This window comes from Falco peregrinus, chromosome Z (assembly GCF_023634155.1).
Source record: "Falco peregrinus isolate bFalPer1 chromosome Z, bFalPer1.pri, whole genome shotgun sequence".
NCBI classification, from domain to species: domain Eukaryota; kingdom Metazoa; phylum Chordata; class Aves; order Falconiformes; family Falconidae; genus Falco; species Falco peregrinus.
In genome coordinates this window covers 33582162-33654250 of record NC_073739.1, presented here as the reverse complement: position 1 = coordinate 33654250, position 72089 = coordinate 33582162, and the positions used below count along the sequence as shown (strand labels likewise).

The window sequence follows — 72089 nt, the reverse complement described above, 5'->3', positions numbered from 1 at the left end:
ACGAGAAGCACACAGAAAGAAAATTGTGCCCCTGCTACTTCCCACAGGTTGTTAGTGTCATTTTGGTCTTGGCCCTATACAACAACAATATGGCCCCCATCTTAGAGGGTGTCCTGGTTTCAGCTGGGATAGAATTTTCCTCCTAGTAACTGTTACAGTGCTGTATTTTGGATTTAGTGTGAGAATAATCTTGATAACATACTGGTTTTTAGTTGTTGCTAAGTAATGTTTAGCATAAGTTAAGGACTTTTTGGTTTCCCATGTTCTGCCAGTGAGAAGAGTGAGGATAGCTGACCTGGACTAGTCAAGGGGATGTTCCATACCATACAGAACTTCATGTTCATTATATAAACCAGGGGAAGCTAGCCAGGAGGGGCTGCTTGCTGCTCAGGAACTGACTGGGCATCGGTCAGCAGGTGGTCAGCAATTGTACTAGGGATCACTTGTTTTTTTCCCATGGAGTTTATTCCTCTCTCCCTCTCTACTTCGTTACAATTGTTATTGTTGGTTTTGTTGTCTGTTGTTTTTAAATATATATATATACACACTTTATTTCAATTATTAAACTGTTCTTATCTCAACCCACAAGTTTTACCTTTTTCTACTTCCCCCCATCACACTGGGGCGAGGGAGGGGGAGGGCAGGCAGAGAAAGCAAGTGAGCAACTGCATGGTACTTAGTTGCTGCCTGGGATTAAACCACAACAGAGGTCTATTAAAACAGTAAATTAGGCAGCTAGCAGTCCCTGTGGGTGTCTGATCGGTAGCCTCCAAGGGTTTCCTTTGAGAAGGCTCAAAACTTATACAATGCCACATCTGTATTGTTTGACAAAGCTGTTGCAGATGGCTTTATTAAGGCCCAGGAAGAATTAGTTCTCCACTGTCAGCTGGTGAAGGTCTTTCAATAAGCAAGATTCCCAGCATTTATACTGTTGGCTCAAAATATTCTTAGGCTTATGGGCCACAAGCCTTCCCTAACCAATGATGGCAGTTCCTGTTTTTTAAACCTTCAATCTCTAACACAGCAGTTTCTGGAGTAAAGCTTGGTTATTGCCATAATTCAGGTATTTTAATGATCTCCTACCTGTCAGCCAAGGTTGTAAGGATACATGAACCTTTCACACTTTTCGGCAACACTTTCATATGATGGCTATCGCTAGTGACTAGTCAAATGGTCACCTCAAAAAACACCAGTCCTCACTTCTGTAATCCCAGTGACTCAGTTATGCTACAAAGGCCTTTGAATGTGTACCAGTGTAACTGAGAAAATGTGTCCCTTTGACCAATTTTTTCTTTTATTAAAAGTGACATTTATTTTGAACACGTGCAGTCAGCATCTTCAAACTTCTGCTGCCTCTTGCATTCTTATCAACAAGATTTAGTCTGTCCTGCATGTGGTTGTGACACACTTGGAAACTGTTTATGTGTTTATCTATAATAATCATTATTACTGTTAGGCTTTCAATATCCAGACTTCAAAGATTCCAGGTGAAATGCTACACCTTCACATCTTGGGCCAGGCTTTAGTAAGGGACTCCATTTTCAGAGGTGCAACTAATTGCTAGCATAACTAATTGCTATGGCACACATATCTGAGTACCTCAGAGCAGCCGTAAACCAGGCAAGATCTCCTAGGCAAGCTGAGAGCTGGAGGGTTGCACTGTTTTACATCAACAGGGAGCAGGACTAAGAATGAGTGTTTTGCAGGTCTCTCATCTGTCACATTCCTGTGTCACCTGTATCATTCCTCTATGAACGGAACAGGTCACTGGGCTGCTCTTTACCTCTGAAAGCTTACTCCTAATCACATAATGGTCACCGGTATTTGCAAGGCTCAAACCTCACAGTCTGTTTAGATCTCTCTCAATCATGCAACTAGCTCCTTGAAACTGACAACTAAGAAAAGGGAGACAAGCCCTCAAATGCTAAAATATGGCCATGGCCAATATCACATAATGCAGAAGATTGGCTTTTCCATACAGGGTTCCTCTCAGATGTTTGCTGCTGACATTTTGCTTGTAGAGCCAGTGCATGGTGAAGCTCGAGGCTGAGAGATGTCCATGCTTCAGAAGAGGGAGCATTCAGAAGCAGATGTGGAACTGATGCCTCTCCAGTTCCTCTGCAACAGACTTTCCCCATGACCTTTTTCAAACTGTTTAATGCTGGGTCTTTTCAGGATAGTGAGGGGCTTAGAGAAACAGGAACAAAGTGGTGGTTTCTGAAGCTTCTAAATACCTTTGAAAAATCACACCAGATTATCATTCATATCTTGAAATTCTGGCCTTTCGTCTTTGCCACTTATCCTCAGTCAAAGATGGGGACGTGCAAAATGATGGGAGACACTATTATACCCCAGCCCCACCATGCAGCAAAGAGTAAGACTATCAGAACAAGACAGAGAGATCTACTGCTGACTGAGGTGCTCAAACATGATGGGGATAAAGGCTGGAACAAAACCAAAAAGGGACCCAGACCAACCAACCACTCACTCTGACTGCCACTGAAGTGAGTCGAAAGACTCTTATATAAAAGAGACTTAACGGCAGTTAGATGAAGGATTTGTTTGTTTACCTTTGTGAAGCAAGAGGCATGGCCGAAGACCTGAGGACAGGCCTGGGAACTGTCAGAATCAAACTAAGCGGGGTTCACTGCAGATAGAGGGGGCAAGAGCAGGAGTTCTAATCTGGTTACAAAAAAAACCCCAAAACCAACGAACAAACCAAACACACTACACCTCCAACAGAGCATAGCTACATACAAAACTGCAGTGAGAAGTAATGGAAGGACCATGGATCTCACAGCTTTGGTGGAATCTAGTGAATTGGGCATTCAGGACTAATTAGGCGGAATTAGCCATGCTATAATGCCCCCTGGCTGGGTCACATGTACCTACTCTCAGAGCTGTTATCAGTGAACCAAGTCACTGGAGTCCTCTGAATATAAAAGGCACCAGTAAATGTGCCGTACTAAGAACCAGGTGTGTTAAACAGGTTTGGTTAGCTGTCAGCACATGGGACAATTGTACTGATCTCTCCTCCTTCCACTCCCCTGACCCAGCCCCAAGCAACTGGGCTGGAGTATCACTGTGAGAAAACCAGCAAATGCAGATCCCTAAGAAATTCAGCAGCAGAGACACACGCTGCCCCTTGGAAACTTGGCTGTGTTAGCCTGGCCTTCTTCAGACAACTGTCTGGGACCAGGAATGTCCCCTACACACATACAAGTTGGCTATTCCAGAATGAGGTGATACATGTGTCATAGCTTTGACTGATGACTGACCAGACTGCATTTTCTGGCAAGAGCGTCACCAGCCAGAAGTTAATTTCAGCCTTTCATTAATACCCAGAAAGCAATGAATGGAGAGGGAAAGAAAGATAAGAGAGTTGTTTATTAGCAGGTAACAAGACTATACTGGGAATTTCCAGAGGACCTTCACCTGATGTTCAGAATGAAGCACCAGAAGTTACACTAGAAAACACCAGCCTAGAAGAAAGAATGAAAACATAACCATTCTGCATTTCATTTTGCTCATGTGAGTAACCCCTCTGAAGTTTAAAGATCTACTTATATGAATACCTGAGCATTTGCAAGAGCAGGGTACTAATTAGCACTTTCTTAGCATTACTTCACCTGTAAAGCCAGTGCTTACGAACAAAACCCACCTCTCCATACAATCACACTACTTGTATGAACAGTCACTAGAACCCCATTTCCAAATTAAGTGTAGGCTTCTTCCACTTTGCTTTAAAGTAGGCCTTTAATGCCCCATGTATTGACCCAAGCAGATTGCTTTTTTTTAATGTTGCTTTTTTGCCTCCCTCAACGTTGACGGTGTAGATCACCAAACGATCTCCCAGTGACACACTCCCAGCTGGGATGAAGGAATATGAATCCCCGGACCAGTAAAACCACAATAATATACATCAGCAAATTATCATTTGTTGCCCTACTGCAAAAATAAATAAATGGCTCTGTCAGCCCTCTGCACTCTTAAATAGTGTCTGATTCTTATTTACACATAGCCTTCCTTACAGCGCTCTGGCTTTGGAAAGAGGCCTCCAAGAGAAGTGGAATGTTCAGGAAGGAACCTCACAGTCTTTGTTTCAGTTCCTTCTGTTCTACAAAGGGTCTGGAAAAATACCAGCATCATCTGAAACTCACACAGCAGCCAGCATGCTGCTGTGAAGAAGACTGGAACATTTGTAACATAGTGCTTTTATGGGGTGCTGACAAAACCTGTAGAGGGATTAATGGAAGACCTGGAAAAGTCGAAAATAAAATCTGACATGTAATTATGCAACACAAATCATTCCATACTTTAGCTTGAAGGTCACTGCATCTTTATTAGTCACTTCAAAAATAAAGGCCTCTTAAAAAAACCCTACTTGGAAGGGCAGTTGGGAAAACTGGAGTAGCTGAGATATCCATCAGCAAATAAAAGAACAGCCCAATAATGGCTGCTCATCCAAAAATTTTGGATGGGCTCAGGCATTCAATGTGGAGGAAAATATCTAAAATAGCGCACAGGGAAATGATGGTGACAAGTTCATATGCCACTAAGGATATAGTGTTTATTTCTAGGGTTTGGGGATTTTGCCAGGTTTCTGAAAAGAACCTTGTTTCCCAAGTTGTATCAATGACACTGATGTATTCAAGTGTGTTGTTTGTGGTCATTACCCATCCATTTAGGCATCTCCAGTCCTCCCCCAAACCTATTCAACAAATCTGACTGGCACAGAGGTTTGCATCCCTAGGAGGTTATGCAGCCAAAGACAAACTCATCATGCTATGGAAAACCAGACTGTCACGCAAACTCATCTACATGCAATATTCACAAAAGAAAAAATTATAAACATCTCAGCATAAGGAGGAGTTCTATGACGGCTCAATTTATATCAAGAGCCACAAACCCACATGTAACCAAGCTTTATTTCTGGGAAAGGACTACTTGGTTTGAGTTGTTCTGTTTTTTGTTATTTGGACAAGTAAAATCTACCTCCTCAGTTCACTATTTTACTGCAACTTACCAGATCACAAAAGACAGCTCAACTTTTTGAAGACAAGACACATTCAAATTCATGTAACAGTCTCAAAACAGGCTGTAGTGTCTTCTGAGAAGGGTAATTATCAGCCTACATCCAATCTAAAGCAGGCTAGCACTCAACTTCAGCACTGCCAGGTGCTTCAGCTGAAAGCAGAGATGATGATGCAGGCTAACATAGTTACAGGAGTACAGATTGGGCTACATGTCAGTTGACCTGTTCTTTACAAATGATTTTGTCCTTTGCTCTACTTACCAAGTCTCCCATAAGGCTATTTTTTAATTACACTTTTTCTAACTTTTCTTCTTGCCATGAATGATGGAAGTCACTGGTGCTGAGGCGATGACAAATGACACAGCTGCCAAAAATGTAGTAAACTTTCAATAAAGCTTTCCAGGAAACTGAAGTCTTTCTGAAGAAACCAAACTCCTACCAAATTGCCACGAAGGCTGAGCTGTCATTTGGGCACTGAAATCCCTCCACTTTCTATGAAACATAAACATACATTCAAGCTGAGGTGTAATTTAAGTGCCTGATACAGAGCCCCACCTAGCTTGGTATCACACAGGTAATCCTCTCTTAGATTGACAACTGCCATAAACAAGGCTGGATCACCTATGGATCACCTCGCCTCTGATGTAAGCAAGATTTCCACAATGATCACGGGAGACTTGCAGGGACAAGAGAAGATCTAAAATAACAGGGTCCTTTACCATATACTGAAGCACTATAGCCTTGGGCTAACTGATGTAAAACATCCTTCCGTGTTTATTTAGCCACCACCATCTTTTTTGTAAGGCAAGACCAAGATGCAACAGAGAAGTGATTTTGGGGGGCATCAGGGTTATTTTGGACAGGGAGGTTGAGAAAAACTTCCTTCTTCCCTCATTACAACAGGTACACCTTCAAGACCACAGAGTTTCCATTTAGTGTCAGAGTGATTGCTCCAGGGGTGATCTCTCCAACATTGGGTCCAGAAGGGATAGAAAAAAGGGAAAGCAGTTACAAGTTTTTTTAATTTGCTAACGCAATCAAAGAGATACAAAGAAAACAGGAGCCATGCAAACAAGCCATTGCTTTGTAAGTGTCTAAAAGTCTAAAAAGCAGACAAGACTATTTTCAGGGTCTCAGATTGGCATCAAGTAGTAACCTTATGGTAGGAAAGATTTATTCCTATACTGTCAGAGTTTATCTGGTATCCTTCACAGCAACAAGCACACTGTTCTCAAACAACCACCGTACCACTTTGTTTTCTGTCAGAAAACCCTGTACAATATGATACAGCCTGGTCAACAGATGGCTATTTTGTTTGCACTGAGTACCCACCCAGTGTACATCTGGTTTCTTGCAGTTACTGCCTCCTCCCCAGCCTCTCACAGTGGCTGGGCAAGCTGGCACTCAAAATGCAGAGCTTCATTCAGCAGAGTACTCACTTAACCTGAGTATTTCTTTCCACATCCACGGCTAAAAGTCTTGTTCATTGGTTTGTCAAGACACTTTTAGAACTCAGGAACAAGCTTGAGAATTTATAGGCTTGAGATAGCTCAGACTGTGTGCATTAGCAAGAGAGGTAGGCTTGAGAAGCAAATGCTTTCTTCTGCTCCGTTTTCTCACAGCTAGAAAGGCGCAAGGTAACTGCAGGACTGATAATGAGGGGGGGTCCTTTGAAGTGAAATAGTAGACAGCCAGTTACAGCACCTCATTTGATGCCCTGTCATTCCAGAACAGGAATTCCTCCTCCCGCCCCAATCTGCTCTTAATTGTTCAGAGATCATCAGGTGACAAATCCTCTGAGAACCTTCCACATGGATGTTCCTTTTCATATTGACACTTTTATTGAACAAAGTGCTTCAGTGGCATGGAGACCAAAGCACTCCAACCTTGAAGGATTAGGAGACATTTTAGCAAGCATCTCCCCAGAACCAAACACATTACTTTCATGGATGAAAGGGAGCTCTGACCTTCTGACTCCTGAAAGTACTTACACCATAACACACTTCATGGACTGACAGGATAACGAGACCCTCATTTTCCATTGTAGACAGCTGGAATGTGCAAGTTACAAAGCATAAAAACCTGAGAAGACATGACAGAAGCAGTCACTGCACAATGGTAAGCGGTGACAAACTGGTTTTCATTGTAAATTTTCAGTATGAGCTGTTACAAGTAGGCCAGATTTCTACCTCTCCCCAGCTTCCACCCAAAGCAGTGATTTGTTGATAAAGAAAATTCATTCTGTTAGAAATGCCACTGTGCTACTTCCCCCTTAATCACCAATGTTACTAGCTGAACTTAAAGATATCCCAACAAATGAACCCATCTTGGCAATCCCTCATGGCAGTCCCACAGTCAGAGAATATCGAAGGAAATGACAACTAGCTAGACACCAACCCAGAGCAGAAAACAGAAACAGCAAGCACTGGCTTGTGCATCTGCTTTGTTCCATGCTCACCAGAATCGTCTGAAAACCCAGCTCTGGCACGCTGTGAAAGAGTACCCTCTTCCTTCCAGCCAAACAACCCTGGCACAGTCTCTAAAGCACTCCTTTTCACAGCCTACAGGGACTCTGCTATGCGATTTCTCCCACCTTCTGACAACCAACTCAAGGGATTCAACTGGTTTTCTCCTCAAGGAAAACCTGGAAGTCTAGGTCACTGAAATCTGTATGATAGTTATCATTTATTCTACTAGTTACTTCCGAACCTAGACAGAGTGAACAAGACCATTGAGATGTATGACTGATCTGAAAATAGTTTAGTAACATTTTCTAAAATTACTTCAGTCCACACTTTTAGAAAATTCGTATTCTTGCTCATCTGGATGATCTGTTTTAAAAAAACCCCACATAATTATGCTTCTGGGGAAGGCTTTTTCCTCTTGAAAACAAGATTTTTCACAAACGCTAACATGCTTTTAGCTAGAGGAAGAGAGATTGGAAAGTAATACCACTGTGGAAGCAATGATTTTAAAAATAAACAGATGGGCAGTTGCTTCCATACCAGGTGAAGGAGGACAGACAATTTTACAGTAAATAATATGAGATGCATAGGGCATTTATATTATATGCCATTCAAAATCCTTTTTCCAGTTTATGGTAATGTCACACATCATCAGACAGGAACTGTCAGCTAAGTCTATCTGATTCTGCAACTTGTTTTCCTCACACATCAGAACCTAAGAAATTTAAGGCTAACTTGTGTTGACATCACTGATGAATTTTTAAAGAACTAACAGTCTCAGCCAAGCTTGCTTTGTTAATTTCTACAGGTCTGCTTTAAACATTAAGAGACCACGATGAAAGTGGCAGAACTGAGCATTCAAATGCTCTTTAGACAGCCTCTACACTTAAAAAACAAAAACAAACAAAAGAAAGGACAAGATACGGAAACTGAGGATAAGCCTTCATGTAAGTTATATCCCCACCAGAATGGTAAGGTTGCATGACAAAAGTTCTTACATTTGAGACACTGGATCAATCAGGGACCTCAGGAGATTCTTAGCTCAACCTCCTGCTCAAAACAGGGTCAGCCACAGGATCATACCAGAATGGTCAAGGCTTCAACCAGTCTGAGCTTGGAAATCTCCAAAGACAGAGACAATACAACTAGTACAGGCAACCTGTTCCAACCTTTGACTTGAAACTTACTTATTATATTAAGAACAGTGTGCTCCATCATTCAAATAAGCTTACACACAAATGATCCTGTGTCAACAGCATGTCCATCTGCCAACCTGACCATAAAATAAGGTTATCCATATGTAAAATTGACTGAAATTCCATCCCTTTGTGGTTCACAGATGGTGGTCAAAACTACACAGCCTTTCCACTTCATCTAAACCAGCAGCTTATAACTGTTATAGGATATTATCCTTCAAGCAGAATAGCAACGAGAACAAGATGACAGCAGTTCTGTTAGTAGCCTTCACAGATACTTGCTGACAGCAGACAACAGGCAATGCTCCAGGTTCTCAGGACTCATTTCCAGAGTTGAATGTGCCATAGCTTTGTGACTTGCATCCTGTGATCTGCACAGTATCTGCAAGCAGGCCCACAAAGTGCTGCCAAACATAAATGGAACATCTCAAAGTAATATGTAAGCAAGAAGAAAAAAAGTGATGAAAAAAATGAAATTAATAAAAATGCCATCAATGGAGAGCTCAAGTTTTAAATACTTGCAAATGAAAGTTATTGTAGCAGCACAGTATAGGCTCGTTCACTTTGGTTTTAGTTCAAGTGCCTCAAACTCTGCTTCTTTTAACCAAAGCCTGACTCCTGCTGCTCTCTTCCTCTCCACTGGTCCTGTCCAGACTTCAAGCCTAAAAATTTCAAGTGCTCAGACTTCTCACAGCAGTCAAGAACAGCCACCTTTCCATGCCTACAACAAAAAAGTGGCCTGTGCATGAATGGTAAAATCAACATATTCAGAATAGGTCAGATAGCAAGTTGATGTTTCTGGTCTGTCCATAAACAGTTATGTACAAGCTTTCAAATTTATTGACACAGGCAGGATAGATATAGCCAAGACTTCAGACTTCCTGCATCACAGAAACTCTGCCTGGGCATCAAACGTTGAAAGCCAAAGAAAAAACCCTCATTAGTTTTCCTCTTTCCAGCTCCAAGCACATAGATGGCGGTGGAGGGGAAAGACCACTTCCAAGAACATCTAGATATCTAGTACCTCTGCTCAGTGAAATGAATTTGAAAAAAACCTATGCATTCCTCTTACTCCCAGTATTATTTTCCAAAACAGCAGAGTTCTTTATCTAAAAAAGGTAGTCAAAACCAGACACCAAGCACCAAAAGTTTCCTTCCAGATTGCCTAAAGCCAGAAAGTTAGAAAACAAACTGATCAGAGGATCTTAGGGGATGTAAATCAGTTTCAGTTAGCGAAATTAGCTTTCTAAAAAGTCCCAGAATTGCAAATATTTCCAAAACCACCTCCTTCATTATCATTACTTTTTCTAAGTGTAATTGTTAGTCCTTTATACTATTTAAGCTGCTCAGATCTGCCAGATAGCCTTTTTATTTATTATTCCGGTTAAGCACAGGACCAAATTCAAGTCTATTCTCTCAGACAAACTCAAACAACTGTTTCCCACCTCTACACTCAAGCTCTCTGAAGTTTCATTTGCTCTCAGACTTACATATTCAGATTTGGGATAGCAGACTCCATTAAGCAGCAGCAGTCTGGCATTGTGAGGTTACACCCAGTTCGCATGACAAAAGCGATGCAATTTTAAGTAGAAATAACAACTTAAGTCCAACCCTGATACTGCAAGCTGCATAGACTATTATACGTCTATAAAAACCCTCTCATTAGCAAGACAGGTGTCTTCAGGTATCTACCCTCTCTAGCTACATCATCGGCATGTTGTTAAGACTCTAACCTAGGACTTAAAACTCTATAGGCCCAGCAAAACATTACAGACTGATACAGTAACCATATAGAAACCAGTAAGTTTCCCTTCTCCTGCCCCAAATGCAAAATCAATCAACTTGTCCCCTTCTCCCCTCTCCTCACAGCTACCCTTTAAGCCAGCTGTACAAGGTGTCTGGTCAGCATTGTGTGACCTCTGTCTACACTTCTGTAGCTGCTAATTTAATTCCACAGCTGAACTGTTCATTCTTCACTTTCATCTCCCAAGCATAGTTCAATCAACAATTACAAAATCTAAGCATTAACATGAAGACAAGAAACTATGGCTTCGGTGAGAGGTGAAGGGAGATCAAGATTAAAGTTAAGCAACATACACTTCCATCTGATTAAGGTCACTGTATAATGATGACCCTGCTAGTGTTTCTATTAAAGAAAAAAACTGCAGACCTTTTCAGGGCACTGAAATGTCTACAAACACAGAAAACTGCAGGAGATGAGCAGAATCTTGTAAAAGGTAAGTGTAGAGAAAACTATTTCATTTGTCTGAGTGTTCTAAATTACTTGCTTTCTTCTTGCCATAAAGTGAAACTCCAAGGAGAAGCTACATAAGAGGGACAAACCCCAATCTTCTAGCACTTGTCATATACACTAATCGTTCCATGCAGGCTATTAGGATAATGTGACAGCCAAGCAGAGACAATTTTTTCACCTGGAATGGGTAATATGATGACAAGCTTGCAGTTTCTCCACTTACAAACCACAATCACGCAAATAACATCTTACCACCAAGATACCTACTTATGTAAGCACAGGCTTAATCATTTAGATACAAGATATTCAAAAGGTATTATTAAGGCACGTTAAGGCCTATTAAGGCATAATACAGCATTCTAAAGACACCACAAACTCCAGCAGTGAGTGCAGCAATGAGAAGGAACTGCAGCATCAGTGTCCTCAATTTCAAGATCTAAATAACAGATGGCAGAATTCTGCCTATGCACGAGAAGCAACCCCATCAAACTTACTTTCCTTGCCACAATAGCTTTCAACAGGGTATTTCTCTCTCATTAAAAACACCACTTTGTCTCTGTTTGATGGCATGAACACCAGATACAATGCATCAGATGCATGACTTCAACTTCAGCCTCACTTTGCATCAACATGCTTAAGTAATGTGACTCTTCCCCAAAAAAGGCTAAGGTCTTAATGCTTGAAAAGTGACTTTCTGTTTTTCACTTGCATTCCTAGCTTTCAACTAGCCTCCTCTCTAAGCAGTGTAGGATATACAATTCACAAATGACAAAGTTGACTCTCGTAACAAGCTTGCAAAGCAACAGATCCTTTCCAACAACTCTGAAGCAAAGAAAATTCTTGAACTGAACTCAGAACACAAGGCTAACCTCATTGCTAGCAGCAGCCAACAGAGCCATTATTAAATGCTATTTACATGCCTCTCCCACAGATGGTCATGCCAAACAGTTGTATTCAGCAATAACAGCTCTCCATTCTGCTATCCTGAATACAAACAAAATCATCACTTTTGTTCACAGCAAACTAAGGTTCAGTGTTTTTAGGAACATTAATTTGCCACCAATTTTGAACAGTGAACTAGGCACTGCTTACATGCTTTAATCAGGTACAGAAAATGGTCTTTTGTGTATTCTACCTCCTCAGTATTTGTGTACCAATGAGCTAGATAGTTCGTATTTGAGAAATGTGACAAACAATACAGCTATATACTCATTTAACCACAATTTCATTTTTTACTGCAGCTGGGAAAAAAATGGCTCTGTTGATTTATAGCTGTATTTCATATATTGAGAGCTCATCTTAACCTTGCTGCTTCTCTGAGATTGATGAGTATTGCCACTTGCTGTGGCAGCTTCCAACAGGTTACAGTTTATAATTCAGATACATACTCATGGATCATGAATTACGTTCACACTCAAGAGGCATAATCCCATTAGAAGTTGTCCCAAATGAACTTTGCAGCATTGCTCCACTGGTCCACTGCATAATTCAAACCATTCTATTTTACATGGAAATACAAATAAAGCAACGTATTTGGTATGCATGGCAAGGTTTTGGTATTGGGGTGCTACAGGAGTGGCTTCTTTGAGAAGCTGCCCCTACATCCAATAAAGCAAATGCCAGCTGGCTCCAAGATGGACCTGCTGCTGACCAAGGCAGAGCCCATCAGCAACAGTGGCCATACCTCTCTGACAACATATTTAAGAATAAAAAACCAGACCACAACAAATGACATCCAGGGAAAGGAGTAAGAGTACCTAAGGTACAACTCTGCAGACACAGAGGTCAGTGAAGAAGAAGAGGTGCTCCAGATGCTGGAGCAGATTCCACTGCAGCCTGTGGTGAGGCAGGCTGTTCCCCTGCAGCCCATGGCAGTTAACAGTGCTGCAGATACCCACCTGCAGCCTGTGGAGGACCCCAGGCTGGAGCAGGTGGATGCCTAAAGGAGGCCGTGACCCCATGGGAAGCCCACACTGAAACAGGCTCCTCACAGGACCTGTGGAGAGAGGGGCCCACACTGGAGCAGGTCTTCTGGCCAGACTTGTGACCGTGTGGTGGACCTATGCTGGAGCAGTCTGCTCCTGAAGGTCTGTTCCCTATGGAAGGGACCCAAGCTTGAACATTTTTGTGAAGAACAGCCTGTGGGAGGAACTCACATTGGAGAAGTTCATGGAAGACCGTCACCCATGGGAAGGACCTCATGCTGGAGCAGGGGAAGGAGTCCCCCCCCAAAGGAGGAAGGAGCAGCAGAGACACATGCGATGAACTGACCACAACCCCCATTCCCCATCCCCGTGCACCACTGGGGAAGGAGAAGGTAGAGAAATCAGGAGTGAAGTTAATCCCAGGAAAAAAGGAGGGGTGGGGGAAAGTGTTTTTTAAGTTTTGGTTTTATTTCTCATTATCCTACCCCAGTCTGAATGGTAATAAGCTGATTTCCCAAAGCAGAATCTACTTTGCCCATGACTGTAACTGCCAAGTGATCCTCCTGTCCATATCTCAACCCATGAACTCCTTGTATTTTCCCTCCCATGTCCAGCTGAGGATGGGAGTGACAGAGCAGCTTTGGTGGGCACCTGGTGCCCAGCCAGGATCAACCCACCACAAACAAACAGCAGTATTACTATGAAAAGCACAGTTTAGGTGGATCACTCATTTCTCTCACTTCAAAAAAACAAAGGTTCCCGAAAAGACTCAAAAGAGCAGATCAGGTCTTAACAGTGTAACATGTAGCTAGAAATAAAAATGACATTTTTTCTCCACCTTTAAAGCAGGGGCACCGCAGCGTGGTTAGACTACCCAAGACTACATAAATCTCAAGTCTGTGAGATTTATGCCAAGGTACAAACTGGTTTGTTTCTTTTTATTGCAGTTAAAGCTGGTTTTGGAAGGAAAGTCCTAGACAAAGAGCTATTGGCTGAAAAGGAACCCATCATTTCTTTGGCTTTGAGAAGTTGGGAACAAGATGAACATCTGTATTCAAGGAGACTTCAATCAATTCAATTCTTATTTATACATGCAAAGTCCCACCAAAAGTTTGCTTATTAGCTCACTCTATTCAGTCCTGCCATACCACTCCGTTCCTCTCAGCCTTTAACATACTGTTTAACTCCTTCAGGCATGACTTTTCACAAACACCACTGCTTCTTCCAGGTGGAGATTCCTCACTTCAACCTAACCTTTCTACAGAGGAAGTCTCTATCCCACACTCTCAGCACTCACAGTTTATTCCATAACCCATCCAGAAGACTGACCACTTCCTTATTCGACAGCACTAATTCTGCCTCTGAAACCTTGTTGTTCTATTCTCTAACAGGAGCTGATAGCACACCTTTTGCAGCTTCCATACTTTCTCCAACAGTAAGACAGAAAGAAAAAATACACGAGATTTAGACTAAAGACAAGAGGTTGGGGGAGGGAAGGTTCATGCTTATTTCAAATATATAATTAAAAATATGTACCTGAACTTATAAGATTTTGACCAATTCTACAGATACATCCACACAGGCACTCTGAAAACACTGTGCCAGTTTTTGGTCTTTGGCTGCTGTGCATTTAGAGTCAAACGCTTCATGTTACAAGGACAGCAGTGAATTCTTCCCCTGGGATGAAAGAGCTGATTGCTGGAATATCTGGTTACTCCTAGTGTATTGCATATAAAATCCACTATCTCAGGCAAGAATTTCACGGATGTTGCTCCCTGTCCTCTGCAGCACACAGTACTAGCATTAATGTGCTGAGCCATATCAAAATAAAAAGGTACCAATTTTGAAAGCAAAAGAAATTTTTCCTTCTAGGTCTCTAGGCGCAGCTGCATAGGTCTACACAAAACCTTCACTTCAGTACTATTTCAGCACTAGATTTTCAGCAAATGAAAGCATATAGTGGATACAGTTGTGTTTTTTTAAATTAAAACAACAAAAAAGTTCACTGAGGAAAATGCCAAAGCAAAAGGATGAAGTAGGGCTAAGTATCTTCAGAGTCTACTACTAGTTTTCCATACTACTACTATTACTGAACAATATGCATGTGTCTCTTAATTTCACGACAGGAAATGCCAGAGTGCTTTGATTAGAAGGGGAGTTAAGTTGTGTGGTTGTTTTGTTGGGGTTTTTGTTTGTGGTTTTTTTTGCCTAGGCAATGAGCATTTCTCACTATCAGGATGGAGGAAAGAAGCTGAGTGCTAACAACAACGAAGAAGGTTGACATCCCTTTTTCCCCCCTCACAGGTCATATATTCTACGAGGAAATATATAAATACAGCATAGGCACTTTACAATTAGAAATCAGCAGCAGCAGCTACAGCTTGCAGCCATAAATTCCAAACTTAAGCAATGCTGATCAGTCATGTATTTTGTGGAAGTCTAACAGTTAAATTATTCCCATACATTGTTTCATCACAGGTGGAAAGACCACTTTTCTGCATAGTTTAGTGAAGTCAGTTTTATAATTTGTGGATTCATAACCATGTAACTGAAGTTTCAAACTGATGTTTTCAAAAGATCGTGTGTTTAACACTTTGTTGGTGTCCAAAACTAGGCAAGAAAGAAAAACCAAAAATGTTACTAAGATGTTCTTTCTTCATTCCCACCTTATTGGTTTTTTATGTGTATTTTTCATGTGCATTCTTGAAGTAAAGCGCAATGTGACACTTCAGAATCAGAGCCACAGTTTGACTTCATCTCACATTCAAAAAGTTTTCCCAGTGTGGCAAGAATAAGCATACCTTTGATCCAATATCTTGGGTTTTAGCTAGCTTCATAACAGGATTCTGAACAACATTAAGGAACCATTGCATTAAAGTGAAGCTGTTGTATAGAGGACTTAAGAATAGACAGCTATAGAAGTGATTACTTCAGGTAATTATTTAACAGGCTACAGCCAACCAATGAAGAAATAAAATACAAACACAACCGTTTCAGTCTTTCCTGCTCTTGTTTCCTCAAGACACTTCACTACCACTTAAGCTCAAAGTACAAGTAGTTAATCCACTGACACACAACCTAAGCAGAAAATAATTTCTGTTGTACCACCAAATCATTAGTATTATTAGTGGTACCACAGCTCAGTGCTGTACCACTAAAAATATTTTCTTGGTTACCGTAAAGAGAAATTTGTACTCCATGTAATGGGAGTACAACAGTAAAAACCTCAAAGCATCTTCAAGAAATGTTGCACATAATAGCTTTAGATTAAATAGAATGTTTTCATGCTAGCATTGCAGTGATGGGCAAAACTGCCTTTAAAAGTCAGTGTATATTAAAAGAAGATCGTTACATTTTATGATGACTGAACAAAATAAATGACAAGTACGTACTAATAAGATTCAAAATTCTATAACTAGAACTTGTTTTCAAGAGAAAGGTGTGAGTGCAGATTCTTTTGGGTTACAGTAACTTGCCTACTTGCTTGATATCTCAAGCTATGAACTCCTCTTCCTCATAAAGTGAGTAAATCCAAAGTCCTTGCTGAACAGATATAGCTTGATCATTATAATCTACGTAAGTGCAACAGGAAACCAGTATCTTCAGATGCTGGTATTCAAACAGATGAACCAACAAAGCTGGTTCAACAACGGTAGGAAGGTGAAATTTGATTTGAGTCTCATTGCAGCAGACAAAGAAGAAGCTTCCGTTTTGTTTGCTGGCAGAAAAAGAGCATTAGATTCACAAGAGTGCACGTAACAAAAACAAACAAGCAATCTATTGCTTTGAAAACTTTTACTGCAATGTAACATTGAAGTGAACAGTAATTAGATATCCATTGTTTTTCCCCAAAAGAAAATATGTAGACAGGATATTAATTCTACATGTATGTATACAGCTTCTCAGATAATTTGAGGGGGGCAAAGGAGGGGTAGTGTTTCAAGACACTTAACTGAAATGGGTTTTCATTTGGAAAACAGAAAGTCAACATTGTCTTAACTCAGCATTAAACAAAATACTGTGTCCTTGCACTACTTTAACACATCTGAAAAAGCAAAATAACTACCCATATTTTGGCATTCAGGTTTACACTTCCTCAGATCTTTTAAGGTTCACAAAGCTGCTATCCCCTGTTACCACGCAATACTGACTGTAGAATCTAAGTAGCACAGGCTACTTCCAATACAAATACTAAGTAGAAAGGAACATGAAGCAGGGCATTACACATTTCTGGAACTAGCAGAGTTAAGAGTGAAACCCCAGAAGAAGTTAACCTACAGTTTACAGAAGGAACAAATTATCTGCAGAAGCTGATTTTTGGTTGCGTTTTATTTTACACTGTGTGATAATTTTAAACAGACATACTTGCTGGATTGCTTTGCTTTGTTTCTTACATTCTCTTCTCCACCCACGCCCTCCATATACCATACACCAAGTGTTATGAATATAAGCCCAAATATCCCAAACAACCCAGTGAACAAAGTTAGTGTAATGCACTGGTGCAAGGTGTGGGGGAAAAAAAAACAAAACCAAAAAAACCCAAAACCGAAAAGAGTCTCTCAATCTTCATCAAAATTCTGTTGTAGAAGAAAGTTGGCAGCCAAGTTTTCATTCTTGTCACAAGCAAAATACGCCTGTATCACAAGTCCTTCAGGAAATCCCAATGCCTTTAACTGAAGAAGAGAAACACATTTAGAAAGTACATTTTGTATATTAAACTTCTTTATATGTCTAGGATCTTGAGATGCCACTTAAACAATTAACTGTCTTCCAGAAACAAACATTGCTGCCTAGCTCAATACAGCCTTTAGCAAGCAAAGGTGGTGTTGCCTCTGTCTTTAGTAAACAGAATTCTCACTTGAGAAAGTGATATGAATAAGTAATGAAGCACCATAAAACATGTCACTTTTCTTTCACGGCCACAGTAAGTCACTAAAACAGACCTGGGTCACAGTAGTGTCAGGAAGCAACAGCACATTGCACTGCTGCAGAAAAAATAAACACCTTCAAGCAATGCCCATTTCAAACAATTAATCATACTGAACTCAGAATTTTTAACAAAAGTTGCCTGGAACAACAGCTCCCAGAGTGATCACTAGTAGGTAACCCAACACATCACATTAAGCCATACGTTCAGTTATTTTTAAAAAGTGAGAAAATGACTACACATTGCAGCCATGACAAGTTGAGAGCAATGTTTTTCAGAAGTCAAGGAATTAATTAATGCCTGGGACAAAACAACAACGGGGATAAGGATACTAGAGAATAGCTTATTACCATGCCAAGGGAAATGCATTTAGCCTGCACCTCACTTAAAATACATTTGGCAAACCAATTTTTGTTTTAGCCAAAGGCAAGTACATACAACTATTTGGATATTTTCTTAAAATCCTCACAGCACCTGCAAGGCATTTTACATACAGGGCAGATCAAATCTCTGCAAGAAACTATGTCCTATTATCCCTTATCAACCACTTTTAGATTTAATTTCATGCTTACAAACAGCACGAACATGTCAGGTGTACTACTAGGACACCTAAATTTTGAGGTGTGTGTTCCATGGAAAGGGGAAGAAGCATACAAGTGTCTGTTGGGTTTTGGAACATGTTGTGGAGGTAATGTTCTACTGCATAAAATAGTTTTACAAGGAAATGTAGCAGACTAAAGAGGATAATCAGTGAAGAAGTAAATGGACAAGCAGTTTTAAAAATTAGAAGTTTCTTTGAGATCTATAGATTTGACACATTAAAATTGTTCTTTTCTGGTGATCCTTATGTAACCTTTTGCTTTGCCAGTTGAAAAAAACCACTGTCTTTGATATACAATAGCCCTACCACAGTATGATAAGTCTTTGCAATTTGTTCTAAGAAAAAATCTCAGAGGCACGGCCATCTATGCAAATAAGTATTTAGTCAGTGTTACACGCATTTATGAACGCAACGTACCACCCCCAAATATATTTTTATAGATATTTTTACCTTACCTGTATTTTTAGAAAGCTAAAATTAACTAATTCTCATGGATAGCCAAATAAGGAGGTTAAGTAGCAACTTCAACTAACCTACTTAACTATGAGAGCTCTTACTATCCAAGTCCTTTGCAAACAGTGCTCATGCGGACACACCTTTGTACCTAGAAACCTATCTTAGCATGATCTGGAACAGTACTGAAGCTTTTGCCAAGTTCCCATTCCTCAGGAAAACCCATTCAATCATCAGTTATTACAGATGACCTCTGATCACTTAAGAGACTGCATCTTCTCAGTAGGACAGATTCAAAAGATTTTAGACTCAACTGCTATAAAGCAAGAGCGTGATTTGAAAGACTACAGCAGCTATGAAGTATCAAATATAAAATATCAGAAGTTACGCATAAGTACTGAGCCTAAACAAAGTTTAAGTTAAGACATGTCTTAGGCATGCACATGAGTCAACACCAGGAACATCAAAGCAACACTTCAAAGAAAGGCTCACCCTTTCTATAGCTTCTTTTTCCTGAGGTGTTACTTGAATGTAGCTCGTATGATCACTTCCACCTTCTGCTCCAATGATGGGACCATCATCAGTGTCACCTGAACCTTGGTAGGACTCTACAAATGGCTCATTCAACATAAGAACAAATTGCTCCTGATATTGACTTATTTGCTGTGACACAAAGGAGAATAAAGAAATACATTGAAATAGAGCATGTTTAAGCCTGCCAACAGGCAAATAAGAATATTTATTTTCAGTCAATTAAGTAGGCAAAAAGAATGTGTAGAAAGTATACAGAGAAAAGTTATTAAATCTAACCATAAGAAATGCATTTTCATGTTTCAGTTCAATTGCAGTGACCCTTCCCTTTTCTTGATGCCCTTTACATCTCTTACGAAGAGACTCGGACTCACTTCTGTCATAGAAAATATATTCTGTACAGCAACAACTACTGAAAAGCCAACAACAGAAGTTAACATCAACACATCCCTTTCTTGTAAAGCTAAGTCAAAATTAGCAGCATTATTTTATTGTTGTTAAGGTTCACCTGTAGTAGTTGAGGGTTTTCCCGTCCAATCTGCTGTAGCAATGGTGGTAACAGAGAAGGATTTTGCTGAATAATTTGTCTCATCTGCTGGAACTGAGGCTGATTTCGTAAAAACTCAAGTGGATGTCCTGAAAAACAATGTGATAACCTGTTTTTTAAAACTTTACCAAGATTCTTAACAAGACACATACCTACACTGTAACTGTTGATAGAAAAAGGACATAAAAGTGGCAATACACTCCTCACTGAAGAGCTTGCTTCCTCACACTAGTTTACTTAGCTTTAAGCAAGAATTCTTTACACTAAGGTTAAACAACGCAGTGGATCTTAAGAGAAGGCTGGGGGAAGAGAAAATCACCTTCTGTCCTTGATCTCCAGCACTTTTCTCTTTGTCTCCAAGTAACCTCATTCAGAGACACCTACTGAGCCTTCTGTCTTCCTTCTATGGCCACAGAAGAGTTCTCTACCTCCTTCAATAGGTCAGTTCTGTCCTTAAGCGAGCCTTGCCTTCCTATTTATCCTGTACCAGGGGTCCTCAAACTATGGCCTGCGGGCCGGATACGGCCCCCCCAGGGTCCTCAATCCGGCCCCCGGTATTTACAGACCCCCCTGCCCCCCCCACCGGGGGTTGGGGGGGGAACCAAGCAGCCGCAGATGGCTGCCTGCCACTGCATCCGCGCCGGCCCCTGGTTAAAAAGTGTGAGGACCCCTGTCCTATACTGTCAGGTACTGCCTTGAACATAGCACTGTCTGAAGCGCTCTGAAATGTCCCATTTCCCCCATTCCTTCTTTATGGATGATGTCATGTATGCCTGTCACTACTACCTGTATGTTTAACACTCTGGCCTCTATTAAGGCTTACGTCTTGAACACCATCTCTGCCACAGCTTAAGACAGATCTTTACTACTTCTTGGATATGCTTCTTTTGTGTATTTATTTCCTTTAAGACAAAGTTCTCTTCAGCAGGCACCAATCACACTGTCCATGTGCCGCAGTGCTGAGTGAGGAGTCATGGAAGGTCTCAGGTGCTATACTTTATTACCTTATTGCAGGTAATTGCAGGCTTCTTCCTTGATATTCCAGCTTCCAAGTAGTAAATGCATTAGTACAGTCAGTCAACAGTGCAGTTAGCACAAGTAGGAAACCATTGTTTTAACTGAGAGAAAACACAACCCTCTCAACATTTGTGGTCTTACATTTAAATCCAGAATACTGAATCAAAGGAATTGTTCAAGTTCCCAGCATTTTTAGGAATTTCATACTTTTTTCCAGATATGGTCATATCCGACAAGCCATTTGTTTCAAGTACCACACCTGGAATTTCCATGTTACAGCTCTTATCCAATTCACTTTGATCAGTTCACAAGCACCAAGAACTTAAAAATTCACTGAAGAAGAGAATGTTTAAGTGTGTTTACCACATGCTCTCAAATATAACCTTTCTTACCTCTTAATGAACTAGCTGTAAGTGTAGTTTCTACTGGTACTTCCACTGAACTCTCAGAGGCACCAAAACTTGCTGCTTGAGGGGGTTCAGTCACAGCCTGATCATCTCCAGGTATACCCTAAAGCCACAGTTCACATAATTACCTACGGAATGCTAAAAGGTTGCTTACCGCGTGTATTACTTAGTTTGCAAAACTAAGGAAAAAACACTAATGCTTCCACATTTACAACTGGAAAAGAACACAGTGAAAAGCTTAATTTTATGACACAAAAAATATGGTTTTTATAGTGAGGTATAAAGCATGCACTGCATGAGTTTAAAATACATTTTACTCCATAAACAAACACTTGCTTTGAATCCTAAGATATCTGATATGCGTGAGTCAAACTAAATACACCGTTACAATATGTTATACTGTTATGCAAATGAAGTTACATTACAGCAACAGAATTGTAGCACACAATGCTGACAGTAAGATTATAGATGCCATATAGTCTGGCAAGAAATTGAGATATAAGAACATGGCTCTTTGGACCTCTTTGCTCAATGTGACAGCACTACAACAGTCATTTACTGTATCTGAAGTGTGAAGAGGGCTGTATGTTAACAAATTTTAGCAGTTAAAAAACCAGGTAACTTGCACTTCGTTTATTTTTGATGTGCAAACAACTTCATAGGAAATTAATTGCTCAGGAGGATGAAATGAAAAAATCTAAAGAACAATAACTAAATTAGAATGTGAGTTATACAACAGAGACAAACCTTACCATATTACCTTTCTCCTGCATGAGAATCCTTCAAACTTCCCATCCTAATCATGCTTGCCCTACTGTCACTGAACTCCTGCACTAAGTTTGTCCTTTCCATCCTCCTCCATGGAGCCTAGAAAGGTTAGGCAGCTTGCCATGGTGCAGACACCAAGAAAGACTCCTGTAGGACTACAAGCCTTCATGGTATAGGCAAGGGAAGTTGCCCAACCGGAACCCAAGAGGCAGACTCAGAGCAGCAGACCTCTTGAAACACAAGAGAAATAGTGGGGGGAGCCATGTTAAACCCAACCCCAAAGGGACAAGACTATATAAGATCCGCTACCTCACAACACTCAGTTTCCAGGGCATCAAAAAAAAAATAAATATCTGTTTTTCTACAGTCATTCATACAGCACACTCAGTCCAGAGAAGTCTGAGAAGGCTCTAACATATTTCACCTGCCTCAAATGAAGAAGGCACTCTTCAGTTTGGGAACCACAAAACATGAGAAGCAGTGTGGGTGGAAATAATCACAGAACTTCAGTGTAACTGGATAATGAAGAAGTCTGGCAAACCTACCTACCAGTGATTTTCTATGGTTATGTAGGTTAAAAATCCTACTATAACATGTTCTTCACGTGGTACATTCATCACTATAACTGAATAAAAAGGAGAAATACACAATATAAAGGCCACATCTAGAAATGGAGAACTGGATAGTACTCCAGGCAAAACTTCACCTCCTCACCTGTGAAAAACAGCACAAAAAGGTATAAATCACCTAATCAAGTCCATATTTAAGCCACTCAGGAATTAATGCAAGTTTTTCTTGTCATGTATTTCATTACCATTATATGGCTTGGTCAGCTTGCTATACATCCCTCCCTCCACAGAGGGAGAAGAAAATTCCATTCATGACATAACCCTGAGGTAACTCGCTTATTAGGGCCTTACAGAGCACTGCTTAAATACCTTTTTCCCATTAGATCAGTCATTTCTGGGAATCCAAGTATGATGTAGGAACTTGGGATTAATCTCATGAAATAACCGGTTCATTTCACCTATTCATAGACTTATTTTGTTACTGCAATCAGTGCCCAAATCAAACAGCATATGCTTGTTTAAACCTCGAGTTTGCTATTGAATAGAAAGACTATGGGAATTAGTTCAACAGAATTTACTTAAGATACCATTTGCCATCTTGAAGATCATCTGAAGTCTTTAATATAAGTTGAAGTTATCACTCTGAGTAAACTAGACTGTACAATTGTAATCAGATGAGACTAGTGAAGTGCGTGCACCTCATTCATGCAGCTATCCAACAGAATAAAGCATACCAATTCACATGCAATTAATTTTGAATGTAAACATTGGTCGGACAGCAAAAGGCCATTTGTGCCTTAAGGTGGAATAAACAATTGTTTATATTTAATTGAACCCCAGAGCAGTTTTTAGCTGACATTGCCCTCCACAGGGTAATAATCACATTAGGTCCAGTGCAACGAACATGCACATCTATAACAAAATAGTTCCAGTTGGAAGGGACCTACAATGATCATCTAGTCCAACTGCCTGACCACTACAGTGCTGATCAGAAGTTAAAGCCTATTAAGAGCATTATCCAAATGCCTCAAATACCAACAGGCACAGGGCATTGAAGACCTCTCTAGGAAGCCTGTTCAGTGTTTGACTACCCTCACAGTAAGAAATGTTTCCTAAACATTTCCAAACTAAAGAGGCTTCAACCAATGGACTGGTTGTTGGAGGAAAGAGACAGGACTCCTTAATTAGGGGTTAGAAAATCTTGGGTCAAAAAGAAATCTGAACCTAAATTCCTTGAAAGATGAGTCTGGAGCATAGAAAAAGAAACAGTTGTCTTCTGGAATGGAGACCTCCTTTCACAACCACAGCTCAAGGAAACAGGACTACATCTAGAAGCTCAGCCACAACGATATGAAAACCAAAAAGCTTGTCATCTGAACCACAGACAAGTGGAATCTTCAGGGTTTATTTAAGCAACAGCTATGCTTTAAGCGTAGACACTCTCCCAAAATTTTTTCAACACTTTACAAGTACCTTTGGCGTACTGATTCTTTAAACCAGGACAGTGGTATACACTTAAGAGCTCTCAACATCCTAATCCTACCCTGCAGAATACACAAAATAACATTGATCATTTGGAGGCAAGTGAAGTAGAGGGTCAGAGAACAGTGTCATCAGTGGACCGCTATTAACTAAAGAGAAGCTTTCTTGATGCAGCCGGATGGCAAGGAACATGTTTAGACCTCAGCAGATCAAGAACAGTTAGAAAGATCATTTGCAGCAACAGGATTCTTCTAGAAGGACCAGAGAAGTCTGCCAGCTAATATGGTCTTTAAGAGCAAGACTGATCCTCCCTACTCCCTTTTCCAGTAGGAAGAGGAACAACAAAGAAAAGATATTCTCAGTAAGAGGTAACAACACAAGACAGAAAGGGACCACCTTATATAACAGAAGAAGTCATTTTAAACACAGGACCTACTGAAGGAGTAAAAATGAACTGCTCAGACTTGTCAGACTGTATTGTAGCAATGTTCTATTTCTATTCAGGACTTCCTGAACAGATGTAAGCTAGAGCAGGGAAATACCAGACTGAGCGTACAAGCACTCTACGTGACTGGCACATGCACAACAAGCCCAACACTTAGCAGGACACACTGGATTTATGGTGCATGGACAGACTAAATGAACAGTAAAAACAACATTTAAGGCATGAAAAACAAACATTTTGAGATGCCATGCATTTGAGATTCCAGACTTATGGCTGATAGACAGGAGCTACTGCATTCACCCTTAGGGCAATACAATATTTATTACCTTTTGTTGGCCTAATACTACCCAAACATCTTACATTCACATACTCAAAACATGTGTTGTCTGTTTAAAAACTGCAGGTTAAAGTCTTGGGATCATTAACATAAACAGCAAGCATGCCAGTGACTTGTAACTACTGAAGAAAAACTTCATTAACAAAAGAAAAGTCTTGTAACTAGAGATGAAAATGCCAGTTTTCTTACCAATCTGTCAAAAATTCAATCTCTATTTTGCAAGGACTGGTTCAAGATATCTAGCTTCAAGATTTTAATAAAGTTCAGTTTAGAATAAGGACAAACCATACTGAAAAAAAATGGTATGCTAGAGTGAAAACTAAATGCACCGGAAATACCGACTAAGCAACAAGCCCCCAGACAGATTCTCTGGTGCTTACAATTCACCTGTCAGATTAAGGTATACAATGAGAACTAACCCAAAAAGCCCCTGAAACAACTCACAAGATCAATTAAAGTGAAGCTACTCTACTTCCTCTCACACCAGTGACGTTAATGTCACCCTTCAAATCATATTTATCAAATGAGAAATTGTTTCTTTAAAAAAAAAAAAAAAGAAACTCCACAACACACCAGTTAAGTTAAACACAAATAACTCTCAAAACTTTCTGTTTGGAAAGTATATTAAGAACACTGTCTGTAATTAGTAAAAACAATGAACTGGAACTTTAAAAAACGTCTTTATGCTGTTTTAGAAACCAATACAAAAATACAGGTAATGCTGTCACTGCTGTGTGACACAAAAATCATTCCTTAAGCCAGCCACTGGCAGTTAAAACTATCACTGTAACCGGACATACTTTACATACATCCTCATGCAATTCAACTAAGAATAAAAGCAAAGAAGTGATAGAGGTAGTTAAGAGATTACTTCAGTATTGTCTATAACACACTATGACCCTCAAAACCCCAGTCTCAGCCTTCCAGATTCCCTGCTTAGATACTGTTCTCCCTACAGATGTGCATTACTCACTGGCTGGATAACATTCAAAAACACAAGTAAATTAAAATTAGTCTTTAGTGAGGACAAAATAAAAAGTGAAAGAATAAGATGTAGTAACATGAACTGCTCACCATTAAAAGGTATTCCACTGCTCTGTCAGGATTGTTGAAGCTGGCCCTCAGCGCCGTAATTACTTCGTCTTGTTCATAGCCCATTAACATCATCTCAGTCACCATATTCTCATAGGACTGACCTGTCACTAGAGGTAACATGATCACCATTTTAAGGGAATAAGGCAAAAAAGCAGAAAGAAGTTTCAATGGACAGATTTAATTTCTACCCAAATTTGAGTTATTCATTGAAGAGTAAAGAACAGCTCATATTAAACTTGCCATGGTTCTGTTGCTTTAATTCCAAATATATTCTGATGGTTTCATTATGTATTTGATTGGAATAGTAGAAGGTAATGAACATAATGCAAACTTCTATTGAAAAAAGCAGCACTCGTGATACTTCTATACTCATAATTGCAGTAATATTCCCTCTATGCTTTCATCTAAGGTCAAGGGCATCCTCACAGCTAATATTTAATTCCTGATGTAATCAAGAAACATCTGCAGTGCAAGTTTGGAAATTAAGCTTTCTAGGCAGAAGTCTGCTGTTAGCCACTAAGGTTTCTCCAAATAAAGATTTTATACTATAATGTGGTTAAACAGGTGACAAATAGCCATGACCACATTACAACTGTATATTGCTACATGCTGGTGATGATGATCAAAGTCATTTAATCAACTTCACATCAACCAACCCAAGTCAGGCAGAAGACGTAAAAGTTACATCTAGGAAAGTCACTCAAGATTTCAATGAGGATTCAGGAGAACAAGTTCTTGTTTAGTTTAGGTATATTTGACTGGACATCTATCATATCAAATCCCCTCACCTCTTACAAAAGAAATGGACTAAAACTGGCCCACACCTGCAGCCATCAGGACAAAAACATATACTACGTATCGAGCAATTTAAGGACAACTGTTCACTACACTAATGGTAGTGTAGGGAAAAATTATTATTTCTGTTCATAATATGTTTTATTTATCTTCCATAAAAGCAGAGAGCAGGCTTAATTAAAAAATTAACTGTTCTATTATAAATTGTAACTAAGCAACTCCTTAAAGATTTTTATGCAAAGACAGAAAAAAAACCCCAAATCCAGACATTAAAATACCATTTCCTTCCTTGGATAAAGGTATTACTCATCCCAGTGGAACCTTACCAACTCTGTAACAATAGCAAATTAGTGGCAAGAGAATTAAATTATTAACAGTCACCATAAACGACAGATTAAAAAAGTAGAGGAAACAAATACTGCTGGAGCTCCTCTGTTAAGACAAGCAACTCACAATCAGAGGAGTCAAAGAAAATATCAAGTTTTATTCCCCTAGGGAGAAGGTGTTTAACTCAAGTTAACATTACCACAATCACATTTCCTGATTTTTAAAGAATGCTTCTAAATAAAACAACCAAGGGCAATATACTCAAGAACAAGTAAAAAAACCCTAGCCCAAGGATACTTGTGCGTTATCTATAAAGATAAATAATGATTTACAACCCTTGGTTAATTTGAGTATTTACTGCTCAGACTTCAAAATAACAGTGCCAACCTGAGTTTAAGGAATGGTAAGTTCACATCTTCATATACAACTACTAGATCAAACATTTTACATCTACCTCAGTTTTCTCAAAGACAAAAAAAAAAAATCACCTAAACTTTGTTCTAAAGATACACGTCTGTATGTATCTTCAGAGACGCAAGAAAGCCAAGCCAACAATTGTCCCAATATAGTGATTTTGTTAAACTCACTGCTCATGCTTGTTCTTAACACAGCATTACTTTACCTCTATAGATTGTTAGCAATAGGAAAGGTAAACAGCAGACAGAACACCTTTTGATCTATAATTAGTTACTACAACGTTTCTGTAGTGCTCTTTCAATATAAGCTAGGTAGAGGCTAGAACAGTATGAGAGATTTGGTACAGAAAAAAAAGATACAAGAAAGTCAACTTGCTCTGGACAGACCACTACATAAGTCATAATTAAAAGCCAAAGAAGGAAAGAGAATTACTGCAGATTTAGGCACATGTACAACTACCTGAGAAGAGGTTATAGACAGGTGGGGGTAGGTCTCCTCTCCCAGATAAGAAGCAATAGGACAAGAGGAAACCGCCTCAAGCTGTGACAGGGGAGGTTTAGATTAGGTATTAAGAAAAACTACTTCACTGAAAGGGTGGTCACACATTGGAACAGGCTGCCCAGGGACATGGTAGGATCACCATCCCTTGGAAGAGTCTAAAAAAAACAACTTGTAGATATGGTGCTCAGAGGCATGGTTTAGTGGACATAGCAGTTCTAGGTTAACAGTTGGACTTTATGATCTCAAAAGTCTTTTCCAACCTAAGTGATTCTATGATTCTGTGTACTCCATATACAGTCTACTTACCAAAGTTGTGAAGAAGGCAGACCAAGAATAGTAATTCAGGAATTCCACGCCACAATGTAATGATACAGTCATGCTTATTTCTACATAGAGCTACTGGGAATATTTGTGATGTCAATGCTGAACTGATTCTGCTCTTTGCTTCCATTTTTCAAAAAACATATTAAAAGCTGGATTGGCTTTCAAATCCAGTTCACACTCCCCACACTAATTCCTGTCCCGTGCCCTAAAAAGAAAGCTTAGGCTGCTCCAGCGAAATATATGGTTGCACAGGAACTGCAAGATGTGGATATGTATCTTCCTGTGGCACAGAAAGCCACACAGTTTTTCAGTCAGAGTGTCTAACTGAAAACAAAAGTAAATCAGTAGAAACCAATCTCTGTTTTTAATGTGAAGTCAATTACCTTCAGACAACGTAATCAAGAAACCACAGTAAAAACACGCCTAGGATCCTTCTTAGAATGTAAAACCAGCCTACATAGATTTGTGCAAGCAAATTCCTTTTAAAACGGTTTCTAAAGAATAAGAACCACAGAGTTCATACCAACTGTCCTTGAAAATCTGCTGGCATAACAAACCTTGCAGTATGCTTACCCAGGAAATTACACTCCATGCCTGTTATTTCCAAACTGTTAGGGATGTGTGGGTTTACTATATCACATACCAATAAAACAACTTCCACATAAAATAGTGAGGTGATGCTCTCCTGCTACACTGAAAGAGTTTTTTTTTCCTCCCCAATTAAAAGATAACTGAATCAAGTCCACCAGCTTAATTAAACTTGTTGATCATTATTGTTAACGTGAGTATTTGTGATGACCATATCTCTGCCACTAAGGTATGATTAATGGTTAATGCAGCCTGCAGCACCGTTGGTAGCAGCAGTCACTTTAAAAGAGTAACGGAAATTGATGGGTTGTCTCCAACAGTAGCTATTACATTTCTTCAGTCAAAATCAGATAGTCTTAAGACCTAAGCTGCAGTTAGATAGACTAAACCTGGTGGCTACCACCAATACATGTAAAACATGACTACTGCTCCTAAATCACCTTGGACTGCTTAATCACAAGATCTGCCTCCAGTATATCCACACACCCCTACACAAAAATGTAAATCAAAGTCTTCAATTAGTTTAACTTTTGAAGCAAGCGGCAGCTTAATTTTTACAGATATAAGACAAAATAAAAACCCCACCTCTCCCTTATTTCTGTGTCTCTGTTTGCTACACTAAAAAAAACCCTCCAAAAAATTAAGTAGGAGTAAGGAGTTGTGGGTTTGCCTAGTGATTTCCCAGCTACCAGAATCTGCATAAGTGAGGGGAAGAACTTACTACTGTTTTTACCCTGTTTATTCCACTAGGAGACAAAGATATTTAAACTGTCAAAAGAAAAGTGAATTGACTGTAAGTATATGGAGCCAGCAGAGTGCAGCAGATCTGCTGAATTTATCTAAATGTGTCAAAAGACAGTACTGTCAAAGCTAGAACAAGTGAATATTAAGGCAGCCATTTTATCAGACCTGCATAGTAAGAAGTAAAGGTGAAAAGAAAAGAGTATACATGTTTATGTCCAGTCTTCTATTCAAGCCACTTCAAATTGAGTAGTTAGAAAAGAAATTAAGGCAAATGGGGAAAAAACAGGAATGATAAAGATCTTCCTTTTTTACACAATAAAAATATATGAAGTGAAATATTCTTCAGTAAAGAAGTTCTTGATGCCGATTCTAAGATACCAACTTTAGGTCTTAGAGAAGAGTATTTTGATTATAACTTTAACAATGACAGATACAGAAGAGAGTGTCAGCATCTGCTAATCCGTCATGTTTCTGCTGCACCAAAATAACGTCTACATTAAAAAAACACTCCACTTACCAAGTGCACTTATAGCATCCTCAAAAAGATTTGATCGAGATGTATCACCTGTTGTACTGTAAGATGAAGACAAGTGCAATGGTAATTACAAAACTTTGGAAAACTTCCTGTTTTTCAAAAAAGCAGCAGCAGCTGTAACTCTAATAGCCCCTTTTGTTTCTAAAAAAACCAACAAAGCTTTCTGAAGAGCTCTCTTTCGGTCTTATGGTGAGATCAGATTTTACAAACTTACAATACTACCATTAACAGAAGGCCAATGTTCCCCCCTACCCCCCAGTCATTTGACTCTTGCCCATCTGCTCAGGGATTAGCCGTTTACTTGCTTGATTGCTTTAAAGGGTGGGAGAACAAGGTGAATTTTCAGAAGTACACAGCAGTCTCACTAACTTCTTCCCCACAGTCACCAGTTTGACTTCAATGAGGACCCAATGAAGTCAGTGGCAAGCACTTATTAAAATCTCGGTATCCTACTTTCCCAGGAATATAAACTGCTAGCATTTGCAATTACTCCACCTCAAATTATCAAAGCTGTTAAATTACAGGATTAAAGGCTCACCTCCATGAACACCGAATTAATTCAAAGCCAAGGATGCCCCTTTCCTGGCTCCTCCAAGGGCTGCAACTCAAAGCATCAGCCCTTTGGTCTCAGGGTGACACCCGTGATAGGGATGGGAGCAGGTCTCCAGGTCTCCTTACAGATCAGAGGCATTACTGCCTACAGGGTGGTACAGCTCAACATGGGGCATCAGGAAAAAGTGTTTGGGGATTGTACAAGACTTATGAGACATCTAGGGGAACAACCAAAGGCAGGGAAAGGGAAGCATCAGTTCACCCTGCAGATGAAAACCATGGGTAAAGAGAGCAAAGAGGAGAAAAAGGGCCAGTCACATGTGAACAGCATTAGCCTGGCCAGGCCCTGTACCTCATCACCAGTCCATCCTGCCTTCTAATTAAATTATGTTTCTAACTATTCTTCATGCTGGGGTGGAAGTGTCTCTCTAATCTACATGCACATGTGTACAGAAGTCTAAGCACTCACAACTGTACAGGGAACCATGGGTCAGAAGGATCCACATATCTGTGGAGCCAGCAACTGCAGAAACCAGACACTGTGGAAGTCTCGGTGCCAGCAACTGGAGAAGGGGCCACAAGGGGTCCATGTGCCTGGGGTGTCAGCAACTGAAGAGACTATAGTGTATGCATAATCTGTATGGATGCATACACTGGCATGTGTGTAATCACCAGCAAACATCAAGCTTGACTACAGTCAGTAGGGTAAGACGCTTGAGAGTCAGGTATCGAATGGCTGCAAGACAGAGTCAGCTGCTGCAGAGCTCGGAGGGTCTGAGATAGGAGTTGCTGGGAAGACTGTAACATTTGGCGTCAGCTACTGGTAAGATTATAGGCCTCAACCAGCTAGTGAGATCTGTTCACGTGTCCATGAATGAAGCAACTAGGAGGCCAGGCAATCTAGGCACTAGCTACCAGGTTCAGTGCATGTCTACAGCCAGTTCCTGGATGGATCCCCCGTGTGTGCATGTGCAAGCAAAGGGAATCTGAGTATCAGCAGGGCTCAGGCAGTCACACACCCAGGTATCAAAAACTTAAGAGACTGGGAGGTCTGGGAGCAAACTATCAAAAGACTATCTGAGGCCAGCTACTGGAGAAATTTCATATTGTTTATATGTCTGTACATATATATTTTGCGCTAGTGGGTTTTGCACCAAGTAGCCAGAGGGAAGCCAGATGTGACTGCTGGTGTTTTATTGTTGCTTGAGTGCTGGTGTTTTCCTGCCTGTGTTAAGCTACGTGGCCAGCTATATACATAGGTATATACATATTCTGTGTATGTACTGGGAATACAGTTCAATCTTGATGCTTGATAGACCTGGAGAGATGGGGCTGCAGCAGTCTTACATCTATCAGGCTACCAGAGTTGCAACTCCTATCAGGAAGTGAAAGATGATCAGATTAATCTGAATCAGTTTTCAGGAGATGCCAAGAATAACCTAACAAGGTGTTTACAGAGATGCATTTTTTTAATGCAAAAAAAAAATGTTTCCAACAAGAATGCCTCACTTATCACCAGTAAGATTTACAACTAAAAAAGATCAAAGGCGAAACGGGATACCAGCTTGCCTGTCCACAGCTCAATAAATCTTCACCAGCCTTAGTAATTTAACTTCTAAAGCAAATCAGAAACAAACAGTACTCACTGAAATCAAGGCAGGTGGTAACTACAATGTATTGTTAAATTATTCTCTTGCTTCCTCTTAAGTATGTACGAATACAGTAAGGGAGCCTCGGTGTATAGAATTGCAGTCTCTACATCAAAAACCTGAAAAGCACTGTTTCAATATCAAAGATCAATCTAGTCTTTACATCTACTGGACAAACACAGCAGCAAACCCCCCCACCCATTAACATTAAAAAAAGACCTGAATTATTTGACTGATAAATAAAGCTTCACTTGTATTTCATTTTAAAAAGATGTTAATTTCTCAGAATCCAAAATTACATCATCAGTTAACACAAGAAATTTCTGATTACATGTTCAGGATATTAGACAATTGTAAGTTGCTTCCTTCTCATCAAATCAGAACTGGACAGTGTTTAAATACAAACATTTCAAAAATTAGTATCTTGTGCACCAGTATTGACTTAACACAAAATACTGAAAGCTAGCATATAAAAAAACCAAGGACTTGATGCTATGCAGCACTTCAAGGGCCATTAAATCAGTTAGCAACACATTTATCCCATGCAACACTTAAGCAACTTAAAGCAAGCAAAATCACGCCAGTGTACAACAGGGATGAAACCTCTAACTGGCATTTGATTTTCTTAGAAGTAGAGAATTGAGGTTAAAAGCTATCCCAACTCCCACAGCCACCTGCAGATGGATCAAGGAACATTTAGAACAAATAAGCTTGTAGCTTTAAGACATTATACAATTAAGATTAATAGCCTACATTTTGGAAGAAAAAACTCTTTCCAGAAATTAATAGATTCTCACAGCAGTAAAGAACTTACGGTTCAAACTTAACCAGCATGATTCAAAACACCAGAGGCCTATGAACAGGACAGGGACACAAGCTCCCAAGTCTTTAAGAGCTTTGTTGACAGCAGATCCATACACAGGTGAATATCCTTAGTCTGAAAACAAACTTGTGCCACAGTAACTCTGAAATGCTTAATGGAAGCACCAATCCTGTCATTTCACTCTCCACTCCATAGTTTTAGTCCCAAAACCACACTTCCCACAGGATAAGGTACAGCAAGGAGGGGCACTTCTTACAATAGTAATGTTATACCCGAGCCAGAGACTGAAATTACATTTAAGAAGAAAACTTATGTAGGACCAAGAAAATGATTGAACTAACACTGTGATGGAAAATTCCAATTAAAAATCAAACCTAGAAGCAACAGAAACGGACAAGGAAGCAGTTTATGGAGGCTCATTCATACCTTTCAGTTAGCAGTGGGTTGGCAGCAGCTGGCACCTCAGGTGGTTTTCCTTCTGGCTGCTCTTCTTCAGGAGCACTCACAAGTGCAGATTCAGAAGCAACTGTATATGGTAGTGGAGGAGAGACAGGAGCCAGTACGGAGGCAGCAGCAGGTATCAGTGCAGTGACTGGTATGGGCATTTCGGTTGCCACACAAGCATCAGCCGTAGCACTCAACTGCCCAGTCACCCCAGTTGCTGCTTTGGGCTGTAAGAGAACAAAATTCAGACACGGCACAAAGCTCCTAAACCCATGCTTTCTATTAATTAAGTTCTGTTAGGACACCGGTGCCCCAACATCAAGCACAACATTAAAACATTTCAAAACATTAAATCTATAATGCCTTTTATTATGTTTAAGCAGGCCACTGATCGTGTCACTAAAGTACTTATACACCTAAGCAGTCACACTATTTGAGTTACAAGTGAAATACAAAGGTAAGATCTAGAGTATTATACACCACAACACTCTAAACATGAAAACAATCTTGTGTTTTACAAAAGCACATTTTTCAGAAGAAACTAAAACAGTTGTCAAAAGACATCTGACAAACACAACAAGCGTAAGTTTTTCTCACCACTCAAATTTGGAATAGTGATAAAGACAGAAATCACATTTCATTATGAATGCTATTTGCTGGAAAATGAGATGCTACAATTTAAACTTAACCCACAACAAGGTTTACTTATGCACTCTTTACATTCAAAGCATTATGTATTTCACATAACTTGAGTTCTGTAGTGAGTACCAAAACTCCAGCAGAATCAGGGACTACCATATCTGCAGCAACAAACTTAAGGGTACTTAATATTTGCATATAATTTTGATTTAATCTTTACATGTCTATTCAAAACATTAATTTGGATTGAACGCAATACTAATCCATTAATCCCATTATACAGAAATTACACTTTTCAGAATGCATGTAACTTCTTGCTAAGGTAAAGAATTACATTTTTGAAAGCTGTAATTACTGCTGTCCCTTACCTGCAAATATCGGTAAGGCTGACGGCCATCTCTGCCTTACACAGATGAATAGCTGAACTTTAACAAAACCCAACTACTCATTCAAAGCAAATCACTTTTGACAAGTTTGCTTGAACTGGGGGAGGGGGGGATATTTCCTCCTTCTTTTGTCTGAAAGGACAGGCGGTTGAGAATTAATAGCTGCCAACTTCACAGGCACAATAAAGAACATTTTAAGAATCACTCAAAGAAAAAAACCTCACTGCAACACGCCTGAGCTTCAGACAAAGTTGGCAGTTGTGCCTACATGACAAGGCATGTCTGATCCAGAAGATTAAGGGAAAAACTGAGCTTACAGACTTAGCAAAAAGACCTTAACACTGAAGATATGCCCAATTCCAAAACACAGGTCTTTTAATATAAAGTATTGCATTTAGCAGTTCTTCATGAAAGTCTGTGTTTCTTCTGCTATAAACAAAATGAAAGCTGTATACTCTGAAGTCATATCTGCACCTGTTTTCTTGTACAGAAAAATACCTCTCCTCCACACAAGCCACAGGCTGGAATGCTGTTTGTTCAGAAGGAACAGTTACATTCAAACAGAGAATTTAGTGAGCCAATACCAGGCAGAAGCAAAGGGCAACTGAATATAGGTTTTCTTTGTCAGACGTCCGATCTCTAACTACAAAACCAACTTCATTATCTCAAGACAGATGAAGCCAGTTTTATTCATACCCCAACAGTCTGGAATGCCTAGAAAATCAGTGACTTCATTCCTGGAAGCAATCAAGCAACGGCTTAAGAGGAGAGGTATTTCAAATAAATGTCTATCACCCCCTTTAATTTGCCACTGCAGTCATTCAAAACTCATAGGTTTGATTGAAATATGTATATTTTCTCTACCATTTATGCTGTTGAGCATGACAAAATAAACAACCATGAGTTCAGAAAAACAACATCGCAAACCTGAACGGTTCTGTACAGAGGATTTAACAACAGACTTTTTAACAGTATCACTGGGAAAATGAAGAAACAGTAAAATCAGCCACTCAAGTTTTTTCTCTGAATGTAAACACTCAGCATAGGCAAAATAGGGCTGCAAATCAGTAATTCCTACCTATGCACACAATAATTTATTTTACTGTCCATCAAAACTTCCACATGATTGCATTCCACTGGTTTTAAGGATAGGCATATACAGTCTGTCATGACAATGAGAAAAATAATGAAGTGAATGCAGTTTCCTTCTCAAAAATAATGACTACTCACTTTTGTCACCATAACCACCACAAAGCTCTTCTCATCTATTTTGTATTCTTTAAGAGCAGTGTCATCATCAAGAATTTTACCTGGCAAATTAAACAGATATAAATTAAGTTATTTAACAGATCATTAGAAGATCTTGGGATTCCCTCACATAAACACAGTTCCCAAAACAACCATAAAAGCATGTTTTATGCAAATATATAACCATTAATAACCCAGGAAAAAGCGTTTCAGCACTTAAGCTTTGGCAGTACAGCTATCAGTAATTTTCCTCCTATGATGTCCACAGTACTTCTTAGCTTGAAGGCTGTTGCCAGCAGTGTTGAAGATGCTTCAGATCATTTAAAACAGCACCACTAAATCTAGAAAAAGATTAATTGGACCACCTTTTACACAGATACAAGTAATATAGAGGAAAGGCTTTAGCATACAATAAGCTTAACTGAGTAACTTAGACCTACCTGACACTCTAGACACAACAAGAAAATTCCTGCCTGCTTATGTTTTGTCTGCCCTTCAGATGCAGACATCTACAGCTCTCTCCCACAGACCAAATTTATCTGCATTACGTAAGCGACTTCGCAACTTTAAAAATTTGTTCTTAAAAGAATGCTAAACATTAGAAAAAGCTAGAACCATTCCATACCCTGCTACCTTGACAGGAGGATTAAAAAAAAGGAGGATCAAAGCTAGAAATGTGCATCATACTACTGCTTTGGATGTTTCATAAGCAGAGATTAAGCAGAGATGGTACTGTGGCAAAGTAGATTTGCCTCACGCGACAAGAACTCAGAAATATATTCAACTACAGACTTTTTTTTAGGATAAGCTGATTTAGAGGCAGTATCACAAATCACAAACTGAAGTTTGTATTCCAGTGAGTTTTATAGCACCTCTTCCTACTACAGAATTTTCAGGAAATATTTCATTATTTGAATTTATTCACTTTCCAAAGATGTGCCAAGGACTAAGGGAAAAACACATTTTCATAATGCTAGTGGAATACACCACTTAAGGATATGTCCTGCTAATTAGTTATCCTGATGATTGCAAGGAAGTCAAGCAATGCATATGCATTATGGCACTTAGGACAGTACCACCTCATTTGTGTTCTATTTTCTACTGGTTCAAGCCTTGCAGGTCAAATACTGAAGACCATGTTATATGTACTGTAGTAGCAGTAGTAATACCTGTAACAGATAACTGCAGCATCTACTCAGAACCTGCACAGGTTTACTTACAATTTTCTGATTTATAGGCACTTTGGAGAAGGTGCTTGCACAGTGTATAAATGCAGATGCCCTATCTTCTCAGGACACACCTTTCCAGGGTTTCTAGACTTTACCCTAATACAGATGACAACGTAACAGATCTAACACCACTAATTAGCAAAACTTTTTTTTAATTTCAAAGTATTTTTAATAACAAATGTTATAATCGGTTCAGTTCGGATACCACCCTGTTTTACCAAACTATGAAAATTTTAAAAGCTCATTTTAATGTAAAAATGTCATCAAAACACCCTTGTATCTCTCATCCAGGTAAAAAAATTACAATCAATCTTTAGACTGTCTTCTATTCTAAAACTTATTTCCTACATTTCCTGCTCCTTGTGAGGATTGTACAATGCCACCCATGAATTCTGACTTCTGAAAAATACTCAAGTCCCATCATATCTTCTTATGTAACCCCTGATTTCTTTTAATCACTGCAGTATAATATTGTGTCATGCAATTATATATATATTGCACAAGGCCTTCTGCCTTGCCCATCTTTCTTTATTATACATGCAACTTTGACTTGCATGTCCTTGATGTGCATTCCCTTCACTAAGTACAAGGGACATAAAACTTCATAAGAAACATAGTCCTGAGGAGCCTGTACAAACACAAAAGAGACTCCCAATTTCTCTTCCATTGGCATCTTTCTATTGTCATCAGTGGCTTTGGCTTACTAGAAGTGGAAATCCAATACTGTTTACAAAGCAGTACACCGAAGCAGTAAGACCAAAGTTTCTTTCAAGCACAGTTTGAGGGGGAAATGCCTGAGAGGCAGTACTGGAATAAAACTTGTTAACTTCTGACATGAAACGAGAACAAGCAAACAAAAAAAGGACCTGTGTATTAGTGCCAGAATGGAGCAGCCAGGTAGAAAACTCCTAAATATTGCCAAAAAAAATGCCAACTATGCTAGCTCACATAAAGTAACTTCATGTCTTTATCTGACATTAGTCTGCTGTTTGTTAGCACATAATACATGTCTCTAATGACAGAGCTCAAAAGTATTGAAAGTATCTTTGTATAGCAAGAATTAGGTGGTAGGTTTCTTCTGTTAATACAAAAAGAAATAATCTGATTTTTAACCCTCTGAGGTATACACAGGAACACTTCAGCTATATACAGCATAAACTGAACAAATTTATGTTAACCTATAATATGAAGCATTATCTGCTTAAATTCTGATTTCTTTTAACAACAGCGTTTCTTCTTCTTCACCTAGGATATCCCACCCAGGCCTGAAGCTGTTAGCATTTTTTACCAAAAGAGCAAAGATAACAGACACACATATATTAAATAAATCTGACAAATTCTCATTCAAAATTAAGAATTCCCTTTGACAATGTTTGTTGTTGGCTTGGTCTATTGGTTTTTTTTTAACCTGTTTGCATTTCAGTACTTACAATCTTTAGAAGATTTAACATTCACATCAAAGAACATGAAAAATAAGGTAGATTCACATACAGTATCATCAGAATATCCATTACCTCCATAAATTAGTTTTTGGCCAGCCACTGGAAAAGCATCTTTCCCCTTTTCTAATTCAATCTTCTCTTTCAGTGCCTTCACCTGAAGGACAGAAACAGTCTTCATTAAAAAAAAATAAAAAAAAATCACAGTACAAACCTAATTAAGTACACTTGATTCTAAGTTTTAAACACCAAAAAGGAGTTTTCAGTCATATCTTGATTATGTCAAGTACATCAGTCTTCCAAAGATGTCATTGTAACCACTTGCAGAGCAACATGTTCCCTTACCAAATAATCTCTTGTGCTTAATCAAATTAGATAAGTAACGTCTCCATGAGAAATCTTTTAAGTCCAAGTTTCTAATGGAGTGAAAATTTGAGAAGTCTGCACAAAAAAAATGCTTTTATCTACTGACCCTTTACCCCCTCCTGGTTCTTGCCCTCAGTGCTGGGGGCACACATTCTATGCACAGCTCATGGCTTACCACATCATGATGACTCTTCACAGAATGCCTATTTCTTTGGTAAGGTAACTCTTTCCCCTCTCCCAAAATTTCTGGAGCTTTACATAGCAATTTTAAGCCTACATAAGAAACCATTTTGTCTTGTTTACTTACTTAGACAAACCACTGCCACAGTCCACGCTTTCAGAGCAACACATACACTAGCTCACAAGATGTTAGTTGTCACATATCAGAATGCCTGTATTCTCCAGAAAGACTAAATAATGCTATCCCGAGGAGATAAACAATGTTCCTGTAGAAGCACTTCTGTACCAATACATCTGAAATCATGTTTTAAGACAAACTGCTAGTATACATTCATACTTCTTGCTTCCTGACAGACACTCCAAGTATATTTAAAACAAAGACAACCAATCTGTCATGAACTTGTTACTACAAACTAACTCCATCTTCTGAAGTGTCTTTTTTCTTCTCTGAATATTCATAAGCTTTTTTTATGAAACCTTGTAATTGAGATGCATATACCTAGCTATTTAAGCAACTGAGCATGTGAAAATATGTTTAGCTTAACAGTTAACAGACTGGCAACTATGTGTGTCACAGGTAGCTGTAGTATTTCCATTTTTTGTTAATTTTTAAAGCTGTAGCTCACTACTAGGGTTGCCTGAGTACTAAATACACTGAAACATATTTTCTGGTGCTAAATGGAAATACTTTGTGAGAAGCTGAGCTTTGCGATTCTCAGTATAATTAAAATCTGTCATCTATTTCACATGCCAGTCATGTTTCCTGGCTTCACGTTGTTATTCTGTTAACATAGTCTTAGACCTTTGTATTACCTCTCTCCTTTTCCTTCATTGGTCCCCTTGCTTCTTCTCCGCATCAGTCTCTCTACCAGGCTAATCCTTTCAATTTGGATGTCTGGTCCAACAGGAACAAACCAAACTAACACTCACAATGAAGCTGCGTCTTCTCAGCAGTACACATAAAACAGAGCGTTTGTTTTATCAAGCTTCGTGACCCAACAAAGGAGACCTGCAGAATCAACCCCCTTCTCTAAACTTACACCTTAGGTGTTTATAACACTAGCCACAAGGATACAGAACACAACATATGACTTCACCCTTATAAGACTACACTAAAATAGGAAGCCAACTCCTTCTTTCCTCAGCAGATGGAGGAAGGATGCTTTTGGAATGATTGTTACACATGCCACCCCAGCACATGTCAAAAGCTTCAGGATCAGTCCCCAGCCAGCCAGCTGCTCTTCCACAGCAAAATTAACCACAGCTCACTGTCACAGGCAGGGTCAAACTATTACACATTTTAATAATAATTTGCTGATAGCATCATCATTCTTATGCACTTACAAGAGTTTGTTCTGTTCCATCTCTGGATTTACATTTATTTTAAAAGAGTATTTCCTTGAAATTCTCTTGAAAACTAAAAAAAAAAAAAACCTGTTAATTCCAGCCCCAATAATTATTTAACTCTGGAAGTCACTCACCTGACAACAGAACAGTCTCTTTAGGTCATGGATAAGCCATTAAGCAGTTTTTCCTGACCTTTAAAGCATCAGATACCTCTGGCAACTCCAGTTAAGTGTCCTGTACCCACTAGGGCAAATTAACCCTAAATCATGCTAAAAGCCTGTTCTGTTTCCAAACACCTACCTTTTAGCACACTGCTTACCTATTAATATTTTATGCCCCTGTATTAATCACTTGAAGATGTTTCTAAGCTTCTTCTTTCCTTCACAGTCACCTTATTTGTCACTGCAGGTATGATTATTTTGAGGGAAAAAACCTCAGGCTTCTTTCATGTCCACTGCACTCAAGCTACTGGTTTCAAACATCTACTTTGTTCTCCTCATGTTTTATTGTTTGAGTTTTATTCTGGACTAGTATTTCCTACAAGGGACAAAACCAAAATCTGTTCTCTCAAAAATGTCTGAACAGCTAAATGTCATAGTGCAGGTGAGTACACATTAAACACACATGTTAATTACTATACAGTAACTGGATACATGCAAAGAAGATATTTACTATAGTGAAATACTGACAGAAAAATTACAGCTATTCATTTGCCTTTGCTGTGCACCTCACATGTGGTGCTTCCCCACACTACAGTGTGATTGATGTACTGCAAGTGACCTGGCACACTGCCCTCTTCCAAAACCTTCTGTCTAGAGCTATGCTTTCATTGCATGAACCCTCAGGTTCTGCAATATATGTCTATCAGTTTAAGAGATCATATACTAAATTAAAACACAAACTACTTCAGTTCTTACACATAACTCCAGCTGACAGTTTACAAAAATCTAAACTAAGTTTAGGCTTAACATAGCGCGGCTGACTTACAGTATTTTGCTAACTACACCCATAAACACACTGCCATTTGCAAAGGCAAAGATTACTAACATAGGCCTCCTTTAAATGGACATTCACTCTGTAAACTTTTGCCATTCAAGAGGTACCTACTGTGCTATGGTGACTGACAGTAACTTAACACGTAAGAAATTCCAAATAACTAAAAATTCTGTAACATAGTTCAGATTATTCCTGTAAAACAGGAAGTGTACAAAATAGTCAATTCCAGAAAATACATTTCAGAACATTTTTTAGCTGTTTATACAGAATAGTAATTTACATAAGCGAATCTGTCGTAACTCAAATGAATTCACCTAAGTGGTCATACCCATTGAAAGGAACAAATGAACGGACTTGTACTTAAGGCAGCTCTTAACCACTTGAATCTGCAAGAGAATGCAGTCAGCTGCAGATGTCAGCATTTTCCTGTTTCAGGCAGAAATTCAAGAAACACTTAGGCTAAAATAAGTTTTTATAAACAGTGCCTGCCTCTTCTTTTGGCTTTCATCACTGCCTAGCCTAAGTGGCCAGAAACACTTCATTTGCAGAGGATACAACACTAGCTCTCATAATAAAAAAAGGAATAGATAACAGCAAATACATCCAATTTTACAGTAACATGCTAGTGGCATAAAATTTCTTCCTGTAGTTCTAACTAGAATGACTGATGACTTAGCACCCACTAACGAAAAGATACTCATGCCTTTAGTTCTGCCAAAACAAAAGACCAAGTTCCCTACACAATCTGTATGTCAAACACAGTAGCCTGAACCACCTTCGTTTAGATTGAAACTGGAAATGCTGCTTTTTCAGGAAGGCAGAAGCCCTCTCACTGCTCTTCAGAAAGCCAGTTGCATCGCACAGCTAGTGGTACAGTGAGCTGCTGAAAAGAGCAACAGCCTAAACTTTGCCTCTAGCAAATTAGGCCACTCAGAATCTAGACATCAGCATCACCATCAGTTCAAGGTTAGTAAGTGAAAATTAATTTTGGGAAAGCACATCCAGCACGTTATCTGTCAAACTTAGAAAGCAGGTTTAAGATAGTCAACCTTGGCATCCATAACATTATGGTATTTTTCTCAAAAATACAAATCCATAAACCACACCTCCAGGCTACTTAGCTTTATTCTACCTCATCAGAGTTCAAAACATATTTCAGTCCTCAGAGAAACCTATTCTTCTTCTGCCCTAATAAATTTTGCAGCAGAATAAAGGGAACCCACACTTTATGACACCACTTTTAAGAATGAGCATTGATTAATCTCCAAAGACCTTAAATATTCAGAAACAGCACACTTATGCCACAGAGGCTAACTTAAGACAATTTTCTTCTGCCCCCTATCCATTTAGATGTGAAACTTTTTACTGTTCAGAGATTGTACTGAACACAGTGTCCTCAAGAATAGATGCCCTGACATTTCTTTAACCGAGTCAGAGCTCACTGACTCCTAAGTGGTAAAAATGAGGTCTTCCAGAGAGATACCAGTCCCTAACTGCATCCCAGCTGGGCATCCTAGAAACATGTTACATGAACCTGTAGTGCTAAGTTGCCTAGTTGTTCCCTACAGTTACTGAAGCCAGCCAAACAGGGCATGCTGGGTTCCATCTAGGCAAGTAGCTCCCATAGCTCAGTACACTGAGCAAACTCCTTCCCTTCCCTCTCACAGATCAATTTCCATTCCTCCTACCTTATATACTAAGCTAAAACAGAAAAGAAAAAGTATCAGTTGATTCAAAGATATATTTTGTAATTCCTACTAAAGTGAACAGTATACTTCCAATCAATTTTAATTTGTAATTACACAGGCAAGATAAATTTCTGAATTTGAGATCTCTACAGAAAATAAATATAAAACTAAGAAGGGCCGCTTTCAACTTCAAGCCACATTTCCGCCTTCAACACCACAATCTGTCTTCATGAGGAATCCAATTAACCTGTACCTAAAAACCAGTATGATCATTTGCTGTTACTTCTACCACAAGGCTCCTACAAAGTTTATTCTGATCTTGGAAGCCTTTTCCCAATTTCCAGCCCAAATTAATACACAGACTATTAATAACATCAGCATAAGAAGAAATGAGTATAATTCAAGCATGAATAGCCTTCCCACCTCCCATGGTGCTTACCACTATAAAATATTTATACAGCTTATTAAATCTTTCTCTTCAGTCTTCCTTACCCTACTAGCACCTCTTTCCTCCACCTGCTCTGGTGGAAAGTCATTTCCCTTGGGAACAGGTAGGTGGCCAGCACACATAGTAGAGCAGCATTACCACTCTTACTCGAAGTTCCAGGATCTATGAGCTCCAGGGTTCCATTTTTTAGTGAATTCAACTCATTAATCTATGCGGCTCATTTGACACCCAGTGCCAAAAGACTGACTGTCAATCAGGCAGCTGAGTCCAAACATTAAGCTTTGTGTTCTTCAATTCCATCATGTTTCTACCGACTTTTACTCGAAATCATCAAATTAATAAAAGGACTATGAAAATTACTGTTTCTCTTTGAGAAGAAACTGAGCAGAAGGGTTTTTAAATCTTGTAACTCTCCACCAATCCCCATCTTTTCTTTAACAGACTAAATAGGTTTCTCCCTCACTCTGGGAAAAGTCATCATTTAGACAAAGATGGAAGTTTTCATTCCTGAGTTTTCCCTCCCAATGCCTTTGAAAACATTTACCACACAATAACGTGGTATAGTAACTGCCACACAAGACATTGCTCAAAGTCACGTGAGACCAATGAGTTGTATTGAACAATAAACCAGCTAATGAAGCAACAAACTGACTAGTGCAACAGTCTTTATTACCCTTAGTCGAATTCCATGATCAGCAACAGATTAATGTTGTGCCTGCTACTGAAATGTCCAAAGGATAATAAACTACTTGACTCCTAAGTAAATGCTTTATAGTAGCTTTACTGATAAGAACACATTTGGTTCTAGCTACTTCTCCCTACAAATAATAAAAGCAGATTTTGCTGGCACAAACCTGCACTTAACAGTAATCTCTTACACTGTCTTCCTAAACAAGATGCTCATATTTAATCAGAAGCCCACCACGGTGGTTGCATGAAGAGACAGCTGCCCTACTTTGTGTCCCAAAGGCAGGACAGATGCCGCAATTGTGAAGAACCAGTCAGGTTTGCGACATTAGTGTGTGACTGGAAAAATAAACATTTTTACTCAAATGAACAAGGCAGTTAAAATGATTCCAATATTTGAAAACAGCCTCACAGACAGTATAAAGTATTCATAAACTTCTATATTTACTATTTGCAATTACTCTGCTGAAGTTTGTATACACATAAAGCAGCAGCATTGCTTGGAAGGTAGTCTGGAACTGGCAAGGTACAAATCCAGATTTAGCTCTGACATTTACTTCCTGAGCAATTACCTCTGCCTTTCTAATTTCCTCTCCAAACCTGAGCTCATCTACACTTAGGTGAAGTTTATCAGTCTAGTTGTTGCTGCTATTCATTTTGTTGATCTCTGGGCAATTTGTTTCTGATCTCAAAGTTGGCCTCTAAACATTTCTACCCTTCATTTCAAAATTGATCTAAGCCCTGTTTAAAACAGGATACACCAGGGCCAGTTTCTGATGCTAAATAGTGACTAAAAGAGCAGCAGCACGCTGCTTTTTACTAACTACATGAACACACAGATTTCAACATAAAGCAGAGCTTTAAGCAACAGGAAAAAAAAACCCTCAGCTACCTGCGCCTTTCAAAAAAAAATAAAAGGCAGAAAGATGCAGCTATTGACAGTTTTGAGTGCTCCCTATGAACCCACAAGGGTTTGTTTTAAGGAGCAAGCCTACATTCTCTGAGCGGTGACTCTTGCATTGTCATGTTGATTAGCATAAACAACCCTCCAGTACTCTAAGCATACCATTTTTACAACACAGATACACTCCACTGATTTATAGTAAGTGTAAAAGCAATATAGTGGTTTGAGTATTAACAAACTTGACAAGACATTTTCAGTAATTGCAAAAAGACACATAAAAAACCTTCCCCAATACTGCTTACTGACAGACCAGTTGGAGGGGTAGAACAAGTTTTATTTTGATATGCATTAGTGCCTTTCACTTAGATAACAAAATAAAAAACAAGTTAGAAATACAAGGTGTGAAACACAGATATTCAAGCTGGGGGGATGGGGGTAAGAATTTCAGCCCCAGTTCTTCCCTTCCCTGATCTTAACATGCCTCTGGTACAAAACCAGAGGGAACAACAGAGACAGGGAGAACTAGAGTCAGTTAGCCTGTAGACCATATTCCAACTCAGTATGCTTACAGCAGTCACAAGCCCTTTCCTCTTTTAATGCTTATTTGGCATTCCCTGTAGGGTAACATGCAGAGGAGAGCCACTGAGGCCTCCTGTCTGGCCCTTACAGGCCCAGATAAGACATGCTGCACCTGACTATATCCTGTAAAATAAAAGGTAATTTGTCTCAGTGAGTCTACTCCATCCACGTATCCTGCCTGGATCAGTGGTCAAAGATACAAATCTTGGTGGAAGAAGACACTGGCAGCCATTTCCTCCATACCTATAAGTTTACATAGCCCTATAAATGTACCTTCAGGAAAGTATTTTCCTGTGTTTCAGAAATACAGGGAAAATACTTTCAGAAGGTTTGCCAGTACATACGCCCTTGTACACACAAGAACAGTAATGAGACTGCAGACAGTAGCATGGTCATCTGCTCATACTCTGCTTTATTCATCATGCACTCTCTGTTCTCCTTAAGTTCCAAAGGGATCACCTTCCAGCCTGTTGTTGTTATCCATATCAAAGACATATCTTCACTCACCAATCATACCTGCAAAACAGACTTTAAATATAAGACACAATTATGCACAGAGCTATCCATAAGTGCATACAACCAATACACTACTCAGTTTACTGGCCACCTTGGGAATGGTGGTCCAGGGAAGTTTGGATTGTTGAGAAATATAATCTTATAATACAATTGTAATACTGATAAATTATTAGGAGTATAAATTTAACTTTTGCCAACAGATAAACTGGATAAGAACATTCCTAATAAAACACTTCTGAAATTATGGTCAAAGAGCCAATGCATTTGAGAAATGGCTAACCCGTAAAATTCCAATATGAATAAAATTAGTTGTATTCATAATTTATACTATATTAACCTTTTATTAAATTTTAATGAATATGTGTCACCCCCCCCCCAAAGTCCTTTGTAAATTATGTTAGAACACTCACTAAGATTTAAGGAAAATATTCCTGAATATTCCTTGTTCAGGCAGGAATTAGAACCTCCCATGCTTGAAAATTCTAACTCTAGCCAGGAAACAGGGAAAAAAACTAGCTACAGAAGAAAAGCACTATTAACCCCCCCCCCCCCCCGACAGTTAATAAAATAAACATGAATTTTCACAGAACATAACCTGAAAATGCTACAGTCTGCGAAGTATAAAAATAATGAAAAAACAATGTAAATACTCCCTGACACTCTTAGTCTGGTAGTCTCCGAAGCTACAATTTTTGCAGTCATCTATCAATCCTCAAGCAGAAAGTACAGGCCCTTCAAATTCACACCTCCTATGACTGCAAAAGCACATATACACGCCAATAAAATCCTAGGAGATACAAGAGCAACATAAGAATGCTCTAGAAGAACAGTAAGACACCTGCTGTAAAACCAAAGAAGAATTAGAGAAAAATATCAGGACTTTAGACATAAAGACAACTAGAAGGCTATTTCTGGATTTTGAACAGGATCATGAGGGCACTTCTCTAAACACTAAGATTATAAACTCTCAGAGAAATGTAAAAACGATCTTTTTAGCAGCAAGTGCTGCAGGATTAATCTACACTGAAACACATGTAGGAAGGAGGTCATCTAGCTCTTACAGGATTGTTTTAAGTTAATTCTTCTAACAAATACAATAAAGTACACATTGAGCAAAACTACAATGACCAAAACTAAATCTATGATATTTGTATCTTCACAAAAAAAGAAAAACACACTTTCTAATGAGATACATGTACTGCTACTTACAATTCATTCACCTACATATTGGATTGTGTTAAAACCTTATTCTTCACTCACACTTCCAGATCGGGTGTTTTTCTAACAGAAGCCCAGTTTCCCAGGAGAGCTCTGAGAAATATATTGGATACTTTTTACAACAACCCATTATTTGTTTCCATGTATCTTCCCTAGCCTCAGTCAGAATAACACTTGATGATGCAAAGTATGCTTTAAAATTCCATAGGCTTTCAATACTAATCTCCTTTTTGTATTAGCTGATTTAGTATAGCTGTCAATATACCCAACAGATACAAACAAACGTAACTAATTAAAAACCTGTGGGTTCACGAATAGTATTTGCTTTCATATGGGTTCACAAATCATACTCTGCCCATTCAGACAATAGTCTGCCCTCATTGAGAATTTTATCACTGCACTCGCTGAAGAGAATGAGAGGAGCTTGTCATTTTATCTGATGCACCCATGTAAATATTAAAAAGTGCCTCCCTTACATGTACCACCTCCTTGTTGTTACAAAGTCAGAATATTTTTTATACCTCTTACATATCAGAAAATACAAGTTCTTTTCTATGACATTGTCTTTTGAAAAATTATAAGTAGCACCTCTTTTTCCCTGCAGTATACCTGTTTTATGTGGAAACATGAATTATTTTTTCTTTACTACATACCCTTTGGATCCTGCTTCATTTTTGCTGGAGCATACTCCCCACACATTTAGTACAGCTTCAGTGAGTATCAGTTGAGTATTAACAAACTTGACAAGACATTTTCAGTAATTGCAAAAAGACACATAAATGTCTAGCCTAAATGTCTAAGCTTAAAACCGAGGAGCTTCCAGTACCAAAGGGGCATAACATTAGCATTCAAAAATCCCCATACACACATTTAACAATAAACATATTAAGGATGTACCAGAACATACACAAGTTCAAACTTTCACAACTAAGTGTCCTGTTGACAGGGTGTTAAACAAGCAGGCCTTTCCTGGGTGTTCAAAGGCGTAGTGACATAGAGGAATGTGAAAGCCAGTATTAGGTGACACACAGACTGCAGCCAAAAGGCTACTGACATCCTGAATATTCCTTGCACTTCTCTGCCTCTTGACAATTAGGTTTTTAGGTTATCAGCACAGGGAAGCTGAAAATGGAACAAGACAGACTTACTTTCAACTGGTATTTCACTCCCAAAGAAAAGGAAGAATGGCTGTTGAGATTTTTTAAAAGCTTATTTCACATGTACATAGCGATAACTACAACAGAAGCACTAGATTTAGAAGCTTACAGTGTCACCACCACCTCAGACAGATGTGGCTACACAGGTCTGCATCAATTTCAGACAGAGCTCATTATCTGCTCCTAACACAATGTCTAATATATTTACTCTCTCACAGTCAGCCAACAAACACAAGAAACAGGTTGTGCATATAAATGCATGCTTTCATTTATCCTGGGGAAGTCTGAATGCTCAAGTACGGAACTGCCTCACTCACAGCTCAGAACACTAGACATGAGTAAATCCACTCCTCTACAAAGCATGATGAGCACGACATTTCATTCACATGCACTCCAGAGGTATTTTTCGCCAGAACTTAAGACAGCCATGCCTGCAAAGATTTCTTCATTTGATAATAAGCTTTCTCAAATAATAGGGCCTGAAGCTAAATCTTTTTTTAAGTCAGCCAAAACATTTCAGTCTTCACCTAGGACTTCCACAAGCAAGACTACTAATGCTTCAAGTCTAATTTTCATTCAGTCACAATACCCAGATGGCCATTACTTTAAACCACAACTAAACTAAAACTGAAGTCACATTATTAAAAGCATGTTCTGAACTTTAACTGTCTGATTAAGCAGCAAAAAAAGAATCAGTTGCTTGTGTAAAAGCTGTAACAAGTCTAATTACTTATCACAAAGTACGTTACTTCAAATTCTCACTGGAAGGTTTAAATATTCTTTACCATTAATGACAGCTTTCAGTTACAAGCTTAAACTGTTGTTAGAATACTACCTTGCACTATAACATCAAGTCTCTTCAGATTCAGTTTTCTATTGAGAATAAGGGGAGGAAGTGCTAGAACCAGAAAACAATTTTAGAACAAGTTTCCTGGGCCTATCACAACTAGATATTTTTTGGCCTTGTCACAGTACAGGGCACAGATCCAAGTAAACAAGCCTACCTCTAGCAGAGAAACACACACACAGATATAGCACAAAGACTAAAAAGCAGTGTTTACTGAACTCTGCAGAACAAACACATTTGTTTCAAGATGTTAGGAAATTAACCTAAGAAACCAATGCTTATTTAGATAAAATTAGGATTTTTAAAAATCATACTGAGATCTTTCAAACATATACTTGTGAAACACTTAACAGATTACGTTTTCAAGCATTTTCCAATTTTGACCAATTTGGTTTCTAACTGAAGGCTCAAGTATTCTCCTTATTAAGTTCTACAATTTATAACTTTCAACAAGGACTTCTTAATAATTTTCTAAAACTTATTTTGGTCTAAATAGACCAAGGACATTTAAATGCATTTTTCACCTCTACAGCTAATAAATTCAAGGCTTCACCCTGCTCACTTTAAAACAGCTTCCTCAAGTCCTACCCCCATTTCCTCTATCTTACCACCCATTCCTAGATAAAAACTGAAGTATTATGCTTGTGAGAAGCATTCTTGTTTCAGTTACTGAGCCACTACTGTAGCAACTACATTTATAAACAGAAAGTGCAGTCTAATTTCCCATAATTCAATTCCTAGGTAATGTATTTTGCTGTCTCATAAGCTGCTAAGGGGGTGTTTTTGACTGGCAACATTCCTTCAGTCCTCTCCTTGATTTTATTTCCCAGGACCTTACTGAGTAATAAGAACTGGAAAAAAAGATGGAAACAGGGCTTTTCTCAGTAACAAGACCAAAGTTTTAAATACTTGCAAGGTTTCTAACACATGCTTCTGCTACAAATTTGCCATCTCCCTCTGCCATACCGTTCAACCAAACGGACCCTTAGTCTGACTTTTACCTGTCATCCTTTACTTTTCTTAAGATGGAAGTGGAAGAGGGTAAACCAACAGACTTTATAAAAGCAGATGCAATGTTCCCTAGTTTCCAGAAGTTTCACATGACATCTGGGCAGTGAAAGTATGTATGCTGCAGACATACCTTCAGACACTGAAGTCCTCAAATCTTTCAAAATAAAGCCACAAGGATGTTTGGACTTGGCTATCAGAGGCAACCATCTATCTTCAAGCAAGAGACAAGGGAACTTCTAACCTGCAAACTCACTTAAGGCCCTTCCTCTCATCTCAGAACACTCTCTTTCCCTGAGGATTTTCCAGCAGACTCTAACGTGCCGAACAGAAAACATTCGCCCACAACCAAAATATGTCCTCTCCCCCCTCCCTGTCTCAGAAGTACAGAGACACACAGACACTGCAACCTGGCAGTAAGGCAGACTAACTCTCATAAACCTCACCACACACCCAAACACCTGCTCTGCAGGAGACACCAACATTCATTCACCCTACAGCCGCTACCAAAAATCTCACATGCACTCCCTCACCTCGTAAGCACAGATTAATCACTGCAGCTCACACTGTAGGCAAAACAATAGTCTTCCCAAAATCACCCACCTTCATCACACAACAGTATACGCCTCCCTAAGTGTACACAGATGCATGTAAGAGCAAACGGTCGCCAGCTCCTCTCTAACTCCTCTCTGCTACACGCTCCTGCAGAGAAGAGCCCTGCAACCCTCCCGACAGTTCCTTCCTCAGGGGGAATCTGTAGGGAGCAAGCACATTTTCCTTCTGCTGCACACCCCCCCCCCAAGAGGACATGACCCACTCCCAGGACTCCCCATATAAAACAGCACAGATTACTGCTTTATCCCGTTACCCACTAAACCACGGGTGCGGTGGGCACATATCTTCCCGAAAGAAAAATTTTATTGCTCTACAATCCTCTTGCTCCTCTGCTCCAGCGCACAACGTGAGTTACGCTGCCTTCCCCCCTCTAGTCATCCTTCCCCAGAAGGAGGGATGTCCATTCGTCGGGGGACAGGCCACAACGGCCCCTCTCCTCCGGCTGTGAAAAGTCGCTCTCAACCAGCAGAAGACCCCTCTGCGCTCCCAGTAAGAGGGGTCACCCCACGACAGGTCGGGCCCTCCGAAAGGGGTCCGCCCCTCCCCCGCCGAGGGGCCCCGGTCCTTTCCCCCACGGCGGAGCTCCCAACGCCCAGCCGGCCCCACTCCCCTCCCAAACTCTTCCTGGGCGACCACTACATCACGCCCTCAAAACACCGGCCCTCACATGAGGATCCAACGACCGCTCCCCCCGGCACATGCTGCCCGCCCCTTCCCCAGCGCAAGCGCCCCCCCCCCCCGCCCTTTCCCCTCTCGCCCATTGCCCCTGGGCAGGGCAAAGCTCCCAGCACCAGGGCCCGGACCGCTCTGCCTCCTCTGGGAAGGGGGAAGGCCTGGGCCGGGTGGGGAAGGAGCGCGGCCCCCCACCGCCTGCCGCCCCTGCGCGGGCCCACACCGTCTCCTCGACGTCGATGTCGATTCGGAAGGTCTGCTGCTGCAGCGTTTTCAGTACGATCTTCATGGCGGCTGCAGCTGCTTGCCCCTCCGGCCCCCGCGGCGCAGCTGGACAGGTCAGCTACGAGAAGCGACAGAAGCGAACGGGGGGGGGGAAGAGAGAGGGGAAGGCGCTGAAGAAGAAGCGGCAGAGGAGGCGGAGCAACAGCTCGACCAGTGCCGCGCGGCCCCGGGCTGCCAGTCACACTCACGGCGCGGCGGTAGGCGGAGCAGAGGCGGGGGCGCACCTCGGCCCCTCCTCGGCCCCCCCTCCGCCCCGCCTCCGCCCCGCCTCCGCCCCGCCTCCGCCCCGCCTCCGCCCCGCCTTCGCCTTGCGCCCTCCGCGCCACCCGAGACGCCCGTAACGCGCAGGCGCAGGGAGCGGCGCGGCCGGTGCCGGACTCACCGCGCAGGCACGGCGTGGGGCGGGGTGGGTCTGAGCGAGGCGGGGCGGGCAGTTCCCGGGAAGGGGGGTGTGTGACTGTGTGTGTAAGTTACTGTTCTATAAGTTATATACAAGTATAAGTTTACGGTTAACAGCTTTGTTCGTACGTACACACGGTATATAAGTTATATAAACGTATATGTTGCTGTTAATCCTTTGTTCGTTCGTACACACGAATTTATAGGGGGCGCGGGGGCCTGAAGGCCGCGATGCTGTGAGGCGGTGAGCCCATTCGACATGACATGGGTGCAGTTTGCTACTGGTGTTGGCTGATGCGGGGAGACCTCAGATGACATGTCAGGAAAGGAGGTTTTCCTGTCACCAGAGCAAATCTCCAGTTAAGCACAGCGAAAGATTTCCCCCAAGTTGTTAAAAAATGATGTTACAGTTACATGTAGGACAAACTGCATGAAGGCCAAATGTCTTCTAGATCATGACAAGCCTTAAGATGCACATGCTGTGGAAGTTTAGACTAGTTCTCTGTGGTAGTAATCTCAAACTTTATAACTAACTTTTATAAGGTGTCTGCTTTTCCTGAAGTCTGTATCATCTTTTCTGCGTTACCATTTCCACTTCATTTCAATCCTGTGCATACAAATGGCACCCCAGGAGGCTACTTGCTTACTACAGAAGCTGGTGCAGTGGATGGGACAATGTGTCTCAATTTCACCAGTGCTGCTTTCAACAGCACTTAGCTTTCATGAGTTACTAACCTCTGTTTCCCCTCATACTCCTTTGGCAGTGAAGAGACAGCCCTGCTACAAATAACCTTTAAAGTTGAGCCAGCTACACTGCTAAGAGATCCCTGCTACAGCTCCTTATAACCTCCTCCGTCAGCAGGTGTGGGATCTCCCAATGCATACGTATTCATTGTAACCAAGGCTGTCTTTCTGCAAAAGAGGATGCTGATGTTAGGCTAACTTAATACTGTAATGAAATTATACCCTAAATGTCTTAGTGTTTTGCAATGCCTTGAGAAGTTCTACTCATCCACATTGTCAACATAGTGTTTGTAACAAAAAAACATCTTTTATCTCATTATTACAGTAAAGGTGGCTTCATAACAATTTCTTACCAGCAGCTCAGTGCAGCAGGGGCCAGCAAGCTGTGTTGCAATACAAAGGGAAAGTGGGAGACACCTCTTCCTGCAGGAGTGTACAAATGTGTACATGTTGCACGCGCAGCTGGTGGTGCTGCTTCTGTCATCATCCACCTCAGGCTCTGACACACAGCTGCTAGACAGCAAAAGCCTCTTAGGGCTTTTGCAACCAAAAAGAAGCTGCTGACTGTTGCTAGTAGGAATCCAGCATTCTTGGCAGCACAGAATAACTTGCTTGCATTGCATTGAGAGCCATTAAAAAAAAAATAAGAGAGAGGCGTGAGATAAAATATCACTTGCTATTTTTTACATGGGTGGTTAAAAGTTAAAATATGCTGCTTGTTCACTTTAACTATTCCCTGGTACTAATTCTAATTCTGTACTTCACAGATAAAAGGATGTTTTTTTAAACTTTTCATTCAGTAGTCCAGCATAATGTAGGTGCTGAGTTTCACATGCAAATGAAAGTACCTTGTGCTGCAGGGTTGTGTCAGTTTCTCTACTCTTTTCTGCTTAGAATATATTAAATGTAAAACATGTGTTCTGATTTTTGTGGTTGCTGGTTATAGTACAAACAGTTATGCCAGTTTGTGGTGGGGTGAGGGTTCGTTTACTTGGTGGCAGTTTAGCCCTATTGTGAGGGCTTGTAAAAGCCTCATCATAACTGGGAATCATCTCCAAAAGCTGTGAACTGCTATAGATGAAGTTTTCCTGGCCATTTATTTGAACTCTGAGCAAATAGAATAAGAAAGAAAAGCTGTGATTTCCACCCCCACCTCCCCCTCACCCCCCAGCTGAGTGGTACAGCAGCTTAAGGTGACTCACTATATGGTGTCTAAATTAAGGAAACCCGTTCTTGGTGTTTCCTGTAGCCCAGCCTCTTCAGGTCTGTAAGATTGGTTGTGGCAGAGCTTGACTCTCCAGGTCTTTCTGGAGGCTGCTTCCCAGAAGTTGCAGAATTGGGGATTGTTTTGGTTTTTTTTCCCAAAGTACTCTTAGTTTCATAGTGCTTTCCTTGACAGCCAGTGCTTGGGGTTTTTTTTTCATTTTGTGTCTGAAGTACTTTGGGAAATCGCCCTGTGTTCAGACTGAGGTATCACACTTACTGACCTCATTTACAACAGTTTGTATGCTGACTCAGTGAGAACACAAACCTCTTCTATGCAAAAAGAAAAACTTACATTCATTTGAAAAGAGATGTGAAATGAAGCCCAAAAGTTAGAAAGACATTTTTACAGCAAATGCCTGCAGTGATTACTTTCGGTTTTCAGGATGCCTGGATTTTTGTTTCCAAGTAACTTGATATCTCTGATGCACTTATTCCAACTTCATACCACCATGGCTTTGTCCTGCTCAGCTCTTTCTGATTGTCCATGATTCCCCAGTGACTGCTGTCTGCCAAATACAGGTGCATGTTTTCATGTCTTACAAGTTACTAGGCAAAGCCATTAATTACAGCTGGCTTTTGCAGAGGGGGAGGAAAATACAGTGAAAGTAAAACATGGTAGGTAAGGTAATTTGGAAGTATTTGTGCCTCTGGTGCACCTTTCCCTGCAGCCATGTTTCTTTACATAACATCAGTGCTTCTGGAAGTTGGAAAGATGTGCACATTTAAACCATAAAGAGGTAGGGACATGAATCAATGCTGTTCCCTTTCTGACTGGAAGAGTTGTCCAAAACTTAGGGTCTTGCTGGTAGTTTATCAGTGTGTATATACATCCTCAGTGTGTATATACATCCTGTGGAGCCCACAGTAGCTAGCAGCTGGAGTCTCTCTTGGTAATGTTACATTTAATGGAAGGAGGATCTGACAGCTGAGAGTGAACAGGTCTGATGGAAGCCTGCTTATTTACAGCAAATGTGCAAGGACCTGATTCTCTCGGCTGCTGGTGGCCCAGTAAAACCAGTTTTATTGATGTTGGTAATACATCACAGTCCTTATGCTAATTTTGTGAGGCCAGATGACCAGGGTCTGTTCTGTTTGTTGATATGTTGTGAGAGCTTACTTTGTGAAAAGAAGCCTTGTAACAGTGTCTCATGTTATGATGTGCAGTTGAAGTATAAGGTAATAGCAAATACCATGAAAACATGGGTGTGGGCTAGAAGACCATCCCCAAGGCTCTAAAAAGTTTACTAGTAGTCATTTACTGGTCATGGAAGAAGTACAGCCTTGGAACCTGAGAAAACTGTATCATAAATGGAAAAAAAGAGGAAGAAGTTAAGCAAGAAAAATGTTCAGTGACAGGATAACAGACAGGTTGCCTGACAACCTGAGAAAGTAACACCTTCAGGCCTTGCAATGCATGAAGTCCATCAGGCAGAGACCTAAGGCTAAGACCCTGGTTAGAGAGTCAAACATCTTAAGATAAGGTCTCACCACAGAGTAAATTTTCTCACTACACATACTGGTTCAAAGCTGTGAGCATACTCCTGGCTGCAAGGACCATGACTGTTACGGACCCTTAGACCCAACAGCATTGCCCAGGGCTGTGCATAACAAGATCAGTGCGTACATGGCTGTGTGTTCTCACCTCAGATTATGTGTGTTTCACCTCTTCAACCCCCCAGAAATCTCTATTGTATGTTACTACAGCTTGACTAGTAACTCTTGATAAAAGGCTCTGCAATTTTTCTAGAAAACATCAAGGGAAATACTTGCATCAGTCAGTGCTCATGGTAAGTCACTGCATTCAGTCTCTACACTAACTTGCAGTTAGTGCCTGCGCCCTGTTGCCTGGGTCATCCCACTGTCTTACATACCTGTATGTTATTAAGGCTGCCGATCGTTATTAGCATAACCATAACAATTCCTACCCAGATATTAGGACCAATGGCAGACAAAGAATATGAAGGTGGTTCTCACCCCAAAGAACTGACAATCTAAGGAAGCAAGGAATTAAATGGTTCTTGCCCAAAAGCAGCACATTCTTAGCAGAAGTTATGTTTCAGACCTTTTGGAGGTGAATGCTCACTTTTCAAAACCAAGTGAGAAGTGACGGGAACATTAGCATGGCCTGCACAAGGCCCTGAAGGTGGAGAAAGCGTCTTGTATTGGCTCTGTTGAACCAGGGGGAGGTATGCAGAGGGCAGCACTCCAAGGTGCTGGAGTGAGGCTGGATACCAGCAGATGAGCAGCAGAGATACAGGAGGAAGAGGCAAGATTTTGAGCTTGTGATGGTGGTTACAAAGAGCTGTTGCTTAGGCAGACAGGTAGAAGGGCTCCAGAAGGGCAGCACGCTCTGGAGGGGCTTTGGATCAAATGAAGCACACACACACACTGCTAACGGGGAGGTGAGGGAAAGCAGCAGAGCGACTGGCAGGTGGTAACATGAAGAGCTCCCTCCTTACCCTTAATGAAAGGCAGCATTTATACCTTTCTCGAGTGACCTATCCCAGAAAAATTTTGAAAGCAGGCATTTTCCACTGGCTGTTAACATAAAATGGGTATGAATTAGTGTGAGGTGTCCTAGGATGTTGTGGGTTTTTTTCCTTTAGGGTGAGATTTTCCATTGAGTTGACTGGTCTCAGTTCCACATGCCTTTGTGCAGTGCTCCCATTCACTTTCTCTGTTAACATATATTAACAGAGAACACAAGTGCACCTTTCAGGAAGGCTGAACCAGCTGCAAGCATGTCTCTAGAGTAGGTGAAACAGGTACTTAGATTCCAGTTTGCAGTAATTGATACAGTGTAAATTAATTCACCCTTAATCTAATTCTCAGTGCACTCAGGAGCTTTATTTGTCTCCCATTGGCAGCACTGTTTCTTTCACTATAGGAATAATTCAGAGGTTTACTTGAGGTATGAAACCGCTACCAGCCTTCCACAGTCATTCTCATTTGCTGTGCAAGACAAAACTCAAGCAGCTTCACACTATCTGTCAAAGATCAGCTGCTCGGGTTAATCAGCTTATTAGACCATGAGGTATTAGGCTGTGACCGTGGAGAAGCAGTAATGTGCAGCAAGGTAATTGTAACTACTTCAGACACTACCAGCTGCAGGCAGAAGAGGGTCTGGATGTTACTTTTTATTGGCTTTACCAGTGACCTCTTAGGTCTGCACGCCTCAAGGTCTGAACAAATGTCATCGAAAGGGACTGGAGCCATCAGACTTGGAGAAATCCTGCTCCAAAGCAGTGGTACTCCCTTGGATGAGGGAAATCATTGTGTGTATTTCCAGCACCACACCCAGAAGCGTGGACATTCCCATTAGAGTTTCCATCAGCACTTGGACATGATGGATGTCAGCACTGGGGTCTGTACAGAAGCACCTGTAGTTCATACACGCTGACAAAAAGTTCGTATGAGATCAAAATGAAATAAATCAAAATTTAGCCTTTAGTGCTAAAAGGGGACCAAAATTATATTTCAAGTAGGGATTCACAGTTGGGGTCTTCTGTTTTGAGAGCAATTGCGCTTTTTTTGTTAATCTTTTAGCTTGATTGGCATTCAAACAGCTGCCAAGAATACCGGGAACTCGCTACAACATAACAGCGTGGCAAGTGCATTAGACTATCATAGTGACAGGCTTATGTATTTATTACAGTAATTATGTGGGTGGATTAATTGCATTAGGAATATCTATATGATATTTCCCATCTGTAAAATCATGTACCAGGCATGGGGAAACACACAAAAGATTTCTCAGCTGACTCTGATGTGCAAATTTTCTTTAAAAGTATCAAAAATTTTCTCATTCAGTAGCAAAACCTTTGACTTTATATTTTTTTCCCCTATACAGAGATTTATGTCAGTAACTATAGTAAGTATATGAACTTTCTAATTTGAAGTCATAATTCATTTTACCCTGTTTATTATGGAAGCAAGGGACAATGGGTGGGGAGAGGAATCTCCGCTGAGGGAGTGGCTGCAAGGCATGCTGCCACTGAGAGCTATTTCTAGAGCATTGCTTTTGACAGTCCAGCTTCATGCCAGTGTTGGACCTGCAGTTGGAATCTAACCCCTTCATATGTATTTTCGTTTGTTTGTTTATAGGCTCTCTTGCTGTCATATCAGTGTCATTTTGCTGCCTCGGGATATAAGGTTTGCCAAGGAAGGCCGTATGGGATCTTGCAGTTGAATACCAGGCTGCATAGTGCATGTTGCCCGAAGTATTTTAAAGCAGATGTTATCTTCCAGGCTTGTGACAGTCACAGCTAGTGACTCTGGAAGCTTAGCCCATCCGTGTCAGTGCCTGGAAAAGGCTATTGACTTGGCATCAGAATTAAACTCTTAAATCTATATATGCATGAAGACTGCTTGTCAGTGACAAGAGAAAGGTACTGAGTTCTGTATAATTCAAGAGAGTTTATTTTAAAATGCACAAGTATTTTTATCCATTAAAAGTTTCATTATTTAATCTCTGGTTTCTTTGGAGTGCTGGGAAGTTGAAAGTGAAGGGAATAAAAATTATTTGTATTTGACAATTGCCAATGTGTATCTCTGAAGGCAGTTATCTGATGGCTGGATCTTTTAGCAGTAGGGGCTGTTGTTGCTGCAGGGGGATTTTACAGGGTTTCAGAGTGCAGACACTTTGCCAACTATTTTAATATATAGGCTTTGTTCGAGCTTCTGTCTTCTCTTTGGCCCTGTCTGTGCTGTAACAACAAGCACAAATGTAAGCTGCAAGCTGCATATTGGCCTTCTGTAGCTCTGCAGAGCTGCTATGGAAAGGCCAGGCATCTGAATATTTCCAAAGCGTGGCCAATTATCGCATGACACATTAAAATGGCAAATAATGTGGTCAGCCATGGAAGCCCATTGCTATTTCTTCAATTTGACAGTGTTACAGTAAGGGTCTTCCCAACTTCAGGGCTGGACTGAGCAGTTGCAGAATAGATTGCTGCTTGTATTATGAAAAGCTCCTAGGGAAATTACATCAGAAATTGGCAGCAATTAATCTGGAATATTGATTCCAAGAATAATATTTATCTGGAAAATAATGAATCAAATCCTACAGGTCTAACTGGACCTACTATGAATAAATTAGATCAGTTTATTTTTGTATGAGTCGTTAATCATATTACAGTCATCGCTGTGGTTATCTGAAAGTATTCTAATTTAATCAAAATGCAGTTAAAATGCATTTAAACAAATTTGGTCTCGGTTGTACTGCCCCACACAGACTAATCTTTTCCAGTGTGATATAAGGAATTAAACAGATCTTTCTGTAGAGACCTGACTGTGGATTTATGCATTACCTGATTTTGAGCATGCATTTTCCAACACTTTGCTTTTTATCGTGACTGCCAGATAAAAGAGAACAATATGCTGTGCTCTGAGGGTTTTGTCACAGTGTTCATAGCTTGTACAGGCCATCTGCTGTGGAGTAATGTAGCTGCTGCAGTACATTCCTTTCCTAGCATATGTGTAACCTGACAGCTGGAGAGTGTGAGTCCTCTGGATTCATCAAGAATTCACTTGTATATGCAGCTACTCTGTCCACATAAAGCCATGTGTAAAACAATACTAACTCCTAGGTCACAGAGACCACAGAAGCATTCTAATTTGCAAGGGAAGTGGATAGCTTCTAGTCCAGACTTAGAGTGGGATCAAGAATGAATTCATACCCTGCTGCTCAGACTTTGAAAACCTCCAAGGACAGAGATCCCACAGCCCCTCTGGCTCCTGCTACAGTGCTTAATTATCCTCCTTTTTTTTTACACCTTCTTACTATGCTGAACCTCTCTAGTTTCAGCTAATGTCGCTGCCTGTTGCCCTCCTGCCAGGGACGGCTGGGAAGACCCTATCCCCATCAACTTGATCCCATTCTGATAGGCACTGGGTTGTACTGTGAGGTTCCCCAAACCCTCCTCTACTCCATGTGGAGCCACTGTGGCCTCACAGACCCTCATCTCAGAGCAAGTAATTCAGTCGCACAGTCTCGGTGGCCTTCCCTGAGCCATTTTGGGTTGTCAGTGTAAATCCTGTCTGGGACTCCAAACAGGACATAGTTCCCGGATGAGGGCTCAGGGGTGCTGAGCGGAGGGGATCACCCCTGCCCATCTCCCCCCAACCCAGAGTAGGTGAGAAAATAGGAGAAACTCGCTGAGATTAAGCCAAGTGCTGCCTATGACACCCCATGGGAGAAATCAGAGGAGCCCAGAGGGCTGGCCAGCAGTGCTGGGGTGTGGGGAGAGCCTGTGGGACCTGGCCCTGCAGCCGCCCAGGGAGGCACGAGGTGTTACCGAGGCGGTACCCTCTTGCCACCTGTGCCTGGAGGTGCCTGCCTCAGCCAGTGCGACCTGATGGGGCTTTGGGAAGACACAGCCGAGGCCTCAGTACCTAGTGTGAAACAGCCATGCCAAGCACAAGACAAGAGACGGTGGGATGGAGGGGGCACTGGTGCTGCGGTAACCCCAGATGCGTGTAGTGGGGCGAGCACTGCGGACGAGGATCACCCTTTGGGATGTCCCCGAGTGATGGATTGAGACCATGCGTCAGAGGAACAATCTAGCTTTCAGTGAATGATTTTCTGTCAGACCACTGATGCCATGAAACACCATTTTTATGGTATGTTTCTCAGAGTGGATCAAATCCCGCTTCCCATGCAGGGTCATGACGTGGAGCTGCTCTCTGCATCACCCTAGTGTTGTGCCCTGCCAAGGCAGGAGCCCCATGGCTATGGAATGTGATGTCACCTGGACTATGACATCCCCGAGCAATGCATTGCAACCACACTTTCCTCGCTGCTTATAAGTGGGCACCAGGGCTCACCCAGCCGGCTCATGCCCAAACTCCAGCTGAGCGAGTTGGCGAGGTGTGGAGTGCTGAGCGAGGCCTTGGTGCTGGTGTCGTGCTCAGGGAGCTGTTCCGTGCAGCTCTCGGTGCCCGACCCAGAGCCATCGGAGGGTTTCCCCCGGCCCTGCCAGGTTCAGGCAGCCGGGGCACCCAGGAGGGGCGCTCGCAGCAGCAGAGGTGAGCTGGCAGGGGACACCTCGCCCTGGGGAGCGGGGAGGCTTTCCTTCTGGGGGGGCCTGGGCATGTCTTCCACCCCTCCCCGGGCCAGCCAGTGACCGTGGCCTCTCTTCCCTTTCTAGCGTGACACCCGCTGCTGCAGCGCCAGTGAGAGGGAGCTGCTCACCATCCCCGGCTCCCCCCAGCCCACCGCAGCACGTGGAGAGCACGGCCGCAAGGCTGTTTGTAAAGCGCCTCATTCACATCACCGTGCAACAGTGCAGCGGGGAGGCCCATCGGAGCTCGAGGACAGCCATGCTGCTGAGCCTGCTGCCTCCGGAGGGGGGTCTCCTGCCCCTGGCCCAGCCCCCTCCAGCAGTCCTGCGGGTTCTGACCAAGAGGAGCTCCCCAGCACCTCAGGTGCGGCTCTTCGCGGGGGTCCCGGCAGCCCCCGCAATGCCCCCGTTACCACCCATGGGGAGCTGGAAGAGCCGCACGAGGAGCCGGGGCAGGCTGTGGCAGGACCCTCTGCTCCCAGCCGGGACAGAGTCCGCTCCTCTGGGGGGCCACGGCGAGCCCCAAAGAGGAGGGCCGGCAGCTGCCAGGACTCTTCCCAGCCCCGCAAGAGGCCACACCACCGGCCACACTAGAGCCCAGTCCCAGGAGCTGCCAAACCCGGGGCCAGGCCAGCAGCTGGGGCACCCACCAGCCCCCAAGTGGAATGCGAGACTGTCATGGTTAGTCTAGCTCTGATAATCAAATAGCGCAATAAATATATGAAAGCTGCAGAAATAGTCCTGGCATTTCTAGCAGTGTGTTTGACGTTGGAGAAACCACTGGCCCCCAATGTTACTTTCTCAAGCACCCAGAAATGGCTACCAAGAGGATTCCATATTTCCACAGGTACAGAAGCAAGGATGACTCTCTTGGAGTTCCTTAGATCGTCCTTTTATCTTTTTTAAAGATGGTGTGCACGTTTGGTGCACTCTAGACCTGGACGCCTCCCCCAGGCTCCACGACCTTTCAGAGGTGAGGGACACGAGCCTCACAGTGACATCAGCCAGCTCACTCAACACCCTCCAACAGATCCCATCAGGGCCGATGGACTTGTATGGGACAAGATTTCTGCAGTTCAAAAGGGGTCAACAGAACATTCAAATATTTTTGTAATGCGTCTTGGCACTCAGGGCTATTCTTGCATGTCTATAATGGAAGGTGGTACAGCCTAGACTGTGCTAGCAAGCACAGGTTTTAGATTGCTTTTAAGATGACTTGGGATGAATTACACTGTTGTCTCTTGATAATCCCTAACACACACATGGGTACACACACAGAGAGACATACATACACCCTTGGTCTGTTCTTCTACGTTCCCTTGTAGATTTTCATTGTCATTTTTTAGCAAGGCATTCACAGCTACTCACACAGAGACTGCCACAGCAGGTGTTTGAATGCTAATGAGGCAGCAGGCTCACTGGGAAGGTGCCTTGCTTCATTAGGTGACTGAGAACCGTGCTGGCTGCTATCTTTTAGAAGAGATCTGTACAGATTCTTAGCTGGCTATAATACACATTCCAGTTGAGCAGTACTTACCATCCAATTTTCAAGGTTCAGCAATCAATTCAACTAGGGTGCAAGGAATAATTACAGAGTTGTGAAAGGCTGAAATGTAAAATGTTGAACAGATTGTTTCCTCCACCTGCCAGGCTTGGGGGAAAAAAATGCAGCTTCTAGATAACAGCAAACTCTCTTAGCTCAAAGGGACCTTCCCTCCCTCCCAAAGCCATGAATGACAGTCCAGTGGAAGAGATTGCACTGCAAACTTCAGTGTCAAATCTTCAGTGTGCGTGCTGTCTATTTCTGATATCCAGCTTATTGGAACTCCTGTGCTCACAGTAGCTATTGCAAATACCAGGTGCTTGCAAAATACCATGTCTGAGGGTGCTGTTACCAAAATGAACTCTGCAGTGTCCATCAAGTCTATTGATTGACTTGCCAGTTCAACTGTCTACTTCACATTTAGGGTTGGGTCACTGCTGAACACCTCAGCTAAAACCTTTTCTGGTACTAACTGAAGCAGGGATATATCACCTTTAATTCATATGTCCCTTTCCATTACAGCGTTTCTGGCTCTGTATGTGCTGTAGTGAAGGACTGTGACGCATGTGAGGATACCACGTTTGGTATGATTTCACCAAATGGCGACCTGAATTTCTTGGGATTTAATAGCATGATTTTGCTTCTTTACTCCCAACTAATTGTTTTTCCTTTTACCACTGTGTTCCTAGGCTTGCAGCTGCAGGTTTAAGAGGTAGTTCAGAGCAGTGAGTAGGCTGCCTGACTGGGCGTAAGGAGGCATGCCTACCAATCCTACCCAAAGTAACTGATCAGCTAATGATTTTGATTTTAGCTGTATGCATTTCTGTCCTCACTGTGGGGAGGACTCATAGATCTGCAAAGTGGAATGACTTAAAAATTAGCTTAATATATTTTTTTAATTCAAATGAAGAAGCAAATGAAATTACCAGCAGTGAGAACAAGGAATAACAGTCATCCACAAATTGTTTGTCAGAAGACAGGTTCAGCGAAGGGGAAAATCAAATTAGATAGGTATTGCTGGGTTTGTCTTCATACTTTCTTGGCTAAATGGTGTTTTCTGAGATCAAGGAGAGGACCAAACAAGCAGCAATTCTATTTCAGGATCTATAGAGCATTCACTTGCATGTCTGGTTGCAGATGTTGATGATTATGGTAACAATCTCTGCTACAATTGTCACATACAAATAAGATTATTAGGAATGCAAAAGGACTGAAAGGGATAATTTGTTTGAGATGAGAATGACTTTAAAACTGCAAAGGTGAGCATAAACTCATATGAGTTGAGCGTAAAGGGCAAACATCAAATCAGGCAAAGGAAGCAGACTTTAAGCAAGCTTCTGTGCGATGCAATGGAGAGGTCATGCTGTCTGAGTTAATCTGCACTGAAAAGAAAATTACGGGAGTTATGAATTATTTTTTCTCCTGCTCACTGCTGTTGCATGGCTGCTGTAAGAGGAGAGACTGAAAGGATTCTGCTTCTGTAGATGTGCACACTTATAAAAAGGAGCAGTGGAAGGGTGGTATGGGTAAACACAGTGAAGCTGATAGTGGAGTGGTACTCATACATGATCAATAGCATTTCACATGGAAAAGCAGAAGAGTAAAATTGAATGTAAACCTCAGCAGTGTGCTGTTTCTTATGAGGACAGGGCTTTCATGTTTCCAGCTGAGGCACCAGAGACAGACAGTTCACATGAATTACACACTTTTGCATGCATACATGCTGCCCAAGGCACTCAAGATGCAGCAAATCACTTATACCTGCTGAGAAGAGTATGTGCCCTGTGCATGGAAGCCCAACCATTTTTAGCCACAGCTGTTTGGCACAGCAGCCATGTATGATAGCTGCAGCTGGTTACCATGGCTCAAGCAACACCATGGTCTCATCAGAGATTTCCAGCAGTGCAGAAGACACTCTTAATTTCCAGCTGGCAAAAAAGAGAGCAAAGGACCATCCAAAAAACCCAGAAAGCACCGCAACCAAGACTGCAATGAAGATGCATTGGCTTAGCTAGAAGGTACATGTCTGCATTCCCCACTGAAAACAATGATAAAAGTCAATGTTGGTCATCCCTACAGTAAGAATGTCATTTTAATATGGTAGTGATGATTTTATCAATCTTAATATACAAATATTGACTGTATTGGGTTTGGAGAAATAGTTAGGTCAGCCTCAACATATATATTCCTCAAGCATCTGGTTGCTGCTTCAGGGAGAGGGTTCCCAAATCTTACTGCTCACTTACTACACTGTCTTATTTTTCTCTCCCAAGTGAATTTGCCATTTGCTTTCTGAAATGGGAGAATCCCAGAAGGCTTACTGTTTTGCACATGTTACAGTATTTAAAGCTTGTAAGTGTAAAAGATTTCTTGCAGAGCAGAAATCAGGAGTCCAGATAAATAGACTAAAAATCGCATTTGTGTGAGTCTTCAAAGGACATTAAGTCCTTCATGAATCTTTTGTTCCTGGAATTTGATTTGTCAGTCATATGTGGTTTACAACTAAGATGTAAATCTTAAACCATCTGTCCTTGTAGCTTTGTTATAGTTTCTTCTTAAGCCTCTCATCTTTGAAGAGTAAGTTCTCTTGCATAAAGCTAGATTCAAGTGCTAAGTTTAGGGCCCAAACTGAGATGTTATTGTCTTGAAAGAACCCTTGCTGGAGAAACTTTTTCAAAAACTGTGAAGTTGATGTCCACTTTCGTTTTTCCTGAAATGGCTATTCCCTCTTTGCATGGAATCAAGATGTCAGTTTACTGGTTTACATCTTTTTTTTATCTTCCTTCCGTTCCCTGGAAAGCTGTCCAGTCCCAAGAAGGATTTGTTTCCTAATTCTGAAGTTATCTTGCTGCGTATCAGCAGTTCTGGGGACAGACTATCCTCAGATTTCCATGTGGAAGAAGTACCACGTAGATGTGCCAAGCTCGTTGCATTCTTTTACCCGTCCAGCAGATGGCATCGGAGCTCTAGAAAAGTTTATGCTTTTGTCAAATCGTTGGGTCCTGCAGAGATTCTTTGAGGTTTTCGATTTAAAAGATAATGATGCCGACGGGATTATTTTAGAAGACCTCAATTTAGTTTGATATTAACTTCGAAAACTTATGATGGTAGTATATGTATATATTTTTTTAAGTTGGTGATCTTCTCCTGATGCCTAACAGTCTGGAAATTTTAATTTTCTTCTTCAGCGTACTTACAGAAAATTTAAGAAGAGTTTATCTCATACTGCTTTCGAGTGAGGTTATGCTTTATTTTTCCAGTTAAATCTGATTTCTCAAGTTCATTATTAAACTAATGTTTGTACTTGAAATATATGCTGTGTTCTGGCTATTGTAAATGCTGACATAGTTAACATAGCAAATGTTAATCAAATGCATTGAAATAATATTACTTCTAAATTTGATTTCACATTGGTGGCCCAGTTTACGTAGAGCATTCAATAACTTATGAATACTCAGTTCAAAACTACTGCTTACATGCATTAATAAAAAAGCTAATACAAAAGCCTATTATAACTATATGAGGTCTAATAAATTCAGTTGCACAGTCATACATTTATTTAGTTCATTCCAATTTCTATACTTTGTTAGGAGAAAGGAGTTTGTAATTATCACTTCAGTTCTTAGAAGAAGTAAGGTATAACCCACTTGCTCTTTCATTTCCAGGATGGCAATAGACAGCTGGCTATCTGTGTCTAATCCCACACATGCTAGTCTTTATAGTAAGTCTCTTGTTCCAGTTTCTTTCCTAGCAAACACTTCTAATGGGCACCAAGGCAACAAGAAAGAGTACTAAATTAGTGTTTTTTCCTGTTGTTCTTTTTAACAAAATGATTGTAACGCTGCCAACCACAGGAATATAAAATTACATTTGAGGAGGGTCAAAATAATTATTTCAAGTTCAATGGAAGTAATGTCTGGTAGAGGAATTTTATCTGAACCCTGGCATATGCAATTCAAATATTCCTTTAGTAAAAGAGAGTTGAGTTATTTATCCTCATGTACTGATTAAATCATTGATAGACAATTATAGCTCATCCCTTAATTTCAGATCTGAAGACTCAAAGGTAAAATATGCTCCACTTTGATTTGAGGCAACCTTAATGTTGAATCACCCATGCTATTTAAACAAGTCTGTGGTGCTCAAATATCTTTTTATGTCATCCTGACAGTAACAATGAACAATTAAGTAGATAACAGAAGTTTAAGTGAAGTCCATTTTCCCCATAAATAAGATAGCAAGCTACTTTTTCTGGCAGCAGGATTTTACCTGACTTACTTAATCATAGGTTGCTCAAGCAGTACCTAGACGTTTGCCCTGGTGTCAGCTGGGACAGAGTTAATTTTCTTCTAAGTAGCTGGTGCAGCGCTGTGTTTTGAACCTGGTGTGAGAACAACGCTGGCAGCACACTGATGGTTTTGGTTGTTGCTGGGTGAGGTTTATACTCAGTCAAGGACTTCTCAGTTTCTTGGGCCCTGCCAGCGAGAGGGCTGGAGGGGCACAAGAAACTGGGAGAGGACAAAGCCGGGACAACTGACCCGAACTAGCCAAGGGGATATTCCACGTGACACAACATCATGCTGAGTATATAAGCTGGGGGAAGAAAAAGGAAGAGGGAGACATTCAGAGTGATGGCATTTATCTTCCCAAGTCACTCTTAGGCATGATGGAGCCCTGTTCTCCTGGAGATGGCTGAACACCTGCCTGCCCATGGGAAGTGGTAAATGAATTCCTTGTTTTGCTTTGCTTGTGTGCGCAGCTTTTGCTTTACCTATTGAACTGTTTTTATCTCAACCCACAAGTCTTCTCACTTTTTATCTTCTGATTCTCTCCCCCATCCCACTGTGGGAGGAGTGAGTGAGCAGCTGCATGGTGCTTGGTGGCCAGCTGGGGTTAAACCGCAACAGCCCTTTTTGGCATCCACTGTGGGGCATGAAGGCTTGGAGATAACGATGAATTTGACTGGAATGTGCTAGTTCAAATGTATAGCTGTTATGGCTGTTTAGCTCTTAAGGGGCAGGTTTCTGTGCTTGCCATGGGGCTTGCTTCCCTTACTGTGTATTAGAGCCTAGCGCTTGTTAGTGGCTGCTTTGTGCTTTTGCTGATTGCTGTACTGCTGTACTGCCTATCATCTCACTGTACCATGCCCAGGAACATTTTGGTAACAGCAATGGTGATGTACCTGTGCTGGACAGGCTGGAACTCCAGTGTGAACTTGAGTCAGAGGGACTGTGACCTGTGGATGAGTCCATGTGGGAGCAGGACACTCCAAAGCACCTGTGGCTGTGAATAAGTCCATGCCCAAATAGGTATATCTTGGAGCATCTGTGGCCATGGTTATGTCCATGCTGCAGCAGATACACCTCTGAAGCAACTGTGGCTCAGGGACGAGACCATGCTGGAGAAGGTACACCTTGAAACATCTGTGGCTGTGGATAATTCCATGCTGCAGCTGGTACACCTCAAAGCATCCGTGCTGTGCATGAGGTCATCCTGGAGCACTTCAGAGTGTGTGGTCATGGATAAGCCCATGATAGAACAGGTACACCCCTGGAAGGATTTCAGCCAGGGATAAGGCCATGCTGGAAAAGATTTACTTCTAAAGGGACACTGGAGCAGGTCTATGGTCATGGCCCATGGGTAAGGCCATGTTGGAACAGGAAAGTGACTGTGGCTGTGGATGAGTCTATGCCACAGCAGCGATACCCCTGGAGAGACTGTGGTTTATAGCTGAGGCTCCACTAAGAGCAGGTGCACCCCTAAGGGACTGCTGTCTGTGGATAAGCCCAAGCCGGAGCAGAGGCATGGGAAGGAGTTCATTGCAATGTGAAACCCTATGGGCTGGTCTGAAGGAACAACATTGAATCAGTCATCTTTGCCTGTTCTTTGTTTATCCATTATAAATTTGTCTACTGATGTTCATAAAACTTCAACATCTGGATCAACAACTTATGTCCCTCAGTGGCATGCATTCTGATCAACATATTTTGTTAAGCATTTCTTGAAGTATTGCTTAAGTTTTGGGCAGAGGTTATGCAGCACATTCTTCAAGTGTCTTCCTTCCTCTGCGATTGTTCATTCTTAACTCTACTGTTTATATTTATTCTAATTCTCTATGCCTAATTCTGTTTCACTGAGATTACCCATGCTGGTTGACAATAGGGTTTTTTTCAATATATAGTATGACAGAATTTGTCACGTTCTTAGTAAATAAATAATGTCAGGTGATAATAATATTCTTTTAATGTATATTTACATAGTTGTGTATTTGCATATCTTTTCCAGAAAGACAAATAATACTCATTGTTATCACCAGACACTTCTAAAATATTTTAAATTTTTTAATCACTCGTTTAACAGACTTTTTAATTTCATTGAGATTGTTGAGGTAAATTAAACATCTGTAGAAAACAATGTGAAATGCTGCTTGTCAAATATTTGGTAACTACTGAAAATCACCAGCTTAAGTGATCATGTGACTGGCTTAGTAGTTTGCTACTGGAAGCCAGGGTTTATTCTCAGAACAACATTCAGTTCTGAAAAACAAGGATCGACAGGTGGGGGACATCCATCAAAATCGGGTTTTGGTTCAGGCTGCTGGGCAAGGTCTCACCACTTGCATTCACTGTAGGCAGCCCAGATCAGGGCCAGTGGTCTGTCTGAAACCTTCTCAGAGCTCCAAGTATTTGAGCCCCTGTGGTAGAGCAGCTACTCCTCAACACCACTGTCACAGTCTGCTTGCTCACTCTGGATGGTGGGATGTGGATTTTATCATCTGAGAATGGGCAGCTAGTTCCATATGAGCCCTTAGTTGTTTCTGCAATACAAATAACAATGGGCTTTCTATTGTTCCAGCAGAATTCCTGCTGAGATGAATCTCCTAAAGCTCCAATTTTTACAAAATAGAGGGTGGTAAAACCCAGATTGCCAATTCTGCTGCAGGAGAGCAAGTTGAGTTTACGAGAACATTTTAGCTGCAGGCTCTTTCTTTGCCATCGTCAAAGTCAGTGAAATGGTAGGGAGGGTCAAAGAGGTGAGGCTTGCCTGCAGCCAAATTGTACTGATGTCCCCAGCTTCTTTCTTTGTCATGGAGGCAGTGCAGCTTGGCTATGACTAAGTTTAGAAGGCAGGGTTCAGTTCGGACATCTTTCATTGCCTCTTTCAACATCAGCTGTACCAAGTAAATGACAATTAAAAGGCCTTGTCTGTTTCTTCAGCTGGTAGCTTTAGTTTGGAGTCCTTCTGTTCCTACCCTACTTATTAATGAAAAAGATCTTTTTCTCCTGTGCATTTTGAAGTCTCGGGTGTTCACCTGCAGCAGTAAATTTGGATTAAGTCTATCTTAGGTATGAATGATCAGCTCTCAAAAACACCTGACATTCTTTGTCTGTCTACCTCAGCTTACTACAGAAATGGCATACAGACTCATAGCAAATCCTGCACAGACATCCAGGACAGGCTCTGTTCTCATGCCTTTTGCAAGGTCCCCATCCCTTTGTCAAAAGAAGCTTCACTCAAGAGGCACATGCAGGAAGCTATCCATCCTTCAGCTACCCTCATATTTGCTGGGAAAGCAACACAACGGTGCTCAATCAATCTACATTTCTGTGCTGAGGACATAGCGTGTCCTAAGGCGACTGCTGTGTACACTGACTAGGAGTGGTGCTCTTTTGGGCCTGCTCTTTACCAATAATGAAGACTTCTTGGCAGCTTTGCCTACAGTGACTGTAAGGTTTGTGAAGTGTAAGGTCCTAAGGAGCCTGAGGAAGACAAGTAGCAGAAGAAAGAACCTGAACCCAAGAAACATAGATGGGAGACTTTGGGGGACAAAGGAGCTCAGGAGTACCAGGAGATTTCCAGAGCCTTTCAAAGCATAGGTGCAGTCTACAGCCTTCATCAGAAAAAGGAACAGTCATAACAAAAATCAGCCTGGTTAAAAAGTGAGATACTGAGGGAGCTCAGCTGAAGAAGAAAAATACGAGAGAGATGGAAAAGGTGAGAATCCCACGAAGAAATATGGAAATATTTCTCCTGCATGCAGAAAAGTAGTTAGGAAAGCAAAAACTAAGCCAGAGCTCAAACTAGCAAAAGGTGACAAACATCGCAAAAAAGGGTTTTATCAGTATGTTACCAAGTGGAAGTACAAGGAAGCTGTAGGTATGCTGCTGAATGGGGCTGGAGGGTTAATTAAAAATGCCCACAGAAAACATCAAAGTACTCAGTGCCTTCTATGCCTCAGCCATCATGGGTGAGATCAGCCTTCAAGTCTCTACACTGAGAAACAAGACAAATTGTGGAGGAAAGTTAAATCAGGCACCATCTCCACAAACTGAACACTTTCCCCAGTTTCTGGGGAAATTCTGTTTGGATACAGGAAAAAACAAATTCACCCTGACAGCAATTAGTCATGGTAACCAGAAAAGTGGTAGACTTTCCCTTGATGAAAGTATTTAAGACTCAGTTCAACAAGAGCCTGAAAAACCTAGTCTAAGGTACTGCTTTCCACAGAAGGTTAGAGTCCCCTTCCAACCTGGACCTTTCTGTCATTTTTATTTTCCTCTCAGGTTTCTGGAGCAGGATTACAACGAGTGAGAAACAAGTGATCTCATTACAAAACTGTCCTCCATCTTTAGCGACCACTTTAATAAAAACACTTACATAATCGTCCCTTCTGCTTACACTTTATTTCACTTTTTTCTTGCATCCCTCCCAGTCATGTGCCTCTCCACCTAAGACCACAGCAGATGCTGTAAAGAGAAACCTTTATTCCCCAGAAAACTGAGATTTTTATCCGGAATGATTTGCTCATAACGTTCAGCCTTTGGCTTCTGGCAATAGCTATTGCCTTCTGTCTCAGGGTCAGTGAAAA

The 72089-nt window shown here is 41.0% G+C and overlaps 1 protein-coding gene across 1 annotated transcript; it reads right to left on the bottom strand.

Moving 5' to 3' along the window:
* Nucleotides 1–17186: 17186 nt before the first annotated feature.
* RAD23B (RAD23 homolog B, nucleotide excision repair protein) lies at nt 17187–52310 on the bottom strand. The gene is made up of 10 exons (XM_005240368.4): nt 52146–52310; nt 38770–38851; nt 36009–36088; nt 33736–33980; nt 30268–30323; nt 26034–26161; nt 21344–21461; nt 19896–20023; nt 19349–19519; nt 17187–17548 (listed from the first exon to the last, which is right to left on the bottom strand). Exons 1-10 carry the CDS (start codon nt 52209–52211, stop codon nt 17435–17437), a joined length of 1188 nt encoding a protein of 395 aa, XP_005240425.2. The 5' UTR covers nt 52212–52310; the 3' UTR covers nt 17187–17434.
* Between the last annotated feature and the right edge of the window lie 19779 nt (nt 52311–72089).

Excerpts from the sequence above, each read along its gene's own strand:
- RAD23B (XM_005240368.4), bottom strand. The coding sequence starts at position 52,211 with ATGAAGATCGTACTGAAAACGCTGCAGCAGCAGACCTTCCGAATCGAC. Across the intron at positions 30,324-33,735 it reads AACCCACTGCTAACTGAAAG|TACAACAGGTGATACATCTC; the intron begins GTATGAATGAGC and ends TTCATCTTACAG. Across the intron at positions 21,462-26,033 it reads CAGTGGAATACCTTTTAATG|GGTATACCTGGAGATGATCA; the intron begins GTGAGCAGTTCA and ends CTGTGGCTTTAG.